Source organism: Aythya fuligula, chromosome 4 (assembly GCF_009819795.1).
Source record: "Aythya fuligula isolate bAytFul2 chromosome 4, bAytFul2.pri, whole genome shotgun sequence".
NCBI classification, from domain to species: domain Eukaryota; kingdom Metazoa; phylum Chordata; class Aves; order Anseriformes; family Anatidae; genus Aythya; species Aythya fuligula.
In genome coordinates this window covers 57878588-57945716 of record NC_045562.1, presented here as the reverse complement: position 1 = coordinate 57945716, position 67129 = coordinate 57878588, and the positions used below count along the sequence as shown (strand labels likewise).

At 41.5% G+C, this 67129-nt stretch overlaps 1 protein-coding gene across 1 annotated transcript; it reads left to right on the top strand.

Annotated features, from left to right (window-relative positions):
• The first annotated feature begins 38554 nt into the window (after positions 1-38554).
• Positions 38555-50340, top strand: SLC34A2 (solute carrier family 34 member 2). The gene is made up of 12 exons (XM_032187246.1): positions 38555-38660; positions 38782-38916; positions 39540-39668; positions 40598-40741; positions 41341-41452; positions 43270-43465; positions 44019-44114; positions 45407-45527; positions 46236-46403; positions 47776-47892; positions 47991-48115; positions 49765-50340. Exons 1-12 carry the CDS (start codon positions 38555-38557, stop codon positions 50338-50340), a joined length of 2025 nt encoding a protein of 674 aa, XP_032043137.1.
• The last annotated feature ends 16789 nt before the right edge of the window (positions 50341-67129 follow it).

Genomic DNA, 67129 nt, shown 5'->3' with positions numbered 1-67129 from the left:
TTGAAGGAGTTGATCGTTAATGTGAGGGAGACTACATTTGTATTTTCAGTGGAATTCCCATTCAGTCAGAATTGCGGATTAAGTATAATTATTTCCGGGATCTTGTCTTCTCAATCTATGGGAGTGTTTTAAATAAAACTGGAAATATTTGATAGTGCCAGTTCGACTGATCAGGAGGAAAATGTGTGTTGTGTTTTTTTTTCATTCTAGTAGGCTTTCCAAATGTTATTTTTAAAACTTTTTTTTCCAGAGTTGAGAAATTTTCTAAAAATAGTTTTATTTTGTCAAAGCAGAAAATAACTTTGCAAGCATTGAGAAGAATAGATAAGTGAGAACACCCGTGAGACATGAAAGTGAGTACAAAGTCTCTCGTCCTACGCAGACATTATCTACATTATGGTGGAAAAGGGTTTTTGATCCAAATGTTATGATCCTCCCAGTATTTTTCATTTCTCATTGTGATACATGAGCATGGGATTGCTTTTAGACATTTGCTGAAGTAAATATGTGAGGGAGGCACAGTTTCTGTAACTCATTGCTCAAAGTTGCTTCATTGTTTGGGTGGAGTCTACCTAACATTTGCTCGGTAATGTAAACATTTGGGCCAATATTCAGTTTCAAATAACTCAAAATCATTTGGCTAAGAAAAATAAAAGTTTTTTTCCTACTCTATTCTTTCCCAGAAGCCTGGAACAAGGAGTATTACAGATCCCTTGAACGGTATTTCTGAGCTGTACGATCTTCACTCTCACTTTACTAGTGTTACAGAGGCATTCTGGAGAGTGAAATTAGTAAACTAAGTCCTTTTATGTTTGCATGTACACATTTTGGATAACAAACTGTTTAGTTTTGGGGAGAGTGGTAAATGTATGTTCCTCTCCCAATATGTATTCAAATCCATGTTTTCAAAGTTATTCCATAAAATATAAAACATAGGCCATCGCAAAGACAAGATCGTAAAAACAAGCACTTTAGCTATCAGGAAAACCCTATTAGGTTTATATCGAGATAGGGAAAGAGAAAGGGGAAAAATATGCGTATCAAATGCGTGTTCAATTTTTACACTTTCATTGAAAAACTAAACCCAACTTTGTCTCTTGGGGGAAAAAGAGAAGCAAAACTATTTTAGTACTTTAATTTAGCTAACGAAGTATTTATCTGTCTTGTCTGGATGTTAGCAAACATACACTGGAAATAGGGTCAGACGCAAGGTACTGCACATAGCATGTTTTCTATGCATCCTCATAGTCTTGTGACTACGACAGTGACAGGGATCTTTTCAGAACAGGAGTTTTCTGGGAGCTCATGATGAAGGGAAAGTATTTCGTAGATACTGGTTGCGAGGTTGCGTTGATTAGCATGGGTGGGATATCAGAAGGACCAGGGCTGGGAGTGGAAGAAGAATCCAAAAGGGACAGTCATCTGGGTAGAGCATGGAGAGTGGGAGGTGAATGTGGGAGGAAATGAGACAGACATAGGTGGAGACAACATTAGTCAAAGCTGATGACATGAAACCTTGAGTCTTGGAAAGGGAACCAGCAGAGAGTTTGAGAGCAACCCCAGCCTGTCCGATGCAGACAGACATGCTGTCTTAGTGCAATTTGGTTCAGGCATGGAGTGTGCCTGGAGACCTACTTTTTGGGTTTATTTCCTCATGTGAAAGTGATGACCAAAAAAAAAAAAAGTTATTTTCTTTAGCATGCTTCCATCAAGTAGGAGGTCCAAATGCATTGCCGTTCTTATCAAGTCAATTCAATTTTGTCAGCAATTTTGCATTTTATCTAGTGGAATGTGTCAGCGCTTGCTAAGGTGTACCGTTTGCTGTACAGGAGTGGTAGGCATGTTAAAGACTGTAAGGTTGCCCTGCATCTAAAAATAAAAGATTCTGGCAGAAAGCTAATGGAAATCTGCGTCACACATTTTTATTTGAAAGAAATCGGATCTGGACATAAGAAAGGATTTGTCTTAAAACTAGCAGACTAGCACAGTGCTTTTATTTGAAGGAGTAAATCATGTCTGGACATAGTGAAAGGTTTATTTTCAGTGTTGTAGGCAAATATTGGTAATACTACTGCAATGCCAAAGATGTAGTGCTTCTTTTTTCTTTTTTTCTAATCTAGCTGAAGTTCCTTACCTATCCAGAAATACATGAACTAAAATGGAGCGTGCCTTTCTGATGTCTCCCAATAGCTCTCCAGTACTGCTTCTGCATGCTGATAAGGCTGTCTGTTCCTATCTTAGCACCAGGTAACTCTCAAGGTTCACATGCGCTGGTGGGGCTGTGCTTTGAAAAGACCCGTGCTGCATCTCTTAGTTAAAACAAAGAAACGAGTTGTTCTTGTTGTAGCATGTGCAGTGACTTAGGGCTTCTGCCAGACTGTTAAATGTACAAATCCATTTAAAAACTTGGACCAGTATGTATGGATCCACAAACTATTGTGTAGCAATGTTTGGTTTTACAAAAATAAGCTAGTGAAGTGAGGTAGCCACCTTGCAGTGAGAGCAGAGCAAGCCCACTGGCACTGATAAGGGCATGCTTAAAGGACAATTATTGTGGAATGCCTCGTGTGCCATAAATCCACGCCCTACCTCACCTTACAGCAGCTCATTTAGGTAGTGTCATCCTCACATCTTCCTATAAAGTAGAATCGGTTTTGGTAAAACAACAACCTGGGCCCTTTTTAATATTGTTCTGATGAGCACATGGAGAATACATGGATGATGTATATCTGCCTTGGTTCTTGCTGTTCCTGGGCTCACCAGGACCAAGTGGGTGCTTCGTGTGATTGTGAGAGCGGCTGTGCACCAGGCACGTAGCTCTGAACGTCCGGGCTTGGTCAGGAATTCTCTCCTGAGATGGGACCGCAGCAGGTGGGCATACGCTCCTGCTGTTATGAGCACATCTGAAATGCACACGGACCTGATGCATGCTCTCAACAGATTGGTGAAAAGCTTGCTGAAAGGCATGATTTTTATTTTTACTGCCTCAGTATAAAAAATGCTGCCCCCCAGCCTGCTTGCTGTGTGTGTTAAGTAAAGACATGCATCATTTATTCTTTTTTTTTTTTGTGTCCTGCACATGATGAGCTTACCACATGTGCCCAGCTCATGCACTCTGTGTCTAGTAGGTCTGACTGCCAGCAGTCAGTGCACACACATTGTAGGGTTGGTCTGTGAAGTGGCCATTTATCAAGAATTTCTGAATACTTGGTAGCCCAGCTAGCTAGGTAACTGTTAGCAGTTACCCAACACCCAGAAATCACAGAGAAATGGCCAAATGAACTCTCTGGAGTGGAAGGAGAGGATCTGTGTGGGAAGAAACCCCCAGAAGCTTGGCAATGCCATTTCCTTGCTGGTGAATGATTTTCATGGTTTATTACACAAAGCACTACAATTATTTTACAGTTCTGGATGTTTGGCACTTTCATTACTTTCTCTATGCCAAGCTTTAACTTTGTACCAAGGACAGAAACCTTGGAAAACCTTTTGTTATTGTCCTTTTCCCTTTGCATCCTTTCTGTTTCAGCTGAAGTCCATATTTGTGACCTAAGGTTTCTGGTTAAACCTGTATTTTACCATTTCTGACTGTGTTGTGATTCTGGAGGAATATCACCATGCCCTCTTTGCTGGCCCTTACTGATTGCTAATGGCCTGAAAAAAGGGAAATTAGGATGTGAAGTTTGGTTTCTTGGGTTCATTGGGCTAACTGGGGATGAGGGGAATGTGGCTGGAGCAATTATGGACCTTAAGAAGCCAGCTCAACCCATTTTGTTTATTACTTACATATTTTGACTATGCAGATCTTTTTTTGCTTGTTTATCTCTCTGATTGTTTAGCTCACTCTTGTCCAGTCTGCCTGGACATATTTGCTGCTGTTAAGTTCAGAGTGATCTCTTTGTATTAATTGCTTAGAAGTCATCTAGCCCAATTGTTTGCCATAATAACTGAAAGCAAGTACAGAAAATGAGAATGCAGATTAGGTGGATTTGTTTTTAAATTAAATGAGTGGAAAATATTTACAAGATTCATAGTTTTCTAAATGCAAAAGCTGCTATTGAATTCCTGTTTGCCTTCATCTTAAGTAACCAGGTATTTCTGGGAGCCTTCCAGCAATGTTTTTATTATATCAGATGCCAGAGTCCTCTGCAGGATGACCTGCCAGGGCACTTGGACACTTTCTCTACTGACCTAGTGGTTACGTCTGGGAATCTTTTGATACAAAGGTGTGTAGATCAGCCGCTGCCAGAAAGCTTGTCCCAAGCACTGATCATTAGGAGCTCATCCTGGAAGTGCTTTGGGGAATGCATGTCATTTACTGGTAGCCTTATCTGGCCTACTTTAATCTGTCCTCTCTTTGTTTGCACAGTCTGAAGTGCTCTGGCCTCATTATTGGCACTTCAGAAACACAGGCTTAATCTTCCTTTGTGGTTTGTCCTAAAATTCCTCTTTAGTGTAAGAACCTATTCTAAGCAGTTGTTACATTGGTGACTATGATACACCTGTGATGTTTTGAGAAATTAATATATTTTACCTGGCCAACAGATAAAGCTAGGAAACAAACAAACAAACAAACAAAAAAGATTTACTTTAAGGAAGAAAATTGCTTCTTCACTGTCTGTAAATTCATCTGTCACAGCAACTGACTGGTTGGAAAAAAAATATATATATTACTTCTCCCTAAAATCTTGTTTTGCTTTTGAGGAAACTTAATGGCCATCTTCCCAGCTCATGATAATCTACTCTTTCACTTAAATAGTCAGTGAAAGTGAAAATGGGTTTGAGCTCACCAGATCAAGAGGGGAAAATGATTTTACCTCTATGTATTCAGATTAAGTGGGGGAGATCCTGTGATTGCTTCATCAGCATCATGTTCCCTAAACTTGTGTCTGGTTTGGCTGCTTGGTTGCCATTTCAAGATGCTCTTCAGAATGCACTTGGAAGGTCTCGAAGACAAATAGTGTGCTGCGTGCTGGTGCAGATAAAATACAGCTGGTGGGCTGTGGGAGTTGAGAGATGAGAGCAGAGACATGACTTCTCCTTTCTTTTCTTTCACTTGCACAAATTTTTGTTTTCCAAATCATAGCAGGAAGTCTCTTCATTTTTTTCCAGAGTAACTGCATTATTTCTATACACTGTGAGCAGTGCTGCCTAGGAGATGTGTACTGTTCAGATGCAAAGGAGCAGAGACACGGCAGTTTTCCTATTGCAGAAATCCCACTGAACTGCAGCTTTTTCTGTCTCTTCATCTCATCCACCTTGTATTGGTGGTGCAGCTAGAAGAGCAAAGCACCCTCCATCCACATCACCTTTACAGAATACTCACAGAGCATTTGTATTCTGCCTCAAAAAGAAGGTTGGAAAACAGCAGCGGACTCATGCTGCCACCCTTTCCTGCCAGGATCATTGGCTGGTGTGTACTGAAAGATAATTTGGACCAAAGCAAAGAGGAAACTGGTAGCTAGGCACTGCATAGACAGCTGAGCAATCACTTGGTATCAGAATACCACCGAGTTTGGGGCTTGAAGTTTAAACTTATCCAGCACAAATCTCTGATTAAGGTGAAATGGTTAAGGTTCGGACTGGATTAGTGATTCACTCTGTTAGAAATTCCCAAATTAAAAATATGAGCAGCCTTTCAATAATACATGCTAATTGCCAGAACTGTTTCAAGGGGAAGGATTTGATTGTCCATCGCTCTAATAGCCCTAGCTGCTGTAAATAATTTGAAAATCTGTCTTAATTGCTTTGTAAGCACTTTAGATTACTGTATTTATCCATTTAATCATCTTCTCTATAAATATATTTAAAAATAGGATGATTAAATAAGCTTTTCTTCCTTTCCTGATAGAAACAAAAGGGGACCTCAGCCTCCTTGCAAGGCTTGTTTTGAAAACATCTAATAATTATAGGATGAATGAGTGATTTGTATTGCTTATTTATGATGCCTCATCTGGATTTGCCCTTGCCTGTGAAGCTTCATTTGGACCTAAATTAATTAGATGACTCTAATTAAAGGAAGGCCTTTGACTTAGGAGCAGGAAAACGTGTTCGCATGGAGACTACACCCTCGTCTTGATCTGACAGCATCCTTGAATGATAGCACTATGTCATAATTAGGCATGTCAAACAAGTTAAAGAAGATGAATCAACTTAAAAGTGGTCCCAGAGGAAGAGGTGGAGGATGACTGATCTCCAGAGGAGGTGCAGAGAGCAGAACACATAGGGTTTCTTAAGTGAGAGGTATCCTTAGCTCCCAATATTTCTGTAAGTACCCAATGGCTAATATTTAAGTTCTGAAGCTTGGAAACATCCCTTAAGTGCAGAGGTGAAGGAAGCAAACGCCTCTAAAATAAAAGGTAGGAGAGTGAGCAGTAACACTGCTTGTGCACAAAAGTAATGTAGCTGTGTTGGGTAAGTAGAACAAAATAATTCATTTTTAAAGAAGTAAAACCCAGATCTTAAGAACACCAGTCCGCACAGCGCTTGGCTACCTTCTGCCTGTTCTACATAGTTCACTGTGCGTGTTTCAGCAAGTGCATGCACTTAGTCCCTCTGGGAACTCACACAAGTAATCAGTATCCTTTTGAACATGGACCTCCACACACCACAACCTTTATGAATCATTTGGTTCAGGGGTGATTCTCCAAAACTGCTAAGCACTGTTGAGCCAGTGTTGAATTAATGATTGAAATAATGTTTACATCTGATCTTGGGGCTGCTCAGATAGCTACGTGTGGGTGCAAGTGCTGCCTGAGAAGGAGGTATCAGCAAATTATAAAGCAGACTCAAAATACAAAGTTGTGTCCTTGGTTCCTAAAACTGTGTGACAGCATTCAGAAATGGTTAATATTTCTCAGGACATTTTAGCAATGTTCTGGTAATGTCAAATGGACAGCCCAAGCATAAACTTTGTTTCTATTCCTGTGGCTGGGCCAACATCCATGGTTGTCTTATTAGACTTGATTAGAGACCAGCAGCCCTGGTACCAGAGGAAGAGTAAGGGCTTTGAGTGCATGACAAGGACAATGTCAGGATTCTACTTACAAGGCTTTATTTCTGAAGAGAGAACTGCAAACAGGAGCAGGAGGAGCAATTGTGAGTGATTTTTCTGTTTCTTGGCTTTTCTGGAGAGGAAGCCACTGACTCAGAGGTCTCTAAACACCAGGAAGCACTTCTTTACTGTGTGGGTGACAGAGCATTTACCAGAGAGACTGTGGCATCTCCCTCCTCGGAGATCTTCAAAGCTGACTGGACGTGGTCCAGGGCAGCCTGCGCTGGGGAGGCCCTGCGTGAGCAGAGGACTGCACCAGATGACCTCCAGGGGTCCCCTCCAAGCTCAACCATTCTGTGATGCTGTGAAAATTATATTTTTTTAATGGTTTATTATGCAAACTTTCACAATATTGCAAGAATTAAAAAATAAAAAATATATACCCTTCATCGCTGGAAGAAGATAGTTAAACGTGGAAAAAAATCAGGTAATTTTACCAATGTTTTGAGCCTGTAACTGCTGAGAGATGAGAAAATGGTGTAGAATGAACCCGTGACTTTGGGATTTTTGGCATTAAATGAAGGGATCAGACCCATAGGATGTAAGTGAAATCCAGTAATATCTTCTAGTTGAGGTCAGGGTTCAGTCTGCAGATAGAGCTGTGTGATGATAAGGCGCAGGCATTAGTCAACAGTCATAAAGCTGAAGCAGGTTGTCATCTGGCGAGTTTCTTCCTGCTCGCAAAGAAAAAAAAAATAACAGCATGTTTATCTTCTAAGATGTTAACTCTAAACAGAGTAAGGACATGGTGAAAGCTCTTCTGTTACATAGAATTAATAGTCAAGATGCTTTTTCAATATTAAGGCCATTTATTCTGAGAAGAAGATACGAAACGAAAATTACAACTGAAATGCTAGTTGTGAAATGGACAGAGGGAGAAGATGGGAACCAACCTTCAGTCTACTCCAACCTGCCATAGGAAATTTCAGAACTTGGCACCCAGCTGAAGGACATGTCGGTGCAGTAAAACCAGTGCTTCCAGCTCATGGGATACATCTGGGGAACTCTGAAGCAAGGGAGGCAAAAACATCTTGGAAGGTATCCAGCTGAACGTCAGATGGGTTGCGCTCTACATTTGTGATACTTTTGTTTTCAATCTCCTACCATGACCTGAAATCTTCCTCATAAACTTCTGTTTGTTTTGTCATTAAGATCATTTGGCACCATAGGGGACAAGGACTCTCAGGATGACATCAACATGCTTTGGAGTTCACAGATGAGAAATAAAGGATGTATTTGTGTATCCCTGTGAGAGGTCAGTGATCACATGAGCATGGGAAACACAAGAGTTGACATGATTTTAGATCATAACACAAAGGACAACACTGAGGTAAATCAAAAGCTAAGGCCTCTCTTGCAAGGGAAAGAGGAGAGAATGATTCCCACTACTTTGGGGAAATGTTAAAGCACCACCTGAGGGGCTTTGCACAGGGAAAGGCATTCTAAATGTTTTAAGGAGGGAGGCAAGAAAACACATGGAGTAAGAAATACAACTCGCAATTTTACAGATCCTCCTGAAATAATGGATGCCATCTTTGAGGGGAGTGTATGATCCTCATCTGGTTTTGGCTCAAGCATAGCAGTGCAGGTTAGTGAGTAGATATCTTACAGATTGCTGTAGGTTCAGATTTAAGTATTGACCTCCCTGAAAGCAATATGAAAGTGCAGATGTCATACTCTCTTTTGCAAGGAACAACTACGTACATATGTGTAAGCATATGCAAAGCAAAAAGAACTCTGATTCATGTCTGAGAAGATAAGTCACCTCATCAACACTGTTCCAAAGTGCTTGCCAGATATAAGTTATATAGAATAACAAGACTAACAGCTGAAGTCTCCTTAAATTGTCATTGTGTGGTCTTAAAAAAGGCTTTTTTTCCCCCTAAATGCAAGTGAAATTGTTTTGTTCACAAATGAAGCAGCTTTACATAGTATCTGCTCTCTCAGGTGCAATAAGAGTTGCTAGAATAGAGGTCTGCAGCCAGCTGAGGGGTCAGTCTTTGCTGCTGATGTGAACTGGTTCAAGAGCAGGCGGTCAGCAAGGTGCGTAGCCTGGCCCTCCTCCGCCTGCACTGGCTGCCTGTCTGTGCCCCGCAGCTGTTGGTGGCTGCCAGAGGCCAGATCAGAAAGATGACAAATTCATCGAGCTAATGTCTAATCGTCCATTTTCAGGTGCTCTTTCCTGAGCTCGACTTCATCTTTCTTGACGAACAGCAATTTAAAGTGTTTTCCTACTCTGATAACTGCATTCAATTCACTGCTGCAGTGAAATTAACAAACGGGTTTGATCGATCATAATTTTCTGTAATTCTAATAGTTTTCTGAGATTAAACTGATGAGGAAAAAATGTTCCTTGCAGAAGCTAGCTGTCTGGCATTATCTCATAACAAACCAACTCCTGAAATTTACTCAGTGAGTTATGCAGCTCCTTAACCAGGCCAGATTAATCTTTAGATAATGTTTGATTGCTCTTGATTACATTTTTTTTTTGTTCTCCTTTTGCTGTAATCAGTATTAGCATAATAAACAGCTATATAGTTATGTTAAAAACCAACGCTTAAGCTCAAAGATCAGAAAGTGATATACAAATAACCTCAAGTTTCTTGTAACAGATCTGTATCTGTCTTTGTGCGAGGTGGTGGTTAATAACATGACCTGAGCTCCTGATTCCTGCAGGCACTCCCAGTCAAAGCAGCAGCATGCTGCTGTTTAAAATAGAAAGTGGCACTGTAGCTGGGACACAGGGAGAGGCTGAAGAGGCTCCTGAGCACTGGATTGCATCCCAGGTGTGTTCCTGGTGGCGCAGACGCTGTTGTTCCCTCATCTCCTCTCTTTCCCCAGGCTGGTCACTTCTCTCCCCTCCTCTCTGGTCTGAGCCTGACCTAGTTCTGCACACCCTGATGGCTTTTTCATCTCTTCTGCTCACTTTAGGTACCATGTACCAGCCTCCTCCTCCCTCCAGTCCCTCATGTCCCTCTGAACTTTGTGCACATCACTGCCCAAGCCTGCAACCCCTTCTCCCTCCCCAGCCACCACTCCTTTCTGGAGTGCCCTAAATCCATCAGTGTCCCACAGCTTTTCCCCATTTTGCCTGCTTGGCTGGTTCCTACTGCACCCAACTGCTCTTCCTCTAATCCTTCCCTCCTTCTCAGGCAGAATTCCTTTCCAGTCTCCTTCTCCACTCAGAGCTTCCTTCCCTGGCTGTCTCCCACTCCTTACTGGAGTTACCAGTACTCCCCCTCACATCTGGCTCCCTTCTTACTCATCCCAGAACACTCATTGATTTCGAGACCCTAATCTCACTGTCTATCTGTGACCAGCTATGACTGCATCTCCTCTCTATTAGATAATCAGTTCTTGCCAGACTCTCATCTGTTTCCTCTTCCAATCTGTTTTTTTTTTTTTGTTCCACACACCTTTATTTTGGTTAAATGGTTCTCCCTGCTGTGCTGGTGGGCAGTGCCACCAAGGCCACCAGGGGCACAGGAGACCAAACTTCCCTGGTCCTAGCTCCAGAACAGGTTTCACCTGGCGTTGCGCTGGATGTTTGGGGCTGATGTGTGCTTTGCAGGGCTGGAGTCCAGAGCTGTGCTGAGATGGAGCCAACTCAGGCAACTTTATGTACGAAACCCATTGCTGCTATTACTGTTGGTATCTTTAAGTGCTTCCATGTTGTTCTGCTCTCCTTGGGAGTGCTTGTGGTAACTTTTTGTCTTCAAAAATAGACTAAATTGGTTTTAAACAAAGGAGATTGGAGGCTAGCTGGTGTTGTCAGTACAGATTTTGATACCTGTTTCAGTAGGGCTAGGATTTGTGTCATGATGGTCACTGGTTCTTATTTCCATGCTCACAGCATTCAAAGCCTAACACCCTGCATCATCTCTGTAGGGTACCCGTGTGTGTGTGTCTTGAGGAATTAGCTGAAAACATAAAAACTCTGTAACTAAGTAGTAAGAAGTCAAAATATAGCCATGTAAGCCTGCACTCTAAATTGTGCTGCTTCCTGTTTATGTGTGCGAGTCTCTATTATATAATGTGCACTTTCTCGAGGAATATGCTAACAAGTCAGGTTTTGCCCCAAATTGAAGTGCATCTTGTAAGAATAAACACAAATTAATTCCACTCTGTAGTAGCCCTGGATTTTTATTTTATTCTTTATCCTGTATATAAAATCTTAGGGAAGTTGTATATAAAACCAGTCACTCCAAACATTTGAGAAGCTCTCTAACACAAATTGCTATTTTTATTTTGCTAACGGATCTATTTTTTTTTAATAATTCATAAGACCTTCTCTACCTTTAACACTTCAGTGGCACAGAAACAGTAGCTGTAACTTGTGTTTGCACATGGGATTCCAGGAGGAATTTTTGAAGGTGGAGAGAAAGAAACCAAGGTCAAAGACCTACAGGGTGCTAATAGATAGAAAGTGGAAGAGATTGGAGATGGACTTGGAAAGACAAAACTCCTCTGAGGGAAGTAAAAGAGAAGCAGAAGGCTGACAGTGGAGGAGAGAGAAGGCAACGCTAAGCAGAAGAGTGTGAGCGCCTGTGTCAAAGGAAGGAAGGTGAGGATGCAGCACTAAGGCTGAGATCATTGCAAACTTTGGCAAGACAGGTTTAATGAAATTACAGATTGCGTTATATCTGAATGTCACCTGGTACGAAAAAGGGTGCGGCCCAGTATCCTTTTGTGTAGTAAGTAGGGATGTCACAGCAGCAAGTCTGAGGAACTTGTCATGCATCTAGAGCAGGCAGCCTTCCAAAACGCTTCCAAAACTCCCAAAACTGGCTGTTGCCAAGTTTAACTTTGTTCTTACTTCCATAAGTATATCAAGAAAATTTATATAAATAACAAAGGTAATGACAAAAGATGCCTGATTGTTATCTGTGGAGTTACACAGTCCTACTGGGCAGAGGGGCTGCCCTATCTCCATGGCCACACTGTTGACCCACTTTCTCCCATAGGCACTGTTTTTCTGGGCAAGGAATCCCATAGGTTTTCAGAGCACCTCTGGTGACGTTATACTTGAGGGATGCTGGACAGGACTGAATGTGGATAAAGGTTGTGTGATTTGGCTGCTTGTTCATTTGGAAATGAGTCCACTGACCAGTTGGCAGCATAGCTGGTGTCAACTGGTCCCAAATGAGGCAGCTTCAATGTAGATACATGGTGGGGATGAATTAAAATTTTGCCAGCTATGGAAAAAGTGTGTTAATACACTTACTAGTTTTCATCCATTGCTGTCATAGTCTTTAATGGAAATGCATGACCAATATTAATTACAATTTTACTTTACATGGAAAATGTCTGGCAGTAGGAGTGTACAAAGTAAATATAACACAGGAGAAAACAGAATACACCAAATAGAGTTAGAAATTATTTATTTTTTCCATTGCTTTTTCTTCCATATTACAGTCTAACTTATATTTCTTATCTGTGAATATTTATTTGCAATTTTAAATCCATTCAATTTTATCTTTTAACTATAAATATGCTAGGATGAATTCAGGAAATGAAGAATGACTTGTGCTTGGATTTGCCTTTAGCATTCAGTTCTAAAGATAAAAAAAAAAAAAAAAAAAAAAAAAAAAAATTGGAAAAAGTACTTCCTCTGTACTTAAAAATATATGCTTTTTAAATTTCTGTGCAGATTACTCAGTTTGGCAGATTGGCAGTATGCTCAAGCTAGGATCTGAATAGTACCAAGTATTTAATTTCATTACCTTAAGAAAAATATTTAAGATATTAAGGGTGGACAGGGAGAGACTTGGAATACAATCCACAATTTTATTTTTCTGAGTATTGTTTACATTGGAAACAGTCAATTCAGGGGGGTACTGACTTTCCCTTCATCAGTTCTCTTCAAACCAAGCCTGAGTGTTTTCTGTAAGCCAGATTTTCTGTAGGCTTCAGCCCACTAAAACTGTGGGTTTGATGCACAGTCAGTTGGTAAACTCTGAAACTGCAGGTGCATAACTCAGAGGAGATAATAAATAACAACGCCCCCCTCGCTGTGTGTGGGAAGCTTTCCTGAGTTGTTGCTTTTAATGTCCTGCAAGGCTGTGGTGCATGTTCTCAGGTACAGAAACAATGAAAATGAAGCATCACAATTAAGGAACAAAATACGGCAGCTGCAATCTCTGGCTTGCAGAGTAAAGCAGAGTGGAGAGCAGTTTCCAGCCTATGAGCAAACTTATGCCTCTGCCATTGTTTCTTTAGCCAGGGACAAATTGCCTAAAAGTGCTTTGCATGTTCTGACCGAGTTACTGGGAGAAGCTTTCCTCTTGTCTTTCTGAAACAATCCCAGATGTGTAACTGGAAAACAGGCTGGTTAGAATCCAATATTTGTATTGAGAAAACTTTTCTGTGGGCTGGCTCATTTAAATGGGACTGCTGAAGTGAGAAAGGTGCTACCTACTGTGAGCGTGGACACAAAAATCCAGCCTTTTGCCTGCCCCTCTCACCTGCAATGTGTGCTGTACCAACCAGTACTGACCTGTTTGTGTCCACTCAGGTTTCAGAGGCAGTGTCTCCAAAACAAGGCTTTCTTTAAAGCCTCTGAGCTTGCAGTGATAAATGGGTCAGCCTCGTGGATACCTGCAATTCTGAGTGTTACGCAGCCTCAAAACTTGGCCTTTCATTTGTTATTGTTCCAGAAGAAGTCTCGTGAAAAGGCTGTTTTGTCCAGAGCCACCTCTTTGAATATTGTTTTCTTGCTGGTTGCAAATGGAGAAGGTTCAGCTCTTTCCTGAGAAGTCAGTGGGTGGTGAGCCTGCCTCGCTGGTTGGGAAACACACCTTTTGATCGGTGGCCCTGGAATCAAGATAGCTGGGTCCTATTATATTCCAGCTTGTGCCTGCACATGTCTGGTCAAAGCATGGCACTTGCAAGCTTCATGGGGGGTATTATTTATTTACTTGAATTTACTTTTTTCATAGTGCATAGTCTTCCTCTGGCTAGGTTGGGGTGCCCTATTGTCGAGCTGACTTTCCTTCAGTTCCAGGAATGTGACTCTGCTTGTTTTGTTAATGCTTAGAGAAGCTGGTGCTAAAGATAGTAACAAAGAATCACGACTATAAAGGTAAAGAAAGCTAAGAGAAAATCTGGGAACTCTTGAGTATGAAAGTCTTCAGGTTTGGTGCTTAGCTTTTGTATTTGGATTTTTTTATTTGTGATCAAATGAAACTTTGACAGATAGGTTCACAGCTAAGCTGACTTTCGATCTGAAAGGCTAAAGAGCTTTTCAAACAAACCACTTCACTTCTTTTTTATTGGATCATAAAGCTGTCTTCCCTGATGCTTCATGGGAATGAAGCAATGTTCAAGAGAGGCTTTGCCTGCAGAATTTGACATTTTCAGAGACTAGAAAAATTGAGACTTCTCAGCTTCTTTGTCTGTCTTCATCTACAGTTCATTGCCACCCCAGCTGGAGAGGTGTTTAGTCATTCTAATACTGCAAAATACAAGAGAAGTAAAACTGTTTGTTTGTTTGTTTAAAAAAAAAAGCATTCTGGCAGACCACTTTTCTAATTACTTATTTGCATCATTATTTCAGCTTAGCCTTCTTTGTTGACTCCTAGGCTTTCATCACAGAGGATAAATACAAGGAAGAGCAAAATAACTAGCTTTTAGTAAAACCCTCAGAACACAAGTGATAGAAAATCTGTTATCTACATATGGTGAAAAGCTTAATGAGTGTGTAGCAGGGCTACAGGGCTGTCAAAGAGGAGAGGGATGGTTTTACAGGGGCTTTACACTGGAGCATAAGCAAATGCATTGCTTTGAACTAAGATGAAAAATATTTGCAGAACATTTCTTCACAGCTCTGGTTGGTGCAAAATACACGATCCTGTGAGAACAGATGATTTCCTGCAGGATGACTAGAGTGATGAGCAAGAGGATTGTAGAACCAGCACTATGAAGCTTAGGTTTTAGTAGTTAACATCACCAATCTCCCAAAGGCTAAGCCTCTTATCAGGAAAAAACATCTAGCTATGAGCATCCTGCGTGTTCCTCTGGAAACTGCATGGCTGCAAGGTGAGACTGGAGTGCTGCTGCCTGTGCAGGACAGGCTGTGGTGTGGGGAGCTGCACCTCACAGCTTGCAACCCCTTGCAAGCCTCTACTTATAAAGCTAGCTTTTGGTTTGTTAGTTTGAAATCTAACTATTTTTATTATGAATTATACATTATTGTTGTTATACAATTCTATTTCATTATTTTATTATGCTCAGAGAAATGAAGATTGTTGTTGATCAACCATATGAACAGGTATGAGAATGAGTGATGCTGAAGAGGTACCCTGAAGTGTGGGATGTTGTGATCCCTCATGCATACCTGTGACTTGACAGTTGTGGTCACAGTAAAATGAAGCCCTTGGGAATGTAGAAAATAGACTCATTAGATAACAGTGGAATTTGGGCTCTTTCAGAGAGGACAGGTCAGCACCAGCCACAGGAAGAATGTGCAAGAAGGACTCAAAGTAATGCCAACCCAGCCTTGTCTGTTCAAAAGCAGTGCCTCTACACCAGACTGCACGCTTGGATCCAAAATCAAAGTGGTTGCATTAGAGAAATGCTGCACCCTGTCATGTAAGAACTTGTAGTTTGGACACTGCTTAGCACTGATGAGGCTGCACCACTTACTCCTTTTGAATTATGTTCCCTCAGGGGTGCCCCCACTCTGTTTCAGCACTTTGTGGGGGCAAGTAAGGAGCATGAGATGCACTGCTCTTCAACGTGATGTGCTCCTTGACACTTTCACTGTAATCTCAAGAAGCAATTTTTCTTACAGTCCTGCTTGCTTTAGATATAAGACTGATTGTTTCTGTGGAAATCAGGGTTCCTGAAAAATATAAGCAGGATGAAGCTTTTAATAGAATGAATTTGGATGGAGAAAAAAAGTATCTGGCGTCAATTAGTTTTGACAGAGAATACCACGAATACATAACACCTGCCTACTTCCTTCCCACTTCTGTGGATGTAGAAGAGTCTTATCTTTGTGTTTGATTCTCAAACATTGGCCAACACTTGCTCATCCAGAGGGAACGCCCCTTCTATACAACTCTTTTCATTGACATAGAAGGGCTTGTTTCTGATTTTGGCAGTTGGGTGTAGCACAATGTCAACGTAGTTATGAATGTTACACAAATCTAAATAGAAATAAATAATCTCAGATTTTTTAATGTGAATAAATAGACTAAAGATATGTATTTAGGATTGTGTATTGCATTGCATCACTATGCAGCTTTATAGGCTTTCAGGTAGAGCAACAAGTTGTCATATCCGGGTCTGCATATATCACTCTCTCTTAATCAGCACTGTGGTGTGCAAAGTTGGTAAAAGCATTTATTTAAGATCTTAATATTACTTCTAGAACAACCAAAATTGTTTTAGAGTGCCTGCTGAATTCTAACAGCAGTGAAGTACAAAAGACATCTGCAGCTTACACACAGATCCAGAGCTGTAGGCACATCCCCTGAGAGCACAATGCTGATGCAGCCTCTCTTGGCTTCTTTTGTGAATTCCAGAAATATGCTATAGAAAATCCAAGCTACAGGCTTGAGCTGGTAAAAAGGGTGAAGCTGCACTATTCCTTATAATGAACAGGAGGTTCTATGTCATGAGTCTGGTATATACATTTTTTAAAATGTATTATTTAACCTTAAAGGTCCCAGTGCTGAGGAAAGATGAAAACAGTGGAGTTATACAACACACAAGTATTTTAGGGTATCTTTACTTTAAACCTAGTCTTCCTCTTACTTGTTTAGAGTCATGCAATGTTGCTTAGGTTTGGCTTGGTTTTGGATTTTAGCTGTACAGGAAAGAAATTCAGTTACTTACAAGGGAGAGAACAACTTCTATAATACTTCTGCACCACACGTTTTGTGTTTTATGGACTTACACTTGTTTCTCAGCACGGCATTCCTTTGTCAATAGGGAACATCTAATTCAGCCTTTTTGTTGTTGTTGTTGTTGGTTTGCAACTACAGAGCACTGGCTTGTAATCTCCTCATACCTTACAAGCTGTTTGTCACCAGAGGCAAAGCTGAGGTTTCTCTAGCATGTACAATCAACAGTTGAGCAACGGGGAACATCTCCCTTGTCGTGCCTTGCATGCCATTAGGTTTGGGGCACTGTTATTTGTTTCCCTCTTGTGAGATAGACATAAATTAGAGTTCCCAAGTATTTACTATGTTTAAGTATCCCATGGCATTTCTTTTCTGAACTGTGTAATTCAGAAGTCAACACCCAATCTTTCTTCATGCCTGCGACAACTGCTGATGTTTGCAAAGCATTGTGCATTGTCATAGCTCTGAACTCTCAGAGCGAGGTGACTGTGGTAGACTGTGGTACAGTGCAGTAACACGGCTGTAGCACAAGGGCCTCCGAAGATGATTGCTGCTTTAGGTGGGCATTATCTCTGCACTGGTTAAAACGTCCTCTCTGCAGCTCTGCTTGGGTCGTGAAGGCACGCCGTTTCAGATCTGGAGTTGGTTTGGCAGTAGGTCAACAAACCCAATACTGATACCATATTTACAGGTAAATCTCAGACCTCTGTAGAGATCACTGATAGACAGCAGGCTCAGACTGTGGTCCAGCCTATCTCATAACTTGAGATATGGTGTTGTTTTTTTCCATTTCTCTTCTCCTTCTTGAAGGACAGTCCCTTAATATTCATAGGGCTTTGCTTCTCCTGTCTTCTGGCCTTACCCTGCTGCTCAGAGCATGGGTTTGGTTCTGGTTCCAACTCTTCTCTCAGAAAGACCCATCCTAGGGAGGAGCCTCACAACTGATGTGTCTAAAGTCCTCCAGTCCTCAATCTAGTCCAAGGGACAGGAAAGTTACTTATCACTGCCTTCTGGGAAGTCAAAATGCCAAGGTTATTTCTCTGACATCAATCATCTGGGATCACAGTATACTGAATTAGTTCAGAAAATGAGTTTAGGGAAAAAATTCAATTGAGCAAATATTTGTGGACTGCATTTTCCATTAGCAGAAAAAAATAAAAAAGTTTTTCTGAAGTGGTACTGTGGTAAGTACCACTGAACACCTGCTGAAAGAGCAGGTCTGTCTTCATTGAGTGTGGTTGACTGGAAGCTCCCAAGAGTAAGCCTGTGAGGATAAATCTCACTATTTCAGTACCTCTCTCGATTATCAGTCATGAACGAATGGTGGTTATGAATTCCTCTGGTGCGCCGCTTCTAGCACTTTTGTGTAATTCTCAGGGCTTTTATAGCTTCCTTATCCATATGTTAAAAACAAGAGTCATTGTGTGGAGGTAAGTGAAATATAAATGCTAAGTATTTGTTAGAATTTTGCAAGGCATTGGCAGATGTGGCAATAGAACATAATCTGGTGACTCTTTTCTCATAGAAAGTCATGCATAATGTTAAAAATCTCCCCATTCCTTTTTCAGCCTTTTATATTTTCATTCAACAAGATGGTGACTATTATGGTAGTTTTAATTTCACTGAGTTTATACTCTGAAGAGACTAGATTTCCAGGGTGTCTACCGTTAAAAGAAGGCAGATGAATCTATTTTAGATTAAGTGTTTTATGTAGGGGAATGAAATGACTTTTGGAGGTATCCACATTTTTCCAATGACTAGAAATGAATCTCTTGCTGTTGCTGTGGTGGCCAGAGGGTGTTTACACTTGGGAGAATAAGGGAAAGGATGAGAACAAGTAACCAGCTGAAGAGAAATAGGACAACATAACTTATCACATCTCTCACTAAGTCATATAGAAAAATGGAATGTGAACTGAAATTGTGGAAATTAATTACAAGTCAGTAGCTATATCTTACAATTAAAATCCTGGTTTTAAAGTGGATGGTCAACACGTGCTTCCACATAAATGGTCTCCCCAGAGAGTGACCTTCCAGTACCTAAAGGGGGCCTACAGAAAAGCAGGAGAGAGACTCTTTGTCAGTGAGTATAGTAATAGGACAAGGAGTAATGGCTTTAAATTTAAAAAGGGTAGATTTGGATTAGATATTCAGAATAAATTCACTCGTAGGGTGGTGAGCCCCTGGCATAGGCTGCCCAGAGAAGCTGTGGGTGTCCCATCCCTGGAGGTGCTCAAGGCCAGGCTGGATGGGGCTTTGGGCAACCTGGTCTGGTGGGAGGTGTCCCTGCCCATGGCATGGAACTGGGTGATCTTTAAGGTCCCTTCTACCCAAACCATTCCATGATTCTATAAAGCTAGGAGGAGTATTGAAAGAATCTGCTGAAAACTTGCTCTCTTTCTCTCTTCAGCTCTACATTTATCAAATTTACAGGAATTGATCTTACTTTGTTTCATTGCGAAGTATTGGGTTGAATACAGGATACAGAAGGATCTTTTTCTTCTTCTTCAGTGGGAATTAGGGATTTACACAGAAGCTGTATTTTTCCAAATGGAGACAGTTAACCTCAGCACCATCAAGATCGTGTACTTTCTTGTCTGTCTGTATCACCAGAAATGCCAGCTTGCAATAACGTCATTAAACACACAGATCTTTCTTTGAGTTCTTTGATGATATTCATCATGTCCATAAGTGCTTTTTACCTCTTCTTGGCAATTCCTCGGTGTTCTTGTAAACAGTCACTGTTAGATTTAATCAGATTTCAACATCTGCATTAAATGAATGTAAAAGCAGTAGTGTTGAGAAGAAGGACTTTTAACATGAATTAATGATCAAAGAAAGGTGGAATTATTTCAGAGTTTGCTAAGGTACCTGGAACATGTATGTGTTGTCCTCAAATTGCTCCTATGAGTCAGTAGAAAAGACATGTTTAAAGAAATTATCAAAATTGGAAGCAGTTTTGTACTTTCCTTATAAAGCACGTTATATTAAGATTCTGGCAGAGCTTTTTATTTAACTACATTCCTCATGTGGTGCTTCGTTTATTGTCTACACCCATTATCTTTTTTTTTCTTCCTCCTTCCCTTTTTTGAACTTTTAACTTTTAAACTTTTGTATTTGATGACATTTGTGTTTTGTTTGCTTGTAAAAGCTTTCTTTGATTCCCTGAGCTTCACTGTGGCTTGGTGTTATTAGGATAAAAATTACTTTCACGCATGGGCCCTCCATTCTTTTTTACATCTGAGAATAATACCTGTCTGACAGGGACAACAATACAAAGGCAATTGTTCTCTCTCTTTTGTGACCATTAGGAGAAAGATACACATTTCTAATCTTACGTTTCATTTGGTGATAAACACGGAAAACTTGATATGCTGATTGCTATTGACATTTTTGATTGTTTCTCTTTGTATGAAGGAAAACTCCGTGGGCTAAATGAGGCATGTCTTCAAGCCCTTGCCAGGTGGCTGTCCCTGCTCCGAAGCTAGCTCTGCTGACTAAGTCACTCAGGTTATCTACTCCTGATCTTTTTACATGAAAATGAGCTCAAGTAGCTCTTGTCCCCAGCAATTGCTATTCAAATGACGCTGCCCCCAGACATTTGCATGGAATAGCTGTGGTTAGAAGAGGATGTACAGTCAAGCCTTACTGGGAATTACTCATGAACGAAACCTCTGGGCTCACATCCCACAAACCTTTCCTCCTGTTTGAACAGCAGTCCAATTTCCAGTCCAAGAAATCTTTCCTTCAGAAGTTTTATCATTAAAAAATGCATGAATCACAAAGAGTTTTGACAAATCAGCATTCCCTAAGAGTTGAAATGTCTCGAACACCTCCACCTCTAACCTCCTTTCCCATCTCCTTCGGGTTTTAGGCAATGTTTCAGAAAGGCAGTTGGGTGATCCACTACAGTTTCTCTTGAAATTCACAAAAGACTGAATATACAGCCAATGAGACACTAGAGTATTACATTGTTCCACCGAGCTTCATGGAGAACATCGTTTTTTCCAATTTCACTTCCAAATTTCTGATTATTCTTATGCATAGTAAGAATACACATGTATTATTCGTTGAACACATGTCAGTGTTTACTGTGCTGGCTTTCTACAAAATATAAATAAATTGTAGAAAGTGTTTTGAATCAAATGTAAGAGAAACAAAATTAATTGAAAGGGCTTAAAGGTGGAGGCTGGTAGAGTGGCCACCTCCTTCTTCAGGGTCCCTGAGATCCGTCACGCTGGTTCTCCTGTGCAATGGTTTCTGTGTTGGGCAAGGCTCAAATTGCACCAGTGAACATGACTGAGTTCCCAGGAAAGGAGGGAGAAATTTCCTGTGAATTTTTCTGGTTTCTGTTTTTGTACTCAAAGGCTGTGGAGTGGTTCCCTGCTTCTCAGAGGCTTTCTCTGTCCTCGTCCTACCACTTCAAGTTTAGCTCCCATCCCGAGCTGGCCCTGTTTGCCCGTGCCTTTGGCTGTGTGCAGCAGTATCGGAGACTGAGCAGGTACTTCTCAGAGGCACGAGCTATGTGACTTGGCACCAGATGAAGGCTGTGCCAGCTGCAGTGCGTGACACACTAAATAAAATTTCTCTGCTGTCAGGCAGGAAAGTATTATTTACTGTAATGACCGAAAGCGTCCCCCATTTTGTTTCTCATGCATTTTTGGCACAGTGCTTCGTATGCAACTACATTTGGAAAATAAGAGTTTCCAGCAAGTTCACATATTCCTCCTGTAATCCTAGACACAGTGTGATCTTATGTGTTATTATTTGGCTTAAGAGCAGCTGAGGTGATGCAATGCTCTGTAAGGCAGTTCTTACTTCCAAGATCTACCTAATGAAAGAGAATACAAGAAAGGAATTTTAAAAAATGAATTTATTTTCAAAAGCCTAGACCTTGAAAAGCTTCCTTCACAAGTGTAAAACAGAAGGAATACTCTGTACAACACTTTCCTGTCTGTGGGAATGACAGGTGTGTGTTTTATCTTTAAATAGCAGTTAATCTAGTCTTTGCTTACACACCTAAGCACAGGGAGGATTATTCCATAGGTAAGTTGCTCAGATGGTTTCTTATTTTCTTTGTCACTGAAAGAAACTTGGCTACGTGGGTATCTGTCTCCTGTTGTTCGCAAGGCTAGCTGCATATCTGAGGAGGAAAACAGGAAAGAAAGAGTACGTGTACTCTTCAGAAAGGAAAATGCAGAGTAGCTACTGGGGTTGGAGACGTGGGAATATGTTGACCATATCCAAAATGGAAGCAAGAGCTGAGATGCACTGGGAAGCCTGGCTACTTTTGAACAGTCTGAAAAAATGGGCATGGGGAACTGGGTCAAATAACTCAGTCCAAGAGGGCGGTAACATGACTGGGAATAGCAAAAGTAGCACGTTTTCCTTGTAAGAAGGAACAAAATAGCGATCATAGCTGATACAGGTATCTCGTAGTACAAGGCCTCAGAATAATTTACAGGGTAAGAATTATTAACGTATAGAATGTGATAGAAAAGGAAGTCAAATGGAGGTAGGTTGTGCTGAACCACAACTTTTTTTGGACACAAAAAACAAAAGCCGTTTATCTTCTAGGCCTGCTGAATTCCTTATCTGGCTTCTCGTGAAATTTTGAGTATATTCCCAAAAGGAAAGAAAAATCTTTCAATCTGGAGGAAAAGTGGGACACAGATGAAGAGCTATCTGATTGACGTATGTCAGTCAGTACTGACAGGGTTCAGTGTGTCATACCAAAAAAATGAGGGCTATATGTAGTGGACTATAGCACTATGAATCAGTCTAACCATGAAAATGTAAAGTGCAGAAAGGGTGGGTAGCAAGAATATCAGCAGTAAACTATTTGCATTAGCTGGAGAAGTAAGTCTAGGTGGAGTATCTTATCAGGACAATAATTGCAATGTGCCGTCTTTGTGTAGCACCGGCAGAAGCATCTTCCAACCGCTAGCAACTCCCCTGTAGCTCTAACGCCACAGGTTAAATTAAAATTTAACTATGAATACCTAGCCAAGGCTAACATTCCTTCACTGAGGCTTGTTCCCATATGACAGAGCTAATGCTGTGGCAAAAGTGGCCTTAGCATCCAGATTGTCCTAAAACAAGAGAAAAAAAAAATAAAGAAAAAATGGAGCTGTATCTTGCAAACATTTCTAGCAATCCCTGTGATGCAAAGCCCACAAAAAAAAAAATAAAAAAAAAAAAAAAAAGTGTTTTCTTATCTGTGAGTGGCTCTACTATATTACCAGGATCTATGGAACAGACAAAGCAGCAGCACGTCTGCACCTCAGCATCTCCAGATCTGAGAACTGTCTTTCCTTCTGGCAAGCTGTAAACTCTTTGGGGAGGATGAGCTCTGCACGTCTCTCCCTGACTGCTAGAGCTGCTGACCATCAGCTCTGTGTGTGTGGCAACAAATTGCAGCACAGCTGGACCTGCTGCTGGCCGTGGGTGAGGAGCAGCTTACACATTAACAGCTGCAACCTTCCTGGGAACACCCGAGCCATCGTCCTCCTTCCCTCCCTTGGTGCAGGCACGACCTTGCGAATAACTACTCAACTGTCAGATGCACATTTATGGGGCTTAATGGCCTTATTGTGCCGTTCCCCAGCCCTGCCAGCTCTTCCTCATTGCCAAAATGTGAATCCCCTGGTTGTTCTCAGAGGGTGGTCCCAACTGCGGGTGCTTGCAGGAGGCAGTGTCTGTGGAGGGGACGGGAGGCACTGGTCACAAACCCTGTGCTGGGGCTTGTGTTGGTGATTTTAGGGCATCAGTTGAGGTCTGTCTGCTCCTGGCTGTAATGGGTTCAGCTCTGCCACCAGAAGCAGAGCACTGCAGGTGACTGTGGTCAGGCTGAGCTGGGATGGCGTGTCACAGGGTTGGGAGCAGGTGTTTGGTGAGGAGATGCATTGGTGGTGGTGTTCACAGTCCAGCTCAAAGCGGAGCATCAAAGCGAGGCCTGTGGCTATGGCAGGAAGGTTTCTACCCTTTTCTTAGATCTTGGTTAACCCCAAACTTTGTTTCCAATGGCAGTAGTGCAAGCTGGGGTGCAGCGGGCAGCCTTGACCTACCCCAAAATCAGAGGGAGCTGCTCCATGTTCGATGCTACCCAATGCTGTCACCTGGCCGAGAGGTGGCACATTTTGACCAGCTCAGTAGAAACTTTTTCAGCTTTCTCACATTGGCCACTTGAATGTTCCTGTGCTTACTGGCATGGACAGAGCTGGCACTAAGCCCCTTCTTTCAAGAGAGCACTTTCAAGCACAGGCGGTTCTCAGAAGTGGTTGTTTAAAAGACGTTTCCCTGGGCTCCCCTTCAAAAAATAATTTTAAACTCAGGACCATCCAAAATCTAGGAAGTTTAAGATAAAGATTGCAAAATAGGGAAGTGTTGGTATGTCACTTATAGTGTGACGTCTGCCACAGGTAGCATTAATTTGTCCTTCATCGGGAGTTTCTCTCAGCCAGTTGTATCTCTCTTAATCTCACATCTTCAGCGTGCTGTAGCAGATTAATTCCCTTTAATGTGAAATGCGCTCTACAGACATCAGATATTATTATATTAGTATCAGACACATTTAGCCTTATGTATTTTCTTTACAGAATACATCAGAGATGCTGGAAACTGTTCTGTATGCCTCCTCGACAGATCACGCTGGCTTTGCATTAAATACCATTTATGGGCTGCTTTAATCCTCAGAGTGCCAAATGCTAGCTGAATCTGTCTACATAGTGAATACTACACCTATTAGAAAGGGGTGGGATTAATGCAACAGGAAGCAATGCCTTTACAGAGGAAACATCAGTAAGTCGATAGAAGAAACACAGTAATGTGCTTCATTCCAAATAAATGGTTTGCACGAGCCATATCTTCTGCCCCGTTCTACCCCTTGTTGTTGTCGCTGTTAATCTGCATCATTTTCTACTGTGCAGGAGTGCTTCATTTTGCAGGTAAGTGCATGAGATGCATCATAGACGTGAAAGACCATCTGCAGCTGGTAACAACATTTACATGAGCTACTTCTGTGAGTAAAAGCGGAGAAAAGGGGACTGGGTCTAGTCTTGTACATTTGGCACATGCAGTCACATTATAAACTCCACTGGAAACCTCGACAGTTCTCTCTGTTCCCATTTTCCTGCATTTGTCTGAATGCTTGTACTTCCTACTTATTTTTTTTTTTTAAGAGAAATACCCCTGTGTTTCCCAAGATACCACATTCCCTACAGCCTTCATCTAGAAAGGGCAGCTGAATTTTTCCTGGTTCTCTGCGTAGCTGTCAGGGTGTGCACCAAACACCTCTACAGGACCAGGGACTTTCCCCTTCTCTGCAGCACCTCTGGGGCTGCCTCCTGGCACAGCAAGCTCAGAGGCAGCTCCTTCCTACCACAGCAGCAGCACTGCTGGTCCCCGAGCACCTTGGACAGGCTCTGGTCGTGGTGCCCCACTGCCCTTACTGCAGCTAGGAGTCCCGGTCATGAGTCCTGACACTGTGCTTCAGGGAAAGGAATAACTGCAAACATACTGATTACATCCGGTAGGAGCTTCAGTATGTGGAAACATCATCCATTAATCACTCCAAAACGTCTGTTTTGAAATATCTCCAAATATTATAACACCTATATTTCATCCTCTTTTATTCAAGAACGTTTTTCAAATAAAGAAGCTCTACGGATGTTTTTAAACTCGTACAATGATGAAATGAAAGGCTGATGTCGTATGTGGCATGTGTGGTGACTAACTTCAAGGTTAGAAGGAGAGAAGACATAAATCATATTTCTCATAACCATTAACAGTTTATGAGGCATTTGGAGACCAAGCTGATAAATAAATAGCAGGCCAATCCGATCAGAGCGTGGGGATCAAGGACAGCACATAACATATTTGTAAATGGGCTTTACATAATTTATGGAAATTAGCATAAAGTTACAGTTTTACAACTCTGTAAGTGTTGGGTTACCCATCATCTGTAACAGAGAAGCCTGTTTAAATCTTAATATATGCAAAATGACATTTGTTACCTTCAGGTTAAAAAAAAGAAGTCCTTCCAGAACAATTAGGAAGCAATTCTTGTCTTCTCACCGCAGTAATTTATGCTTGTTTCTCAAACACAGAAACACTTATTTTTCAAGTTAGGGAAGTCTCATTTTTGAGTTATTGTCACGTTATTGATACTGCAATGATTTTAAAGGAGGTGCGTTAGCTGAGTAATGGATTATTAAGGTTATGCTCATACTGAGTGATAGAGATGCTTAGCAAGACTCAAATCATCAGTTCAGTTACATCATGTTATACCAAGAAATTTATGCTCATCAATAACCAGAAGACTAGGGCTTAAGTTTGGCTTCTGAAGAGACTACAGAGAGCAGCCAAACTCTATACCCAGAGGTTTACCAATTGGTCTGTTTTAGAGATATAAAATTGTGTTTTCCTATGCAGAGGAATTGCTCAATTTAATAGTTAACAACATCCGCCCTTTGCAGCGAGAAGGTTGCCTCTGGTTTTATACTACTTCTTTTGGCTTGAGTGACAAGCCAAAGTTTGCATTAGGAAAAAATGTTAATGATGGAGTCAGATATCCTTGACGTATCTCCGTGTATTTACCAGAAATGCTCAGATTCCTGTTTCATAAATTCAGCTTAACAACAGATCAGGGAATATTTTGTTTTGATTTCGTTTTTAACTTCCTTGGTTACTTCTTCCTGCCTCACTGCTCAAAGTCTCTCTCTGCCAGCATCGAGCCCAAAGTTCAGAGATTTATTCGATACCTTGAAGTTCTCCTTTGTGTGTCCCTGTGTTAATGGAAGCCTTCCTTTGGAAAAGCAAACATTGCTCTCATTACTCCTATAATACCCCTTCAAAAAGCCAAAAATATTTTGTGTGAAAGGGTGAACTAGTCTATAAGGTGTCTTACAAATATATAGGCAAATGTATGTAAGTTCCTCTAAGTCAGTAAGAACTGCAATAAGTACCGTGTTTGTGGTAGATCTTTATTTGCAAAGGTTTACAAGAAGCTATACCACTAACAGACATAGATGGGCATCTTATCCCAGTGAGGTCACTCATTGCATGCATCTTAAAGATGGGCACCTGAAGTCTATGGAAAGTCTGTGGGGGAAGGGAAGGGAAGGGAAGGGAAGGGAAGGGAAGGGAAGGGAAGGGAAGGGAAGGGAAGGGAAGGGAAGGGAAGGGAAGGGAAGGGAAGGGAAGGGAAGGGAAGGGAAGGGAAGGGAAGGGAAGGGAAGGGAAGGGAAGGGAAGGGAAGGGAAGGGAAGGGAAGGGAAGGGAAGGGAAGGGAAGGGAAGGGAAGGGAAGGGAAGGGAAGGGAAGGGAAGGGAAGGGAAGGGAAGGGAAGGGAAGGGAAGGGAAGGGCTGCCATTACATATCTCTGTATATAATTTGTTGTGAAGGTTGAGGACCGACATCCAATTTAAACAACAAGGAGACAGGTTTGGTTCCTGTGTCATGCAGAGTATTGTCTTTACTAGACTAAAATCCTCCAAAACTACCTGCAGTTTTTATAGGCGATGGCAGGATTGGATTAAAATAGTGTATGGGGAATAGGTGCAATTGGGAGAAGTTGCTATGAGAGAAGGAAAACATTTTTCTGATGTGTGGCACAGAAAAGTCTTCTAATTACAAGATCCTACAACTATGCAGCAAAACTAGTTTGTTGAATGCAGTAAGAAAATTACTGTAGCGCTTACTCCTGAGAAATCCATCCTTGCACTGAGTTCTTTGAAAAACTTGACCTGAGGTCCATTAGTGATTATTACAACAGAAATATTAGCTGATAGTCACAAACTATTCATGTTCAGGAACTATATTTTAAGGAACGTTACTCAGATAGAGTATTTATTGGATACCAGAGAGTTTAATTTTACTGTTAATTATACAGGTTTCACTTAAAAATACATACAAAATTAGATACATTGGATAGTTAAGTTGTATGAAAAGTAAGTTTAAAGAAAAGAGATTCTCTTGCCTTACGGCAACAGGTCACCTTCAGTAACTCAACCAGAGCTGAGTTGTCTAAAAACCATCTCAGGGACAAACATTTTGAAAGGAGATACTTCCAAGGACGTTGCAATAAGTAAAAAAATATTGTCACTGATAAAAAATAATAAAAAAATAAATAAATCCATTTCTAAACTGGAATTTAAGGTGCTTAATACTGTATTTGAAATGTGCAATTCCAATACAGAATTAGTACCTTTTGAAAGAGTAGCATCTTTGTGGAAGAATATTTACTTTAACAAAAATTCTCATGCTAAGGTGCTCTCAAATCAACCTTTTAGGCAGAGGTCATTTAGGTAGAAGACAAATAAGCATGGCCATGGTAAGTGGCAAGCTGCCTGTGAGTGGCACGTGGAGGCCAGCCGGCCGGCCAGCAGAAGTGGACAGGCTGGGAATGTGAGATGAGTCTCCTCGGCAGTGTAAACACGCTGGGCTGGCTGCCTGGTAATTATGCTGGCTCATCCTGCTACCCGCAACACCACGTCCAGTGTCAGCCAAGGGTTAACAAATTGCGTAGGAAGAAAACAATGGATTTCAAAAAAAAGAAAAAAGAAAAGAGTCTTTGAACTGTCTTTGAATAATAAAGGAGCTAACAATACCTACTTTCCCGAAGCACTTTGAGATCTGTAAATTAAGGTTTACATAAGAGTGTAAATATTATTATTTATTTAAGAGCTCTCACATTTCCCTTCACTTCTTCTCTTCTTCCTCCTCCCCATTACTTGTTGGCTGGGAAAATGCTATTTGCATTCATTAATATGTGTCCAAAATGGGAGGCAACAGGAGGATGTGGGATACAAGATTGGCTGAGAGAGTGAGCAGGAGGGGGAAAGAGAGGGGGACGTGGGGTGGGGGTGAGAGTATAAAAAGGGTAAGGAAAGGTTAGCAGGAGGGGAATAATATTGGGTTTCTTTTGTGATTAAAAATTTCTTACCCTAAAGAACTCAGCAGATCTTTGTTCTGGAGTTTTTCTGTTTATTTTTTTTAATGTGCATTTCTCAATTTTTTAATTAAATTTTCAAGACAAACGGTAACAGTTCAGAACTGCTATGATATTTTTTAATGTATCTGGGTTTTAGTTTTCAAAGTGGTTGATACAATTAATATTTTAACATTCTGACTGAAATCAAATTCAAGCTTGTGCTGGTGCTGTTTTGCACAAGCCATATTTCTGTCTGTATCATTTTGTCTGTTGTTGTGCTTCTCTGGAGAGGGTAGGATGTATTTAGGGTCTCCAACAAGAATAAAAACAATTGTTATTTCTGCCCTTGGTGGAAAAACAGCTATCATGGAGGATGTGAACAACAAACCCACTATCCTGTCTCCCAAGGATGCGTTTGTACCGACTAAAATATTTGAAGCATGTTGTAATGAGAAGAAACTGGTTCTATAGTGAAGGGTCTGCTCAATTATTACAAAACCAGGTCCCTCTTTCCTTTCAGACTCATCACTTTGTCTAAAATTGTTGGCCATATTAGTCCTTCATAAAAACTGTCCTGTATTGAAACACTTCTTTTCCTTTTTTTGTATGAAGCCTCTTCTGTAGTTTTTCTCTTTGTGACTCCTTCACTTTGCATTTTATTTCTCCCTCCCATTCCTGGCACTGACTCTGTTGACTGCTACCTCTTTATGACTTTACTCATTACTCAGCTCCTGAAGTATGTTAACTACAATAACTCCATTAGTGCTTTTGCATATCATTAATGTGAGAGACAATGAACTGCACGGTATTGTAATGAAGAACCTTGTGATAGGATTCAGCTTCTTTATACATTCAATCAGGTGGTTTCTTATTGCTGTCAAAGCAGCCTTGTAAGTTCTTTACTATTTCTTACTACGGTAGAAACTTTGAGCAAAAATGAATGTCCTCAGGTTGCATTGCACCTATGGCCACCAGATGATTTCCTGGTAGGCATTGAAGTTTTAAAGACAAATTTACACTTCCTAATGGAATATGAATGAGGTAATCAACTAAAAAAAAAAAAAAAAAAGTTTGCATTCTTTTCGTAAATCAAGACATCCTTTGTAATGCCAGAAACAGAGCCTGTTACAAATATTGATTACTAGAAAATACCCAGCTGTACTTCAATGTGGAATTTAATAATCACAGTGAATATCTGACTGGGCTTTTTCATTAATAAACTGCATTGTTAAAATGTTTACATGTTGAACTTTTCAGACAATAAAGAAAGCCAGAGCTTAAGCTCTTGCAAGTAGCTGCGCAATGCAAGAAGGTGCTCTTCAGCTGAGTAGGGGCAAGTCCTTACCCAAACAGATGTTCTGGCTGTACTTCACATCGAAATCAGCACTGATCTCTGTCTTCATTGGTCAGTGCTTTGTGGTTTTACGTATCTGCAAGAGGAAAGGCTAATTCAAACTAGCGCAGCTTTGTTCCTTGTTTCTGAACAGATTAAAATGGACAATGTTGTTTCCTAATGCCTGTTCTCTTCAGCAGAGCCACATAGTGGTTTTCTAGTTTCCCAGCATCCTGAATACCCAGTGAATGTTTAGCAATGCATTCTTTGGATCTGTAGAATACTGAAAATCAAATTCAACTGTAAGAGAAATGCTTTTTGTCCTGATCTCAGCTGAGAGCCTTGCCCATTCCTGCTGCCCTTTGGAAGAGCCAACTGAAAGAGACAGCCCAGTTGGGTGCATGTTACTGGTAGTGGAAACACCCCAGCTGCTCTGACACCTTTGCAGGACAGATGGCCATTTCTGCTACCTACCTTAACTTACGTGGATTTGAGTTGTGACTTAGGTGCACTTGGTTTGCTGTACCAGGGCTTGGTTCTTGAATCTGAACGGGGTTGACACCTTCCAGCAAGCCTCCCGTTTGTGTGAGCAGGCCACGAGGGAACCTGTAGCACAGATGCCTGTTATGCAGACGTGTTTCTCTCCTGTGTTATAGCTTCTTGCAACATATAACAGGGCCTGGACAGAGTTCAGCTCTCACGGGATTTGCACATGCCAGGAATTTTTTCTCTTTCTGTGTTTGAGACATTTTCTGTGCAACCCAGAACTGTCTCATGTGGGCTTTAGGCTGATACATAGACTGATCCCAGGTACTGCGGAGTAATCCAGCACCTTTGTGACAGGAAATTCGCTTGCTTGTTTTATTTTATTATGTGTTCCCTATTCAGGAATATTTTCTGACATTATGTCAGTTGTTTCAAAGCAAACCCTAAAGGGGGGAGAAAGGAGCGTTGGGTTAGTCTTCCTCAGTAGCATCTTCTCTTGAATCTGTTCCTGAAGCACGTAAAGTTAGTGCACTGGGCTATAGCCTGGTGTCTTGGGAAGTTTCAGCCTCTTCTCTGATCCTGAACAAGGGAAAGGCTTCTGGGATAACTAAGACCCACCTTCATCCCTTGCAGCTGCTTATGGAGGCTGTTCCACAATGACTATAGAAAATCTGCCCCGGACTGCCAAACACAGCCTCTAGATTGCCTGCCTCTCCGTAAGTGGCTGTGTTCTTCTTTCCAAAAGTATTTTTGGGGGAACACAATGGGTCTGATCCCTGCCTAAAGCATGAGCGTGGTCAGTGCATTGGACTGTGCTTAGCAAATAGACTGAAGAGCGTCGGAATAAAAATGCTGTCGGAGACGTCACCATGCACCGGCCGAGCCCCAGCTGGGCACCTCGTCACTGCTCACCGTCAGAGCCGGGTTTCACAAACAGTGACTCAGGATTTAATAAACCACAACTCACAGAAACACAAAGTTTTCCCAGTTAAAAGCTTCGTCTGACTTCCGACATGCAGGGCATCACTTAGAACCGGATATTTTTGAAGGTGATGTTAAAGTACATTTCCATTAAGGAAAATGAGCCTGAGCAAATGGACCTTGGGGCTGTTTCCTATCCCTTCTTTCCTCTTTAGGCTGTTTTCAGGTCTCCTTGTCTCCATCATCACCCCTAGTCAGGGCCATGGTGGCGGTTGGCTTTACACCAGCAGGTCCATGTCAGGAGCTCGGTGGTTCTGCAGATGGAGCTGTGGAGGCTCCACAACCAGCACTCATTAAACATCTCTGACACTGATGCAGGTGGAGACCTAGTTCTGGCTCCCAGCACCACAGGCTGCATGTCTCTACCAGGTTGAAAGGTACAAGAAGCAAGAGTTTTATTTTTCTCACTGAGCTATAAGTCACTAGGTCGCAGGGAGATATGGCTGTGAACACGCAGATGAAGCAGATCTGCTGATCAAATTGCTGTTTTACAGCTTATTTTCCTGGTCGCCTGTTGAGACAGTAAAAATTCAAAAGGTGTCAAATGCAGCCCTTCAAGCTCCCCGTTAAAATTACCAGTAAAACAGGTAGTGATGCCAGTGACTTCTGTGCCTAATCTGTAATAGCTTACCGTATTTATTGGATAACATACCCCTTTATCATAGTCTTCTTCCTTGATAGCATTCTGAATGCAATTATCAAAGGTGTCCTTACATCTTTAAATCTCATTTAGAAGGAGAACCACAGCCAAAATGCTAATGAGTTCTCCTTAATTGTAAACACGGAGCACTGATAAGAAGGAAACTCCATCCTCTCTTCTCAAAGAAGTTCTTACGTGTTTCCTACTTACACCGCGTTTTATCTGATTCTCCCTCGCTGCTGTCCTTAGGCAGATTAATAGGCGCCCGGACAGACAAATAACAGTACTACTGCTTCTTCGCACCCTCTTGACGGGCTTTCGAGATCGCAAAATATTGTTTGAAAATTATTATTGGGAAAAAAAGATTGCTGAATGATCAGGCAGGCTGCGATTTCTCAGGCTGGAATAAACCGTCCCGTAGCACTCACATGAACACATTAGCAACTCCTACTTAAATGCTGATGGGACGTTTTTTAGAACGTGATAAGTGTGAAATAGCCTGTGGTTTTATCACTCTCGGGTGCTGCCCACTCCTGCTAAAAAAAGGTTGATTGTGATCATTAAGTTGCAGGTAGGCAGTGCCTCCGGACTGTAAAATAGGAATGTTAGTGCGTAGTGATGAAAGCAAACTTTGCTCAACACCTGTCTATATATATTGCAGGTTGCAGTGGCTGCCCAGTTGATCCGTTCGCTCTGTTGCCTGGGAAGAAAGAAGTGGTAAGTAAAAACAGCTAAGACTAAGGGTGTTTTTTTTTTTTTCTTCTTGTTCTTCTCTTAAAAAAAAAAAAAAAAAAAAAAAAAAAAAAAAAAAAAAACTTAATTAGCTCGTAAATCAAAAGCTCTGCTCTCACAGCTCAAGAAAAGGCAACAGAGAGGTAGTGCAGGAAACTGGAGTGGCATGTGAAATGTCAGCCAGTTGTTAGCATTTTCAGCTTGTGTGCTTTCAGCTGAGTTTGTGTTTTGAGGAAAGGATTAAAAAATCATAGTTCTAAAAATGAACTCTGCTAGTTTTTGTTTGAAAGTAACTAGTTTCTTGTTAATGGAATATGGGAAAGGTAAAAAACAAAACACTGTATCAGCAGCTGTCAAAAGTACAAAACCAGAAATAAATAACTGCCTATAACATAAGGTGTTATTGTTTTAACACTTATTTGGATTGAAAAGCAGTGAGATTTTAAGTCACGGTGGTACTGGATACTGGAAAATGTCCGGGATACGATTAATGAAACATTGGAAGGAAATACTGTCAGTCGTGTTAGCATAGATAGCCCGTAAGGTCTGGGTGCTGCACAAGGCAGTGCCAGGCTGTTCTCGATGGAAACATTTTCTTATGCTAATTCAGTTTGATACACCGAGGTAGAAGGAATACATTAGTCTAATGTAGTTAGCTCAACTAATGTGACAGTAGGCAGAAATCAGCTGGTTTCCCAGTAACTTTTATTAGCAGCTCTTCCATTAGATCAGTAAGTCTTTTTTATGTCATTATTCTCTCTTCTCTCCATTCTTTACTGTGTGTTTTGTGTTCGGGATGGGGTAACTTGTTGCTGGAAACATGTTTTGCTTTTTATTCTTAAGAGAAAAAAAAAAAAAAAAAGGGAATTATTATTTTTAAGTGCCTGCCATGCATTTCAAGCAGTTCATTGAGGTTTCTTGGTTCTGACTCTTAAGTGGCTGTGTCTGGTGCTTTGCTTGATTGTGAATGCAGAAGTTAATGTTTGGGATTTGTTTTCTCTCTGCACTAGCTTAGACATCAGTTTTCTTTGTTAGTTTTATCTACTTTTCAGCTTTGCCATGTGTTAGATTCAGAATTGCGATAAATAAGCCTCAGGGATTCATAGGAATAAATAGTGAGTACAATATTGTTGTTTTTCTAGCTTTCACACACCTATTTTTTAATTTGCCGCTACTTTAGTTGAAAGCTTACATCCTAGTTGAGCCTGCTAATGTATTCGGAGAAAAAGCCCCAGGGAAGTGCCAGAGCAAACACAAGACTTGCCCCGAGAAAGGCTGGACCCTTGCTGGCATTTATTTAACTTGTTGCCTCTTCTGTTGGGGTTTTGTGGCTGCAGCGGACCAGGATCTTGGGCAAAAATGTCACTGATGTAAAGCAACTAGATTAATTTGTGCTGGCTAAGAGTCTTTCCCTTCCTGTCCTGACAGAATTTGCCTCTCTGTCTGAAATTTTGAGGAAAAGTTCTCTTGTTTCGTCCAGCTGTGCATAAGAAGGATTGCAATGTAGCTATGTATTTACTGCTATGAAGCACGTGTGGCAAATATTTGCTTTACTAATTCATACAGCTGGATCTTGGATCTGCTGGTAAATCTCCTTTCAGCATATGTAGCATGGTGGTTCGTGACAAGAAAGTGGCATGCATTTGCGGAAAATCTGGGAGAGGAGAGAGGGGAGAGGGGAAAGTCTGGCAGAAACCCAAACTTGACTTGGAGCTGCTTAAGCAACCTGGGGAAACCTTTTTGCCCAGAAATTTTACTTCGCCGTGGTTTTGCTGGGTCTGTTCCCATCAAGGTTAGATGTATTTAAGGCTTACAGCCTTGTAGTTCTTGCTGCAGGCACAAGCTGCCCTCTCGGTGAATGGTCACGGCTGGAGGGGTAGAAACAATACCATCCGGGCACGTGCAAATGGAACTTTATATTCTCCAGGTTAAGACCAGCAAAATAAACAGATTTACTACCTCTGTTGATTTAAGAGCAAAAAGCACTGACAGCCAGCCCCACAGCAGCGGAAGCGTTGTTACAGCTGGGTGAGTCACTGGGGAAGGCAATACGGGGTGGCTGTGTGACACCTAGCGTCGCTCCTGTCCTTCCCCAGGGACTTCAGCTCTGAGATGCGGCAGTGAGAGGGGAAATATGGGTCCAGCTTCATACCCCTCATATCTTATGCTGGCATTTGGGTTCCATTCATTCACGCTGGTCTCCCCCTGAGGAGCGGGAGGTTTCTGTTTCGCCAGGAGTCAGAAGGGACGTCACAGGCAGTTAGCATTTTCCGAAGGAAAGACTATACTGGCTGCGCCACAGCGCGGGAGGGTTTGCCGCAGGGCTCGCTGGAGCAGGCTGGATTACAGCTTGCACGGGCGTTAGTTTTCAGGCCTCTGCAATATGCATAGCGTACTGTGACCTGCCACCTTCGGGGGGGAACAGGCTCCCGTTTCAGCACAGGATGCTCAGGGTGCAGGCATCTGGCCAGGCTTCCCACCAGCTAGCGCAGCAGCAGGACATGTTGCAGAGGCACCAGGGCTGGCAGAGGGACCGGCAGCACCTCTCGCTTTGGGCACCTCATCCAGAAGCTGTGGCTGCTTCAACCTGGACTGGCGGGTCCAGGGGGACGTGGCTCCTTCTGGCAGGCTGTGCAGCCGCTGGCCCGTCCTCTGCCTGCTCCCTGACATGTTTCCTTGCAGCTGTCGTCAGTGCTCAGGAGGAAACCACTATTAGTGCTTTCGTAGTCGTGTATATCTTGCGTAAAATGGTGCAGGTCTTTCACGCTGTGACTGACGTCAGCCTCTCCAAGGGCGCAGCTAACCCGAGGGGCTGGGGAGGGATGCGGGCAGCTCTGTCACCCTGCTCCCCCACAGCATCTGGGTTTCTTCTGCATGTTTCACTCAACATATCAATGTCTGTATTCAGGGCAAGAAAGAGCTCTCTGAAGGGAAAACTATATCCTCGTAGCAGCGATTAATTAACAGTAAGTAGCTGTGGCCAGGACGCCGACAAGTGGAGTATCAGGTGGCTGTAAATTATCTTCTCAGCTGCTTCGTCTAACAAGATCTGGGATCTGGAGAAAGCTGACAGTTTTGGTAGCACTTCAAGGACCTACGTGGTTCTGATTTCACCTGTCCCTGATAGCAATCGCACAGAATTGGCTGTTCAAGGAATACCACTGCAAACCCAACTACACGGGGCAAATACTGTTAGGACGTTTGGTATTCAAGTCTACCTTGCCAAATGAGAGGTTGGCTAGGACTCATATGAATAATTTTATAAACATACTTATAAAAAAACTTCCTCCACAGAGGTGCTCAATTCTCATTCTAGGCTATTTAATCACATAAAGCAAAAACAATAATGACGTACCTGTGGGATCCCAAGCACCTCAGGAACATGAGTGTTGCTTATTAAGATGCCTTGCTGAATTCTTGAACGGGGAGTTTATTTAGGAGAACTAGAGGCTGGTTTTCTGCTGAAGTTTTCAAGCTCCAGTTCCTGTAGTGACTGCAGCAGTTCAGCTTCCATACTGTGACCATGCAGGCTGAATCCTTCATTTCCACTCTGAGCTGAGCAGAAGAGCTGTAAAAGAACCGATGGCATCTCTCGGGCTGGTGCTGTTCACTATATTCCGTGCTTCTCTGTGTCAGGAATATGTCATCAATGCAACTTTGCACCTGAATTTCCAGTGCATTTTCACGACTTCTGTTTCACTTCAGGAGCATTTGTGCTGAGCAGATATATTTTTTTCAGAGCTCTTTAAATGCTGAACATGAATAAATGAAACTTGTTTAACAAGACTGAGGTGTTCTGGCATGGGTGGGGCTTGGAGGTTGTTCTGGCATGGATGAAAATATGAGAATTTGCTTCAAGCAGATGGAAAGCCTTGTTGAAACAAGCAAGAGTGATTTTCATCCATCTCTTCTGAGATCTTTCTTTGTGTGTCTTAGGACCTGCACTGGATCTCATGCCACTGATAACAACTGTGTGAAAGCATATTTTTTGCCTTTGAGATTGTAGAATGACTTTTCTTGCTTAGGTGGAAGGGGAGGAATCCCTAATCTGGGAAGTACCAGAAAACAATGCCCTGCTGTGTTGCAGTAAGACATCAGTGATTATCTCTGTGCCATTTCCTTCCCATCCAAAGCTGAACTTGGGAGCAGGATGTGTGGCTGTTGACATGGGCAGGGACAAAACTTCAGCTACATAAATGATTATCATTAAACAAACGATTAATTATACTCCCTGAGAGTGGCTGCTAAACGTGGTTGAGCCTTGTTTACGGGTGCACGATACCCACTCTGACTCTGACCCTCGGAGGCTGGGTGCAGGTGCCTTGTTTATGAGGAGTGTTGCAGGCAGATTTGTTCATCCTTGTTCCAGCCATGTGGGTATGAGATGTGGCGGCCACTGGGCAGGCCACAGCCTTGCCTGTGGCATGGTCTGACATGTGTGGTAGACAGGGTTGAAGAGACAGACCCCGAGGTGAGGCTTTTCTGGGGAGTGTTCACCTCTCCCATCCCTTCCACTGAGTTTTGGGTCACAGAGGCTAAGCTAATGAACCACCTTACAAGCCTGGGAGGGAAGAATTATAATCATGTATTGTTAGAGCCCCCAGTCACCTTGCCCCTCTTTTATCTCTCTCCCCCTGGCTCCCAATACTGGCGAAGTGAGTAGCTTGTGTCTTCCAGGTTTTGGTTCAAGAAGTATCTGCCTTCTCTACTGGGGCCTGGGTTTGGTCTTCCACATGTACTTATTCCAGCAGGAATTGGCCATGTAATTTCCTATTTTTTTGACTTATTATCGGATAATATTAAAATACGTGCTAAATGCCTGACCTCAAAAGGGGTCAGGAAGGAAAAAGTTCATGCAGAGTTTGTGTGAGATGGGAGAGCCTGCAGCTGCTGCTACCAGCTCCACTTCACTTCCAGTGTCAGCAGCAGGAGTTCCAAATACAGACCTGCAAATGGCCTCTGTCATTTAATAACGCTCTTGTCTGGTCCTTCAGCAAGGGCCATTCTGGACCTTCTGAAGCTTGTGTCTTCCTTTGACTTGTCCAGAGTCACAGTCCTCCATCCTTCCATGGGAATGAACCAGCAGAGGCAACAAGAAGGTTGTTTTTAGCATACGTGTCCCAGACTAGGCTATGCCTTGAGGAAGAATGAATTTTCAGTTTGATAAAGGTAGTCAGTTAAAGCTAGAAGGTGGAAAAAAGGAAAGCAGTTATCTGACTTTTTGCTGAAAGGAGATAAAATGAATTAAAGAAATGCTTTAGGTTAGGAAAGCTGAGAAAAAGTGAACAAAAATATAAACATGATTGACTTTTTAATTAATTTTTTAAATTGCACAAATAAATCAACTGTGTGATTTCAAAGGTAAATGAGATATCTATTTCACAAATAAAATAATAGTTCAGAAAAATTAGTAGAAAGCTGTGGTCAAGGACAAATTACTTCTATTCCATTTCTTCTCTTAAAATTAATCATATTCTCAAATGCCTTGTTGTAAATTGAGTATGTTGAGTTCACATACTTTTTAACCAGCATTACTTTATCAGTCACAGATCATGGCTCCTTGGCCTGAGGTGGACAAGCCTGAAACCAATAACTATATTGGGGATTCTTCCAAACAAAACCAGAACATGCCTGGAAAAGAAGGAGAAAATCACAAAGGTAACATGCGCTCTCACCTCTGAGTTAGAGATATATAAGTTTGACACTCCTTGGAGAAGAAGGAAAGTAATTAATTTTTTTATTTTATTTTATTATTTTTTTTAATGTTCTATTTCATCAGGCAACGTGACTTCACTTGGAAATAAAGGGGAAATCCAACCTGCATTTTCCACGATAGCCTTGATAGATGAGACAACGCCAGAAGAAAACCCATGGGCTCTGCCAGAGCTGCAGGACACGGGGGTCAAGTGGTCAGGTAGACGTTTCTCAGTAAATAAGCTACCTGCATTTATTTATTTTTTCCATTACTTTTGCTGTCTTTGTATCAGTTATGTTTTCTGAAATGGTATTTGCTGCAGAACAGAATTTAGGATTTGAACTGTTTTCAGATGTAGGCTTTACATTTTGTCACAGCTTCCATAGTGGTGAAATTGGGATAGTGTATTTAGGCAGCTTAGAAGGAATTGGAGAGCATGCTGCTTACTCTCCTTAAAACACAAGGGAATATATGGAAAACGACCCAAAAGCATCAGGATCTTATTTTCAGGGTCCTATTGATTCTTCTTTACTCAGTAGGATGAATATGTTAAACCAAGGATCAGTCCTGGTCTTCATAAGGCATTTATCTTATACCGAAGGCTTTTTTATTTTTTTTCCCTGGTAAAACTAACTAAATGAACTATCCATTTCTGCCGTTAAAATTTGGATTAAGAACACTCTTTTGGGTTTAATTATACACTGGGGTCATAACACCATATTTAACTCTGTAGTCTCTGCTTGCACATTAAACTGTTCTGGAGAAAACACCAGATAACATAAATAAGTTTTTTTTTTTTTTTTTTTTTTTTTTTTTTTATGTATAATGTATTTATTTTGCAGAACTGGATAGAAAAGGAAAAATCATTCGTGTACTATATGGAATAGGAAAGTTTATCATCTTGCTTGGATTACTCTACTTATTCGTGTGCTCTCTGGATGTACTGAGCTCTGCTTTTCAACTGGTAGGAGGTAGGTATGAAAATGCATCTAAAATATCAGGAATAAGCTACAAATGAGGCATTAAATGTCATCCAAGTGAACAAAATGCAAGTTTTACTCTTCAAGAGCATAATGCACAGATTTATGTGTAGAGATACAGATTCAGAAGTAAGTATTTCTGCTTGAAAACTGATTTTCCTCTGCAATAAAAAGGGCCTTTGTTTCTCAGATTCCAAAGAGCTGTTGATGTAGGGATTATTGGCCCCAGTTTCTTAGGAGGTTCCTGTTACTTTAGTGATAGTTTACACAAATGCACCTGAGCATAAATCTGTCCCATGTGAAAGTCATTTCAACAAGGAGAAATATCAAAACTACCCTCTTGATCAAAGCATTCAGCACTGAAATGTCTCCCAAATCTTTCAAAGATGAAAACTATTGGAATATATTTTTATGTTCACCTCCCTACGAGGGTTGAAACCTGCTGATGGATTCAGAAGTTATCAAAGAAATACGTGATTTTCTGCAGAATTATCTGGATTTTTGGCAATACAGAAAGCTACAGGAGCAGAATTACTCAAAATTATTAAATTAACTTTCCTTGAGGCAGTAACCAAAAGCCATTAGGGCAGAAATAGCATTTAAATCTATGTATATGTGTTGATTTTTTCTTTACAGTCTTTCTTCTGATGGTGGTTTTATATAGTTCTCTGTGGAGTTCACTGTAGCTTGTTTAGTCACTGAAATGAGAAAATATAACATATTGCCTGATAACTGATAAACTGGGAGTTCAGAACTTGAATTTGGATCCCTGGGCTACATCACCTTGTACATTTTTTGGCTGGCAAGCATGGCTACCTATGTATCATATTAAATGGTTGAATGATCTTTAATTAAATGCTCTGCTAATTCCTATTGACTTCACCTTGTACTTCCCTCACTCTGAGAATGTGTTCTTGCAGGTAAAGCAGCAGGGGACATTTTTAAAGATGATTCAGTGCTGTCTAATCCTGTTGCGGGACTGGTGATAGGAGTTCTGGTGACCGTTATGGTCCAGAGCTCCAGTACTTCTTCATCCATTGTGGTCAGCATGGTGTCCTCCACACGTAAGTCTGCTTACAGTATCTTCCTAAAGATCACCCACAAATCTCAGTGTGGGGTTGAACAAATGTTCCCACCTGTGCTGAAGTTGTAGAAGCATTGGGTGGAATAGCAGGAAAAGACTTTCACAACTGTTGCCCTGATATCAAATTATGAAAAAAAAAAAAAAAAGGGGGGGGGGGTGGGGAGAGAAAAAGTTAATACACTGCAGAAAATACTGTCCATAATAGCAAAGAAAATCACTGGAAGCCTTGGTATTGAATGCATTAGCTTTTAAAGTATCTGCATAGTTTTCTTTTGTTAGCCTGTTACTGAATTTGATTTGTTTCTAGCACCATTTCACAATTCTGCAGACAATACCTGAGACTCTTACTCTGGCCCTCTATCATGCAGTGAAAGGAGATAACCATGGGCTGCAGTGGGGGGTCACTAGACTGTCAGAGTACCACATTCCCAAGGGGCTTGATTAAAGCAAACGTCTGGATTAGAGTGTCTAATCCCAGTGACATCAAGGGAAGTCAGGTGTTAACATAGATTAATTTTCATTGGACCAAATAGCTCGCTGATGATTTTTTCATTCAATGCTTCATTTTCTACTTTCTAGTGCTGACTGTGCAATCAGCTATTCCTATCATTATGGGGGCAAACATTGGCACCTCAGTTACAAACACAATTGTGGCACTCATGCAAGCCGGGGACAGGAATGAATTTAGAAGGTATTGTACTTAAACAGTAGAACTGAAAAGCTGCTTTTCTTCCTTCTCACTAGGTTTTCTCCTATACTGCCTATCAGCACTACAGCCATTCAACCCTTCTATTGACCAGAATTTGAATGTCTAGTTAGGAAAATCGCAAGAAACTTCTAAAGCAAGGTTAATGACCTATAAATGCAATAGATTTTAATCATAAAGGATTTTACCATTTATTTCAATGGAGGTTAAAAAAAAAAAAGTTAATTTTTTGCTTTGTCCTATGAAATTATGATGTGAATTATGTAATTTTCAGCTTCCTAAACTGTCAGCTTTGACATGATAGCAAGTTTTAAGCTGTTGTCACTCCTCGCACAACTGCCATGGCCAAAGTACAGTCCTGTTTAGATATATGGCTTCATATACATGCAGAAAAGCATATTGGGTTCCTTTAAATTTTTGTGGTTTTGTGAGACTCCACCATTTTAAATAGGATCTTACGCAATGATAAATTTTCAGACTACTCCAATGATGCCACCCACTTTTGGTTACTTCTTAATTTTAGGAGTTAATAAATTGACATTATGCTATTTCAATCTACTCTCATTAAGAGGGACTCCAGTGCTCCAGGCTTTTGAAGTCTACAACAAGCAACAGCTGGTAGCCATAGAAAAATGAAGTGTTTTGGCTGTAAAATAAATAGAGCAGCAACTTTTTTTTTACCGTCACTTGGCATTATCACTAAGAGCTCACTTTATCACATAGAGCTCTCATTAAATGGAGATGGGCAGTAAACTTGGGAGGAATATAAGACTTTAGTATCTTTTATTTATGGCATACCAAACATACAAAGTACACCTAACTGAAGCATATTTCTCAAAGATTTGCTGTTCGGAATCTTTGGCTGAGCTAGTTTCTGTCACTTAACTTGCAATGACAAAGTACCCTACTAGTTTCTGGTCAGGAAAATTTAAATAAATAATAACGGGAAAGAAGTTGATTTTTAATGTAGTCATTAACAACCACTTTAGTCTCTAAATACCGTCTGCATATGCTTGTTCTGTAGGGCACTCACAGGTGTACTTTTCACAAAATGGAAAGAAAAACTCTGGTGACAACCACCGATTAAGATATTCTCTCTGTGGTAGCACTCTCCATTTTGTTGGTCTACTTTGAATGCTCCACCTAATTTCCCCTCAAGCAGTTTGGAACCTAAATTAGCGGATTAGCATTTCAAGGAATATTTCTTCCATATTTTTCTTCCTCTACAATGCTTAATTTAAGGAGCCATATTTTAAAACAAATACAGGCAGATTGCATAGAATTAAGAGGAGAACAAGCACCTGCCAGGAACTTTGGAAAGAGTGCCCTTGAGGAAATAGCTGTGGCTCTTCAGGTTGTGGAGGAGAAGCTGGAAGGGAGCTGTACACCCATGGTTTGCAAGAACATGTGAGAGGGCTGCAAAGAGACGTCTTCTGCATGAGTCAGGGAGAACAGATCCTAGAAGCAAATCCTGGTTGAGAATTAAAAGTGTACCAAAACAGGGTGAGATACAAAAACAATGTAAGCTGTTAAGTACTCTTGGCAGCTTTGTGTTGAGGGTTACTTTTGTATTGTCTAGTTTTTCTTGTTCTGGTCACCTTGCCTGACTCTTTCACTTGGACAATGGTGTGGAAAAAACTTAGAGCTCTGTAATAAAGCAATCATCTTCTGGGACCTTAGAAATGAAATAATTCCTGTCTGTAAATGGGCTTCATCCCCACCCTTATGATTTCATATTTAATTGAAGTTGTGCACATATTGTTTAATTAAAAGCAGCTCTATTTTTGAATTTCTTCTTGCAGGGCCTTTGCTGGGGCAACAATCCATGATTTCTTCAACTGGCTTGCTGTTTTTGCATTGTTGCCCATTGAAGTAATTTCTGGCTATCTTTACCATCTCACTAATGTTATAGTGGAGTCCTTTCATCTTGAAAGTGGTGAGGATGCCCCTGAGCTACTAAAAGTTATCACAGACCCTTTTACAAAGCTCATCATTGAGGTAAGCTCTTTTTCTCATTAACGAAGCTACTTACTTGGTACCACCACAGTTAAATGGAATGCTCTGAATATGGGAAAGGGACTCAATCACTTCTCTGTGTCTTTGGGATAAAGCTCATTAGCAGGTGGATTCACAAAGACCCAGCTCCATAATTCCCACTTCTGTTTCCCCTACATTTCATCTTCATGAGGATAGGCCTAGCTAGAGGGCTGGGAACGCAGGTGACATATGGGGTGGATGGGATGGCAGCCCGTTGCTTCAGTGTGGCAGCCTTGTTGTGTCAGTGTAGCTGTTTAAGCAGAATGGCTGAGATGATGGGGTGAGTGATTTGGGGAGAATACTCCAGTGTGAGTATTTGTGCATACGAAGTTGTACCTTTTCGGGGAGTAAAACCCATCCTCCCTGCTGGGCAGCAGCTCCAGTATTAGAGATGGTCATGTAGGTTTCATGTGGCTGAGCTTCCAAAAGGGAAGTTATTATCTGGGTAGAGCTGAACAGAAGTGTGTGGTGGAAGTTGGAGTAACTCTGTTGTTTTCCTTTGTTTATTTTTAAGCTTGATAAATCTGTAATAAATGCAATTGCTACAAATGACGAATCAGCAAAAAACAAAAGCCTTGTAAAGATTTGGTGCGTAACTGAAACCAATGTGGTAAGTATTATGTTAAATTAGTTGTCAGGCTCCTCAGGAAATATTTATTGATCCATAGCTGGCACTGCTTATCATAGGATTGTGAAATTAGATTTTTAAATGAGTATTTATTGCTGCAGAAAAGGAATGCAGGCAATTTAATGTAGCTTTTGTACTGCTGAAACCAAGCATGTCATACCAGCAGCAGTCTTGACTTGGTTGCTTTTGCAGGCCCTTGCTTATCAGAACTGGTGGTTTGGAGCCAAACCTACTCCTTTCACATACAAATGCCTTTAAACTTGGCACTCCTTCAGACTCATTGAAAGTGGAAAAAATCTGCAATGTATGCCCAAGAAAATCTCTTTTTGCCCACCTATCTGATCTAAGCAGCTTTATGTGCTAGGGTGGTCTGCTGGCAGTTGGTTACTTCAGTTTTCTCAGAAAACTACCTTCAGACAAAGCCTCTCTGGGTCTAAAATTATCTTTTCTTCTCCTGAGACCACTGCAGCTTGAGGAACTTGTTGCCCAGATTGGCACCAAGGAGTACTTTGGTGGACTGTGGAGCTGTGTTTGGTTTGTGTTGTTCAGCTAAACTAACAACTAGAGCATTGAACAGCACCTGGACCTCTAACGAGAGTTATTCTACTTGTTAGTGGGTGTGTAAAACTGATTTCTGAAGTCCTGAGGCAGCAGATGCTAAAGCACACACAGAGTGGAGATTAAAATTAAGTTTTGAGAGGAGCCCCACTCCTACTGAATGATGTTCTGGATGGCCAGTGAAATGCTAGCCATGGCAGACAGGGCCAGGAGCAGGCTGTGGTAGCATGAAACTCCCCTCAGGTTACCTGCAGCAGTGCCGGCTGCTCCACCTGAGGTGTGGGAGGAGGCTGAGGTGGGCCTGCTGCTCCCAGTGCCCTCTCAGGTCTGAGTGTCAGCATCCTGCAATCCTTCCAGGCCCAGAAGGTGAGCAATGGCACAAAAAGTGCAGGCAGAATTGTGAATCTATTTCAGTGAGTCCTGAGATCAGTAATTATGGTTCTCAGCTACTGACGATCTGGTTGCTCTGACATAGAAGGTTTCATCTTTAAAAGTCATATTGACTGACCTGAGTAACAGCACAGCTGTTTATTTTAACAAAACAAAAAATTTTGCTATGTCATTTCTCTGGTGTCACTAATTATACTCCAGCTTACAAACCTGCCTGTAGCTGTAGTTGATGAATTCTTGGTTGCAGCAAAAACCTAGAACTGTGTATGGGCTCTTAAAGAAGGCTGTAGGTGACTGAACCATCTGCTTTCTCTGGCAATCTTTAGACACTGCAGAATGTCACACTTTCACCTTCAGAAAACTGCACGTCTCCTGACCTTTGCTGGACTGAAGGAAACGTGACATGGACTATGAAAAATGTATCTGAAACAGACTATATCAGCAAATGTGAGTAGTGGAACTATTTCTCCTTCTGCAATATTTTTACAGAGGTGCCTATCTTCCTAATGGTTCCTACAGACCACTTCAGACTTACACCACGAGGCACTTGCCTGTATGCATACACAAGGTACTACTACAGGTGCAGTCAAAACAGCCTCAGCTCTATTGTACAGCTACATCATCATCACTGCATCTGGCTGTGGGTGGATACCTTTCCATGCTCCCTGATATCAGTAATTGGGGTCCTCAGTATCATGTCACCCTTGCTATTCAGGTGACTCGGTGCTACAGTTACTCTGCTGTGGTGGCTGCTTGGATGTCTCCATCCCTATGTGTGCTGCTCAGGACGTTCAGCAGCCATTCCCAGCACACAGCCGTCCCTGGGAAGAGCTGACTCACAGCCCAGCTGGGAGCACACCACAATTTCCTCACTCTGTTGTTGTTCTCCTTCCATGCATATAGTCACCCTGCTTCTGCCTGCCCTGCAGATTTGCTCACTGTGTATTTATGAAAGTGTACATACACGAGTTCCTCTCAGGCATGGCTTTTGTGCAGCCAGGGAGGCAGCATTTTCTTTCTTTTCATCACCGCCTCAAGCTGTGTGTGCTTTGGTCCCACGTTCTTAGGGCTATGCATGAAAACCAGAGCTGGCCTTGGGATCAGAAGCAAAAATGTGACTAGGCCAATTTGTTTTCCTTTTCTTTTTTTTTTCAGGCCGGCATCTCTTTGCAGAATCAGACCTGCCTGATCTTGCCATCGGTCTCATCCTTCTGGCTTTGTCCCTGCTTGTTCTGTGCTCCTGTTTGGTGATGATCGTTAAGCTATTAAACTCTGTACTTAAAGGACAAGTGGCAAGTGTTATCAAGAAGACAATCAACACTGGTAATTAACCTGCTTTTCCTGAAGATTGCTCTTAGAAATAGCAAGGACATTAGGCACATTTATCAAAATCTCCTGTTCTGTTATGCAGTTATTACAGAATAGGTTCAAGAAAGCAGTATTAAACCAGAGTTGTCACCCCCCAATATTTCTTCAGCTCAGCATGCTATTTTCTTCCTTTTAAAAGCTATTAGTTAACAGCTTGCTTGTGGACTGCAGGTTAACAACAGAGACCAAAGTTCAGGCTCTGTATCTTGATGTATAATCATTAGCTGTTAGAAATGTAATCTTCATATCCTCAAAAGATAGTGCTGAGATTGTGACTGCTGGCTTGGGCACAGGGCCTCCATGTTTCTTTCAAAGTAAGCTGAATAAATGTACGTAGAGATTAATGATCTAATTTCTTTTACTTGCCCTGCTCCATTCCTTAACCGTCTCCTCAGGGTGATAAGCAGCCCTGCATATTGGTACTTTCTGTCTTTCCCCGTGTTATTCAGGTGATTTTTCAGCCTGTTTTCATTGTGTGCAAACAGCTATTTTGTCTTGTTTTGTTCTGTTTGTTTTCCACTTGGCTGCTTTTTCTTCATTTTCCATTGAATCCAGGTCAGAACCTGTACTAGGGAAAAGCAGTCCTGGCATACACCTGATTGTGTTAGAAGAGAATGCTCACAGATATGGGGAAGACAATAAAGTGGTCCCCTTTCTGTCTTCTTCTGGGCAAAGAACATTGCCCAAATCAAAATAAACGAGTAGAAAGTGATCGGCTGCCAGTTACTGTTCATTTGTGATCTGCTTGGAATCCCTCTGTCTTCCTGACTGATGGAGTCCTGGCCCCTTCTCACTTACAAATCTGCAGACCATTGTGCTTAGTTTCTCTAATCAGCGTGATTAGCTTTTCTTTGCAAGAGTAACAAGTGAATTATTAGGAGATGATCAGCTTAAAACTAGTTAAAACAAACCTCCTTATTTTCTCAGGATACTCTTCAGAACTTTCTGAAGACCTGATTCATGTAGCAGGTGCCTGCTCGCCAAAACCGACACTTTAAACACCTAGAAAGTTTTGTGTTGAGCTCAGTGGAAAAATTTCTGGTACCTACTCATATTACAACATACATGTTACTCTGGGTCAGGACAAAGGTCTACCTAGCCTAGTATCCACAGTGTGTCCAGTGGTGGAAGGCTGGAGAGAGAGTACAAAGAACAGGGTAAATTCAAGTAATAGAACTCACACTGACCCCAAATCTTCTTGTTTTAGACAATATGCAAGCAGTATATTTACATTTGAAATGCTTAGTGTTGTTTTCTATATATCTGGAACATTTTGTTATTCTAAATATTTGTTATTCTAAAGACAATGTTTTGTTTTGTTTTTTAGATTTCCCTTTTCCTTTTACTTGGCTAGCTGGATACCTGGCTATGCTTGCAGGGGCTGGCATGACCTTTGTTGTCCAAAGTAGTTCTGTTTTCACATCTGCAATTACACCTCTTGTTGGTAAGTTGTCAATATTGTAATTTCTATCTCCACTTTTTATCTTTTTTTTTTTTTTTTCAACATTCTGCAATCATTCAATGCTGTTTCCTTTCTCCTAGGCATTGGTGTTATAAGCATCGAGCGTTCTTATCCCCTCACCTTAGGAGCTAACATTGGCACAACCACAACAGCTATACTTGCAGCTTTAGCAAGCCCAGGGAGTACATTAAAATATTCATTACAGGTCAGTATAAACCAATGCTTCCTTGGAATTCATTTAGAATTGCAAATTTTCTGAATAAGAATCTGACAAAATTAGTTCTGATGCAAATATATCATGGAAATTGGACTTGATTCTTTGAGTGCTACTAGTGACTGCTCATTAATTTCAACTATCAGAGCAAAAGGCTTCTATTAAGCATTCCTAGAATGTCTATATATAGTCAGATCTTGCTTTCATAAATTTAGCTTGGTCTGATTAATTCATTCAGAAAGCAGACAAGATTGGCCACCTGACTGCAGAGTATGGGATCTTAGCATCTTGGAATTCAGTGCTCACTTTGACAACTCTCTTGTCTATCCCCTATGAGGGTTACTAATTTCTGTTGAGTTCCCTGCTCAGGACCCAAACTCTGTTTATGCAGTGTACAGGGATTTCTGTCATCTAAGTAGAGGCTTTAAAACTCATAAGATGTCAAGTTGTCAACCTGTGTGACATTGCAGTGAGCATCATGACAACTACATTCTCATTGCAAATCTAATATGGGCGGCTTTTATTGAATTTCTTTTTGCCTCAGACTACTTGAGATGTAGGCAGCCTGGCTTTGGGCTCCCACTTACCGCCCAGTAAAGAACATTCCAGTCAGAAGATAACATTTCAATGAACCCTCTACATCAAAGAGTGAAAAGATAATGAAGTTTCCTTTGTGAATAGGATGAATGCTTTTTACTAGCCACAATAAATTAAGAAAATTACAGAAGTTATTTTATTGTCCTCAGGCATGACAGAACAGATATAATCATGTGAAGATACTATCTCAACCAACCTCAGCTCTCGTGTTAACCTGCTATTTTTATAATGTACTCTAAAAATCAGAATCCAGTACTTTCATGTTTGCTTTAGTCTGATAACAGTTATGGAAGAAAAATAAGATAGTGGGAGCAGGGAATGTACTGTTTTGTTCCACGTATGCTTACTCTGTCCAAGTGACTTCTGAAAGATTTAGCAAGTATATGTCTCTTCATGCTTTTTTTTTTTTTTTTTTTTTTTTAAAGGATTTTGAAATATGTAAACCAAATGATCATAAAAGATTTAGAAAAAGTCACATTTCAGTGCCGTGTAAACTTTTTGCTAATTGTTTGGAAAATCCAGGCTCATCCAATTAGCAATTTCTCAATAACCTGTATGCAATATTTAATCTACTTTTCCCATCTCTTAGTTGAAAACTTAGGGATGCAGAACTCAGTAATGAATAGTTCTCACATGGTTCTCCTGCCTTACTAACAACAAAACTGTTTCCTGATTGTTGCTTGGTTTGCCAGCTTTATTTCTGGTAGACTCAACTTCTTGCAGTGGAAAGCTGTGTTTTAAAACTTCTCCATCTGCAGGGAGATAAGGAGGAGTCCCCTCTATGCTTGCCTTGTTTCCAAATGCCATGGCCTGTTTGTAGGGTTTGACCTTTACAATGCATGAGGTATTACCCAGTCCTTGCTTCATGCAGGAAAGGCCTGGCAGTGAAATAGCGTGAAAGACAAGACAAAAAACAAAGTGAGGAGCAGGAAAAGGGACACTATGCAGTCAGCACCACTGGAAGTTATTATTATGTAGGCAGGAGCATTTAGAGGCATTTATAGGAGCAAACTTCTCAAACTTTTTTTTTTTTTTTCTTTCAGATTGCCTTGTGCCACTTTTTCTTCAATGTCTCTGGGATAATTCTGTTTTACCCGCTGCCTTTCACCCGGCTCCCAATACGGATGTGCAAGAGTTTGGGGAACATAACAGCCAAGTACAGATGGTTTGCTATATTTTATCTTCTCGTCTGCTTCTTTCTTTTGCCTTTGTTTGTATTTGGTCTGTCACTGGCAGGCTGGCCAGTCCTTTTGGGTGTTTGCCTTCCCTTGTTTGCTCTGTGTATTGCTGTGATTGTAATTAACGTTATGCAGACAAAACGACCACATTCACTGCCTGAGAAGCTCCAAAACTGGGATTTCCTACCCATCTGGATGCACTCTCTAGAGCCCTGGGACAATATGATTATGTCTACACTTGCCTTCTGTGGGAAACACTGCTGCGGTTTCTGCAAGTGCTGCAAAGTCAATGCAGAACAGGAGGGTGCCAAAGACAATCAGCTAAAAACTATGGAGGTTTATGAAAACACCATTGCAATGGCTGATGAAGAAAGAGGTGTAAGAAGGGCACCAGCTGCAGCTTGTGTTGAAAAAACAGGCACAAACAACACAGCCTTATAGTAGTGGATCAACAGAGATACAGCATAGGATGGTTAGGCTCTTGAAAACCATCTTGGACAATGCACTGAGGACAGAGTGAACATTTTGTTAGGTTCCTGCAGCCAGTGATATATCACTCGTCAAGGAATGGAGTCAAACAAGCTTGACAGAGTCCCTAGAAAATCTATGATCATTTGAAAAGCTAAAGACAGATTTGCTTACAGAGGATCTACTGTGTTGTACATTCATCCAACACTATCAGTAGCAAACAAAATAAATCCTGATGTAGACCCATGAACAGAGGGATGAAAGGAATACGATCAATTCAAACTTAATTAAAAAACAACCAACCAACCAAGGCACCTGTAGAACAGCCTTTCTGGCCCACTGGCTTATTCAGCAGAAGTTACTTTGATACCCCAAATGCTATGGAAATAAAAAAAAAATAAAAATAAAAAAATAAAAAAAAAAAAAAAGAACCAACCAAAAAAAAGTATCCAAGCATTTTCATTGGCCTGATTGCAGTGGCTGCAGTGGTCAAAATGGAAAACAGTATTCCCAATATAGACTAAATCTATTGTCCATGTGTGGAGGAAAGTAAAATGCTGGGACATCCCTCAGAAGCTCTGGGAGTCCTGGTCTGGCATAAGGGTATGCATAGGCCCATTGTGAGCCCTCTGTCTCCTTTAACACTGGGGATGGGAGCTGTTGTCTTTTGTCATCTCAAGCTAAAGGCCAAAAAGTAATTGCTGATCCCTTTGCCTGCTGAAGGTTAAGCACTGGGTTTGGAGACACGGTGGCTATGAAAGAGCTTGATGGACTCAGGATGTGGTTGCGTGGCCATTCCTCTGTCTAGATAGTCCTCCCCAGTCCTGTTCACCATGTAACCCCACAAGCTCTTGTCCTGACAATTAGAGGAATGGTTCAGGAGGGAGGACAAGTGGCTGGTGTAAGGGTGGAGAGAGCCACTCAAGTCTGGGCTGATGCCAAGAGACCTGTGTGCAACTATGGCTCTGTCTGGCTGAGCCACAAAATGACCTTTAAGGGTAGCGGTGGAGCGACAAGAGTAGCTTTAGGGCTACAAAAGAGGGAACCCAGAGAGAAGATTATGGCTAGTGCGGGACATCTAGTAGCACTTAATGGTGAGAAAGGAGTGTTCACTCTGCACCATCCCTGTGTGCTCCCTGGAAACAATGTGAATTTTACTGGCAATTGAATGCAGCATATCCCAAACACAATCCATAGGTAGTGTAGTCATTGCCACGTGTAGTCAACCCATAGGTAGTGTAGCACTTGGTGTGAAGCTGCTTGTGCACAGATCTTACCATTACTGATGTTCTACTAAATGCTTATGAGACTGCTCTGAATCATGGACTGACAAAAGGCATCATTTCAGTGTCAGAAAAAGAACATTTCAAAGACACATTGAGTACTTCTGCTGGCCTTCAATAGCTTAGATATGAGTGAGCACAGGATAATATCTGAGGTCCAACCACCAAAAGAAAAAAAATCATGTGGTTGGGTGTAGGCCAAGCAGTATAATTTAAAGCTACTTTATATGGCTGAGTTGAGATTACATTTGTAATGGAAATGCTGACAAGACCTTTAGTTTAGCGTAGCCATTCCGTGCTGCTAGAACACACTTACCTCTGAACAGTTTGTTTTATGCAAAGCTCTAAGATTAGTAGGCTGCATTCAGCTATCAGGTAAACACACATTTTAGAAGGGGATTTTTTTTAATTTCCTTTTTAAGCTGACATTTGAAATGGCAAATTAAGTTGCCTAAAACATGTTTGAAAATTACATTCATACTGAGATTCCAACTGTTGCTACAATTGTGAGTCAGTGACAAAATGCTTAGAATCAGAGTGAATTTCCAAAAGCATTTAATTTTGGTGTATTTCTGCTCTTTGTAGGCTTAGTAACAGAGAGCAGAGTTATACCTAACTATTTTTTGGAAAAGTATTTACCTTCTCCCTCATATAGTTCAAACAGATTTTTTTCAGCATCTCATTTTCAAAGTGGAATTGTGGTATCTTCGATAATTGTTTTCATTTTCTTCTCAGTTCATGATGCTTTCATGATCTGCGTTTCTTTAGATTCTAGTGTGCATTTCCCATGCTCTGTTTCTACAGAAAAAATATGAGAAAATTATCCATAATTCTTTCAAAGTTATCTTAAACATCCATTGAACACCCATTGAAACAGGGAACATTTTCATCTACTCTTACTCATTTCTTAACGTGCACCTTATTTTGCATCTTGAAGTAAAGCCATCAAGCACAGTGATAACTTTCAGCAAAGCATTAGAGGAAAAGCAGTTCTTGTAAAAGAATCAGTGTAAAAATTATGGTTGGACATATCAGTACTTTATGTTCCTCATTGTAACGTTTCCCATATGATATACCTAGTTCTCACTCTCTCCTTGCTGGTGAATTTCAGGCCATATTGTGCCTTTGTTTTAGGCAGATTCCAAACAAGGACTTTTGATTAACACTTGGCAGCACAACATGTCCTGGTATATTTGCCCCCCGCTCTTAACAAAAGATATTTACACTTTATTTATAATTATTTGAGTGTACAGAACTTTTCATAAGTTATACAGAAAGAGGCTCATGTGATTGTGTTATATATTACGTATTTGATAACTATGCAATGTTTATCTATAAAAATGTAAAAAGGAACTACTGTATATTTTGTAATATAACTTTTAAAATTGTTTGTAACTGTGTATACTGCGTATTATGGAGGCTGTTGGCTCCTTCAATAGGTTACGTAAAGATGGTTTGTAATGCAGAGACAGATTTCTTAAAATAAGGATGGAAGACACCTACATACTTTCATCATATGGCTTAATGCACAAGGATATTGAACTCCACTTTTCTAAAAGATTTGAATTTTCTGTAATGAGGAATTTTGGAAATACATTGTTTCTAAAATACTTTTCTAAACTCTCAAACTTTATCACTTTTATTGTTTTTAGGACAGTATATGGATTTATACTTTGTCCTGAATACTCATCTTGTCTGTCCTCGTGCATCAAATGTAAAAATAAAGAGAAGTTTTAAAAAATGAAGATTTTTTTCATACTATCTGTTTACATATGTATTGCAGAACAACATAGTACAACATAAAGGAACTGAGGTTAGCCCCAGGCATTAAAGAAACCCATCAGAGGGCTGTGTTTCCAATAAAGGTTTTCATATGAAGAAAAAAAAATAATTGCTCAGTGCAATTGTGCAGGCCAAAATATCTTACAGCAGGGTTCTGCAGTCTGTCCTCAGTGAAGGTAAGCACAGGAGGCCAGAGCCTTGGCTTTTGTAACAACCAGATGCAAACAGCCTGTCTCACTGTGATAGGCTCAGACTCTCTCTTCCTTCTACAAGAAAGATGGCACACAGAGTGTTTCCAAAGTGCTTCCCATGCCATGAGTGATGTCTGGCTTATGACTAGGCAAAAATAGCCATCTTGCTCTTTTTTTTTTTTTTTTTTTTTTTTGATTGCATATGATCTTAAAATGAAAGGGATGGAGAGAAAGAAAAAGTAGCCCTTAAATGCCTGAAAGACTATTTTAAGAGGTCATTAGGTTTCCTAACTCTAAGCTCAGCAGAAGTGGAGGAAGCAGCCCCCAAAACAACTGCCATGTCAAACTGTACCATATTTTAGTGAAATGAAGATAACAGAAGTATTTCTTATAACATAAATATTTATGCAGTACAGTATAAACAGTCTTCTTCTAAAATGTAAGCAGTAATCACCCTAGGCCCGTGATTTAAAACTTAAGTCTTCTGACACTCATGCAGAAATACTGCAATTCCGTGTGCCATCAGCCTCCGTGACTCACTGTCCATCAGGAATCAAAGCACGTCCAGGAAACATGCACAGGTTGTGCCATCCATCTCCCAGTTTCCAAACAGACTGCAGAGCTACCTAGGGCAAAGTTCAGCGACGCCTATCCTTATTTAACAACAGATTTGTGCTGAAGTACTGCACTGGCCAGAAGACTTTAAAACATTCAAAATAATGCTTCAGCTAATTGCCAGGTTGCTCCTGATCCTGTGACTGGGATCAGTCGTCTTCCTCTCTGCTTATGACTTAGGCATGATGGTCACGGCTCCTTCTGGTGCTTCTGGTTTTGCTAACCCTCTGCCAAAGCTTCTCGTCCAGTTCCCCCAGATTCAAACTCTCTTGATACCACTGCACTTAACTACCACTATGATGGATTCCCATTAATCAGAAATGCAGGTTGAATTCGTCATTTCTTTCTTCAGCTTACCTTGAAGTGGTGGGCATCCCATCAGATCCCCAAAACAGCCCTGGCCATGCTGTTGGGAAAGGTTACTCACTAATTTACAGCAGACTGTGCATGCAACCTGGTGTGATACCACTGACAGTAGCTTGACAATAGCAAAGGATCTGATCCTGTCAGCCAAAGATTAAAAATGAATACTACCAAGCAAAAAGCCACTATTCACAAGCTATTTCATGGAGGATATACTTGATACACATACATGGAAATGCCAGGCCATACTGCAACTGCACAATTTCCACAGGCTGTGCTTCCATGCCATGATTTATTTGCAGTCAGATTTTTCTTCCTCTAGCTAATGGCCATTCCTGGTGTTGGTACATGTCAAAGCATGACACTCTAAGTGTAAACCTGCTTGTGATATTTTTATAGTGAATATTCTGTAGATCTTAGTCCATTACAATTTTACTACAAAGGAAACCCATAGTTGGTATGAAAGAACAGTATTGGCATACCGAACATATACTGATTTTCACCGAACTGCCCCCAAACAGATCTCCCCCAACAACTGACATCTCCGTATTTCAACAAGAGAGGAACAGAGTGAAGGCTAGCATTAAAATGTCACAAACATTCCATCTTACTCAGCACCTGTTGAAATTTCCTAATTGCCATTTACACTTTTGGGGTGTATCAATCTTTTTACACTGTTCAACGTCTAAGGACACATTACCGTGACATAAACAATCAGGGTAATTACAGGAGAAGATGTTTTGCAACCAACAGCTCAGCTGATTGTTGTATTATTATTTTTTTTTTCACAGTACAAAAAGTATAAATTACAGGGCATGCAAACAACTTACAGACCAAGTGCTGCCCTTGGTTATGCAACGTGCAACCGTAATTGACATTAGGAAAGTTTGTGCACGTGTAAACTAGGGTAGCATTAAGCCCTATTTTAACTGACTAATGCAATGGCCTCAGGCACTGGATCTCAAATGATTACCAGCAGGGAGCCAGCTCTGCTGTTGCTGTATAATATAAACATACAATATCTGCTCTTGCTTGTTGCTCCCAGCTGTTACATCGCCTGAGAAGATGTTTTCAGATGTGCCTATCAATAAATGTCTGCTGATGGTCACAGTGCTCTTCACTGAGTGTGAACCTAGCAGGGCCAGCTCTCGCCAGATGTTCTCCTGCTGTGGTCTTTCTGAAGTGATTTCAGTGTCTCCGTCTCCAGCTGAGCCATCTGAGGTGCAGGACAGAGCTACGCAGCTCAGTCCATGGCACGGCAGTGTGGTGGTTGTCCTGCTCTCAGACATTTCCAAACTGCGTGGCCTGGCAAGGCAGCCTGGCCCCAGCTCAGGCTCAGGTCAGAGGTTCTCATGGAGGAAGATGAAAGAAAGTTATGAGGTCTGCGTTTGTCCTGCTTAGCCTGGTTGCCTTCTTGGGCCAGGCTGTGCGAATCCTTACCTCCCTCATTGGTGACATCTCTCTAAGAAATGGAAAAGGGGAAGGAAACAGGAAAAAAATAAGCATCTCACTGTGGCTCAGGTGGGATCCCATCTCTGCCTGCAGTCCTCTGTGCTCTTCTCCCCTCCCTTCAGGCATGACAATGGCGCTGAAACAAGGAAATCCCTAGGTGATGTTCACCCAGCTTGGGAAATATAGGGACAGGGAGTGGTATTTCAATTTTTTTCTACCTTTTCTACCTTTCTCCCCCATTGCAAGCCTGGGATGCTGGGGGCTGAGGAACCACAGAGCAGCAGTGGGGCTTGGGGTAACACAGCTCTGAAACACAGCTGACTTCTGGGGGCAGATGAGGTGAAATTAACGCTGGGGCTGGGTGACAGGTTGGACCAGGTGGTTGAATGACTGCGTGTGCATCACAGCAGGCAGAGATCACTTTGGATTCATCGTCAGCAATTTCAACATTAGTTTGAGGTGCAGGGAAAGGAACCCATTCTGCTTCTCTGGATTAAAACAAAACACGTAGTGAGCGCTTAGTGAGGCATCCTACGCCCAGGTTCATGGAGCTGGCAGTCCCCAGACACCTCATGGTCATGGATGTGATGGAGCCCATACCTCCTAATCAGGTAGGAGACTGACACCCATGCATTCACAATCTCAACAAAGCCCTCAATAAAGTGGGCCCATTGCATTCACTGAGGCCCACGAGGAGGGAAAACAACTGTAAGCGTTCAGGGGTACCTCATCAACAGGGCTTCACCTTGAAGAAGATGAAGGAGACCTTTCTCCTTGTGTAGGGTGATAGCCTAGCCATTTCTCCTAGGGTACATACACACACACAGAGGGGTGTGGGTGTGCTGGCTGCCAGCACTGCATGTTGGTATAGCTGCACCCATTTTGTTGGGGTTGGCCTGGGAAGTAAAACTCAGTGCTGTGGGATTGAGTGGTGGCTAGGTAGCTACCCCGGGTGCCTGCAGGGTTTGTTTTCTGGATGGCAAACCTGATCGACAGCTTAGGGTCATGATGTGCTTCCCCACAGGAAGAAAGGGTACTGGTTATAGAAGTAGAAGAAAATATAAAGAGGGGGGAGTGGGTATCAGTAGCAATTGTTAAGCCTCAGGCTTCAGGTGGCTATTAGGCCAGACAGAGCACTTTGGGAAATAAATAACTGCTGAAATATGGTGAGAGGTGTGAGAGGAAGGCTGGCTATTGTACAACACCCAGGTCAGGTATAGTGAGGAACAAGGAGATGCAGTAGGAGCAAGCAGCCAGGGTTCACCTTGTACGGTGCGGGTGTCGGGCACTGAGTATACCCTGGTTCCTGGGCCTGGCCTGGCTGGATTCTCCTCTCTCTTGACATTTTTCTAAAAGCTGGTGTTATACCCAAATGCTTCATCAGTCATCATAAAAAGTAATTACTGGCAAAAGTGCTGCCTGCAAGACAGATTCCCACTTACCTCAGTTATACTGGAACAGATCCTGCTCCCATCTGTAGCAGTGCCATGGAGAAGAGTTAAGTGCACACAGACTGAGGAAGGGATCTCTGTCAGTGACATGAAAATCACGCGGTACACAAGGAAGCTACTGTATTTTACAGTGGTGGTATTTGCTTTGCAGGAAAGAATTTCCTCTCCAGAGTCATCAATCAGCACAAGAGGAGAAGGTCAAAGCAGATTAAAGCTGAGGGTAGATTAATTTCAGTTCGGTTTGATTTGGTCCCAAAGAAATGTTAGACCAGTTTTGTGGAATGCCTTTTTCCTCACTAGAGAGTGAACACTTAGTGCTTTCACATCAAATTTAGCATTATTGCAAAACTTTAAGAAGATTACAAGTGAGACTGGGCAGTAAAATCCCTTTGGTGTATGTACAACAAGGCAGCCTACAGTTAATGGAAAGTGTCCCAGTGCTGCTGATGGGCCTCTCTTCTGAGCAGAAGGAAGGGATGTTTCAACACCATCTGTTAGTGTCCTGGCAATCCTCCCAGATGCAAATGCCAGAAGAATTTAAAATTGCTTCACCTTGACTGGGGGCATTGCCTCAGGAATGAGCACTGACGATGGTCTCTATGGGACAGAGTTTTCTAAGTGCACATATGCCTGAATGTATGTTCTCCAGGACAGGCATTTCTTGGGTCCGTGAATGACTGGTAGGATAACTGGTGCTGTGTAGGATATCATAAGTGCAATTGTTTTCTAAATATCCACTTATATTTCCAGACATGCAAAATAAACAAATGAAATTGGGGCTCTACAAGAAAGTTGGAGAGGGACTTTTTACAAGCACATGTGGTGATAGATAAGGGGCTTTTACCTTTAAGCTAAAAGAAGGTAGGTTTAGATGAGATATAAGGAAGAAATTCTTCACTGTTAAGGTGGTGAGACACTGGCACAGGTTGCCCAGAGAATCTGTGGATGTTAGGATGTTACACCCCTGGAGGTGCTCAAGGCCAAGCTGAATGGCTTTGGACAATCTGGTCTGGTTGGAGGTGTCCCTGCCCACGGCAGGGGTAGGAACTGGATGGTCTGTAAGATCCCTTCCCAACCAAACCATTCAATGTGGAAATGAAAAATAATAAATGAATGCTTAAAATGTTGTCTAACGCATAAAGTGTTACAAATAAACATCACTCAAGATGGGCTGTTGTTTTTTTTTTCTCCTTTTTTTTTTTCTCCTTTTCCTTTTTTTTTTTTTTTTTTTCCCCTTAAAAGCTTCAAGTAGCCTTTCAGCTTTATATCTTTAAACTCTATAGAGACGGATTATCTGAGCTAGCTCTATCAGCTCCTGGTGCACACCTGGCAATACTTTAAAGCAAAAGGGTGTGATTGAAAACAGCTGAAAAGTGACTGAATAAGAAGAAAAATCTCTGAATTAGAAGTCAGCTTCTGGCTTAAGGGTATGAATCAGAAACTGCTATCTATTTAAGCTTCAGAAGGCTGGCTTGTGGTAGGTAAATTGGCTTTGGAGATATATAATCTGAGTCTGTGGCTGCTTAGTAATTTAATGAAGAAGTAAGAGTTTAGGGGTGGGGGTGGAGGTTTAAGCAACAGTCAATTTGTCTGAATCTATTTTACTAGCTCAGGAGTGAGCTGTGTCCTTGAACTAGAGGAGATTGTGTAGAAGGTGAGAATAATTCTGCTTGGGTGCATCAGTGGTGTTCTGAAAAAATTAACTGGTGAAGGTCTTTTTCTCAATATTTATTGCATGAACACTAAGTATTTATTTCCCTTCCATGTTTGTGAGTTAATTCCTGTGAAGGTGTCCTGTACAATCCAAGTCTGAAATCCTTGATAGTTGAGTACTGGATGTGAGGATAAATTTTAGTTAAGACTTTGTTCTCTCCTGGAGTGGGGTAGTGAGGAAGTAAAGCAGTAGATATCTGCATGTACTTGTTGCTCATTGCTACTATAATGACGTAGGAGCTGTGGGTTGGATTTCTGTACTTTAAATGAAGAGGAAAAAGATTGTGAAGGAAGCTCATATGTTTTGTTGTGCATATAAAGAGATGTTAATTGTGGCTAAACATTGCTAGCTATCACTACACAATGTGGACAACTTGTCTAAAAGAATGTTGCAGTAAATGAGGTGCTGGGAGTTTTGTCTGGAGACGGACAAGAAAACCCCTTTAGAAATCTGGCATGTGAAAGCACAGAGATGTGAACTGTGTGCAATGGCTGGGTGATGAGCAAGATGGGATGCAGTGGTCAGGAGAGGCAGTGGTAAGGGCATGGTGCTTAGGGGCATAGTTTAGTGGGTGATATTGGTGGTAGGGGGTGGTTGGACCAGATGATCTTGGAGGGCTTTTCCAACCTGAACAGTTCTATGATTCTAAGTGTCTGGGAGTAAAGATCTTGTCTCCAGATTATGCCACCTCTGTGTGGAGGTGACCTGTGGAGATATCATTGGGTAGGAGACAGGTTTAGTGCTGAGTTAGAGCTGTGGCTCAGAGAGTGTAACTGAGCTTCTGTTTGCTGTGTAGATCTTTGATTTTATTTTTTTCCAAGATCAGGTGGAGGACAGTGGAAAGGAGCAAGCTACTAGAAGAACAGCCCCTTGTAGCACCAGTCATAACAGAGCTGGAAGCCCTATAGCCCATATACTGCTGTGTGCATGGATTGTCTCCTCCAGGATGGTGTGAGATGGTTGTGCTGCTTCAGGGGCTTGCTCCTAGGCTGGGCTAGTATGGGGCTGGCTCAAAACCTCTAAGAAGAAAAACAAAAAATTGAATCTAGACTGCTGACACAGGAGCTATTGGTGTAATGGGTGGGTGGTGGATGCTTTTTTCCTATCCTTCTGGAAGGAGCATTAGGTGCCTACATCCCAGGTTGGGCACCACCAGTAAAAGGGATGGGGAGGCATCCTGTTGGGGCCATGCAGGAGTTGAGTGCTCTCAGTACAGTAGGTGATGTTGTCAGGACTGTCACCTGTCTGGCATCTCATAATTTGTAGAGGCAGGGCATATCTCTGTGAAGTGACAGATGTAGGCATGAACCTCCTTGGAATAAGAGGCTGTGGAATGATACTTCATCTGTAGTGTGTTCTCCACTCAAAAAGCTGTTTTTATAATAAAAAATGCTGTATACATTTTTCTATTTCTTTTTACAAAGACAGTAGCATAACCACACAGCTGTATCATTATATTAAGTATCCCCCTCCCTTTTTTATTTTTTTAAATAAAATAAGTGGTGTCAGTAGAATAGCAAGTTCACATGCATCCTAGGCACTGGAGCAGCTACACAAAATGTTGAGTTTTTACAGTACACAGAAGCTGTAATCAAAGTTAGTCAAAAAGATGTACCACAAATATCTTTGAGTTCCTCTGTTTCTTAGATGAGTCTTAAAGAATGCTGCAGAAAATTGGGGAGGAAAAAAAAGGTATTTCAAATATGTTCATGGGCTTATAATTGCAGACCAACAAAAATTAGGTGTCTAAATTCCAACTTATAAGGCAGGAAAAGGCTTAGACTGAGGATTTAATTATTCTTAACTGTTGAAACTGACTACCTATTATCTTCATTGAACTGTTAAAAATATATATGTTTTCTTTAAATAAAGTTGGGCATCCAAATTGCATATTTGGGATCTAACTCCTGACTACTCACACTTGCCAAGGACTCTGGGCTTTTCTCCCATAATGCCTGGATAGCAAAAAGATTCCCCTAAGGACTCGTGTTTAGTCAAATCTAATGGATTATGTTTTCTGTTTCAAAACACATGTACAGTTATGTGATGTTTCTTTCTGTGGTGAGGGGAACTGCTTTGGACCATTCTACTTTATTTACAAAGTGACATAAAGTCCAGTCCTACAGCAGTAACCCTTTTGCTGGCTGAAACTGTCCTGCTGACTGTGCAAGATGTTAGACCTGGAAGTCAAAAGTCCAAAGGAACAATTTAATTTATTAGAATTAGGCACAAAACCCAAATCCTGAGGACATGTTCTTTAAAGTCTTACAGGATGCTGCAAGGATGATGCAATGTCCTTATTCTGATGGAGATAAAAATAAAGCTATATTGCAAGACAGATAATGTACCTCATTAATTTCATTTACCTGTACCAGCAAATGCTTATAAGCATGAACTAGCCCAAGTGATTGAGATATAGGCTGGTGCTGGTGACACAAGAGCTGTGGCAAGGCCACTTGTATGGAACATTCCCAGGGTAAGAGCTCCAGATCACAGTCCAGTCGCACCCTGGTCTGACTACAGACAAATGTGTGCTCAAACCCTGCGCTGCTCCCTGCAGCATTACCAGCCAACATCAGAGACCTGGCACGGCTTATTAGGTCCAGCAGGTCTAAGTACTACTGCCGGCTGAACCTTTGTCCAGAGCAGTGGGCTGAGAAGAGACAGTAAACCTCTACTTGATCTTTGCTGCTGAGATAACTTGCTGATAGTGCCTGGGATAGCCCATGCAAGCAACTACCCTGATGAATCATCTCTAAACTGCTTTGTCTTGACTGGTGCTACATGTGGACTTCTGCCATTGCAATGAAGTCACAGCATTTATCAGTGAACAGCAGTAAAAACCCAGAGAACTACTCTTCTCTTTCTGGATGGAGCAGTAATGGAGACTGTGGAAGACATTGAGGACTCTCAGGACTTCCCCCCTCCCTGCTTCAGTGAGCCTCAACTCAAATTACCAAATTCTGGCGGGATGGCTTTGTGTGTGGAGGGGATCAAGACTGAGATAAATGCTGAAGCTTTAGATTAATCATCAGTGAAGAAGCATTGATACTGTATATCATCTTCAAAAGACGTCTTACTCCTAGGACAGAGAAGTTCAGTTTGTAGTATCGTTAACAGTCACACAATCTTTTAAATGCTTCAAGAAAAGCCTTTTACTGGTTTCAGTGGAAGAACTGATTTTTGTCTTTACATATATGCAGTAGGGACCTTTGTTAAATTTGGCATCCCATCTTCAGCCCTCCAAACACTTCTGGAGTTATGTACAGCAGCCACACAAAGCAGCACGAGGCCTCCAAAGCTCTGCTTCCAGCCGTGTGTGTGTGTGTTGGGGTGGTGGTGGTGTAATCGAGTGCCTGGCAAATTTGTGACTTTTATTTTTATTATTTATAGGCAGAGTTATGAATATAAAAACTACTTTCCTTCAATGAGGGATTTTATTTTATGAATATACCATTGTTAAGCACTTAATGCATTGCAAGAGAATCTAGGTGATCATGGGGTAATGATACTGGGGTACAAGGTACAAATAGGCATGATGTAGGGGAGAGTTGTGATAATCATAAACTGAGCTTGAGATATATATATGTATGTGTGTATATATATATATATTATTTCTTCCCCTAGCTAACTGGATTAGCACACAGGATAATAAAACTTACCTAGAAAGCTGTGTAGATAGCTTATTACTCAAAATGCTGTACAAGTTGTTTTCTGTCTCTGATATCAGCATCAATATCAGAGAGCCGCCGAGTCTGTCACAATGCTCTTCCTCAGTATCTGAGCACCAGGGGCCTCCTGCATACTTCTGGATATGTCAGGTATGAAAATGATGTTTTTATTTCCTTTGCTGATGGAAAAGCACAGAGGTTGTATTTGCTGTGCCTGGCAAAAGAGCTTGCCTTAGGAGAGCTGAGAAATGGGCTGCACAGCAGTGCTGCTGCCAGACCACCTCTGGGCCCTCTGAGGTGGTGTCTGCACTTGCCATGGGTATCTGCCTGGCTGCCACTTCTGCTGTGGGTTTCAGTCTCTCGAAGGACATGTACGTGCTTGTAATGTGTATCAGTGAGCAGTCCTGAATCCGTTAGTCTGAGATGGGTATCTGAAGAACTTGGCCAGAGTTCATTTAGGCCATGGAATATTTGGATTCATGTCTCTGTATTATTGAAGCTTTTCAGGTCCGTACATAAACTTCTAAATACTGACCTACTGGTGCTTATGGAGGTTGGTTGTGGTTTTAACATTCAATTTATTATTGTTTGGGACCAGACACAGTAAATATTAAAATAAATAAATAAATCTAGGGGAAAGACTTCTGATTAAATAAATATGACAAATTGTGGAGTATGTAGAAGCTTTAGGTTATTTTCACTAGAGCAGATGTCTCTGGGTATCCCATACTGGTATTGTTACCAACAAGGTTGATATGGTTAACTCTCTCTTCTAAGAGTAGTGTGCTGTGGTTGACTTGAAAATGAAACGGGAAGAGCTGCTCATGTTCAGCTGGAGCTGGCTTGGAGGAGCAATGCAAGTTAAGGAGCAGATGTGAGCCCCCAAACCTTGGCATGGACAGCATGTGGAGTTGGTGTGGGACAGGGATGGCAGGGACGGTATTCTTGCTACCAACCAACTCTGCAGAGCAGAAGGGGAAAACAGGGCTGTGAACTTCCTGGAACGAGGCAGAGTGTGAGTGGAAGCTCTGACTTATCATTATCAGCAAGCCAGCTGCAGTGCATTTTGGAAAGGCTGACTTGTTGTCTACAAACACCTCTCACATGAAAACAAGTCTTCAAGACAGCTCTGAACATGCTGGGACTGCTGGGAGGCACGAATTGATAAATGGGTTTGTGAATCACAGAAATCAGTTCTAACCTTACAGTAATAGGTACTTGGAGGGTGGGGGAGGAACAGGGCCTGGCAGCACGCAGCAGAGGCCAGCAGGCAACCAGCAGTTCATCTGCCCAGTTAATCTGAGCAAGGCCTAAGGATGTGTGTGGTGAGGACTCTCACAGACATCTGTGCTGTCCAGCTCTGTGCTCCCCGGCTTAGCCTGTTCGAGTCTTGACAGTGTCGGGACACAGCTCGGGGGTTCCACGTACCAGGGCTGCCCCCAACACGCAGCTCATGAGGCACCCATATTCTGAGAAGGAGTTTGACTATGGCCATGCTTTACCGCTTCCTCTCATGGACAGGCAGTGAGTGGAGCCTGGCCTTCACTAGCTTGGCAGTAGGAATTTAGCTGGAGATTGTGCAAGTTTAGAAGCAAATTAGAGACACTTGCTGTGTAAATCCGTGGCTCAAGGCCATGCCATAATGAACAGAAGGAAAAAGCCACATAGGTTTCTCAGTTTCTGCTCTGTCAAACTGCCTATAAAACAGTGCTAGGCCCTGCTAACCGGGTTGTGCTTTTTGCCATTCACCAGGCAGAACTGATAGGAACAAACAGCAATGTTAGGAGCTATCTGGAAGGTTGGTGAGTGATCAAAGAGACGTCAACAGGGACAAACACAGGAGAAAACCAAGAATCAGGTGATGCGAACAGGGGACAGAGTCAAGGTCAGTGGGTATGTTAGAGGAGAGGAATGATCACTGACAACCAAGTTACAAAACAACCTGCCGCAACCAGCTTTCTTCTGAAGGGTTATTAAGACCTGAAAGGTAGGTGAGTATCTGATGGCATTTACCAAGCAACCCAAGTCCTGTAAGCCAAGGGGCACATAAGCACTGTGGCAATTTGTTTGGAATCTCACTGCTTGAGAATATCTAATCTGTAGCAAGCTCTTTGCAAACAGATGTTGTCTAATGCTTGGTTATGTATGCATAAACTGCATGGACTGCAGTTATGTAACTTATCTGTTCCTTCCCATTTGGGTTACTCATTACTCTTTTTTCTTTTTTTTTTTTTTTTTTTTTTTATTATTCTGATTCTCACCTGCACGAACCCATATGCAACTGTTTATAAGAGAGATGTATTTAGGCATGGACTTGGACATTTTTTACTGTAAATAACAATTTGGCCTTCTGGCACAGGATTTAGTTCCTAGATAGCTTAGGAAAATTATTAGGAAAATTAGTTTCCTAAAAAATGGAAGCTGTGATGTGTTTCTAGCATGTCTATATGCCAGTGTCCGCTTTTTCTTTGTTTACTGTGTTATTTCAGTTATTCAGACATTGCTTCTATCACCTATGTCTTAGGAGAGATCAAGGGAAATTGCTCTGTGCCTGGAGTTGCCTCATCATTCCTTAGCTTCCTTGCACTTGGGTTTGTTCTTCAAAAATACCATCTTGTCTCTTTCACTTCTATTCTCTATGGCCCAGTCTTTTAATTCAGTTCATATGTTTATGGCAGGGAGAAAAGGATGTGGGGAGGAAATTCCTCAGCCAAAGCTTATTGAACCTGTTTCATATCTCTGTACTGCACTTCATCCAAGATAAGGGCCAACAGTCACCCGGTGCTAAAAGCCATAGTCCATTAGTCAAAAGGGACACATTATACAGAAAAGAATTGGGTATGAAAACAAATCTCATAACGGGTATTTCCCAAAGCTTTGAGCCTTCCTCATAGCTCAGATGGAAAAGCTATAGTTCCAGCAGGAGATGTACTTGCAATGCACGCTCCAAGTACCAGGACTAATATATACGTGTGTGTGTGTGTGTATGCAGCTGTAAGCACATGCTTATTATGCCTGTATATTAGGGTGTAATGTTCATCACTGTACAGACTGGGAAACAGCATCATGCAATGGTCACAGAATCACCCACGTAAGGATGCCTGCAGTCACTTCTGTCCTGCTACTACCTTGGTATGTAATTCAAACTTCAGTTTCTGCAAGTTTTGCATAACCAATTTGAAACACCTACTACATGATCCTTAGGCTGTTCCCCACTTAGAACTACTCAATGCTGACTTTATTTTTGAAGTTTACCTTCACGTACTCATGTTCCCTGTCTGTAACTGGTATTTAATTCTCAGTGGTATTTTTTTATTGTAGCATTTTGATACATTGTGCATAGGAACTTCTGGCCTTTGTCACTTGCAGTAACACATAAGTTTACTTAGTTGGTACAAACTGTACATTAACTTTATATAATTCAGCACTTACTCTGTAAATAAGGACTCTAGAATTATTTGATGTCTGTAACTTACTTGTTAAAGATAATTCTAAGCTTGAACCAAGACAAAAAAGGGAAAACATACATCACTTACACTACCTTAAGCACCACCTGTTTTGCAAACCGTTTATTTCTAGGCTGTGCTGTTGAGCTGGCTGGGCTTCTATAAAACATGTGAGCATGCAGAATTCCAGTTCTAGAGTCCTATCCTTCTGACTTTTTCTTTAAATATTTCTCTCTCCCATCCTGACCAACTCAGTACGTGCTCAAGAACTATAAACTGCAGTGGTCTTGTTCTATCAAAATTTTGGTTTAAGTTGAAACAACTTCTTTTTGTGTTTTCTTGCAGATGTCATAGAATTATGTCACTGCTTTAACTAACCATCCTTTCCTTCTCCCTGGGAATTATATAATTCTCTAGGTTGTCAAAAAATAGCCTTCTGTGAAGGGTAATTTATTATTACTTAAGGCTTAAGTGGTACCACTTTATCGTAACGTATTTTCGTGTTAAATGTTCTTTGATAGGAATTGGCTGTAATGGTTACAATAAACAAAGACATGATTAATAACTGCTGGCGTCAAGAAATATAGGGTAGTTTTATCAATTGCCTTCTGAAATATAGATGTGAAATAACGCTTCTGGCAAGCCTCCTCAAGTCAGTTCACTAATAAAGCTGAAAGCATGAACAGACTTTGGAAAGGACAATGCGGTCAGGCCAATTGCTAATGCTTATTTATATATCGACACAACCTGGAATACAGGAACTCAATGACCTCTGTGATTTCAGCGGAGGGGTT

What these genes read in the sequence shown, in the direction of transcription:
- SLC34A2 (XM_032187246.1), top strand. Translation starts at nt 38,555, where the DNA reads ATGGCTCCTTGGCCTGAGGTGGACAAGCCTGAAACCAATAACTATATT. An exon ending in CAGCATGGTGTCCTCCACAC is followed by an intron (nt 40,742 to 41,340) that starts GTAAGTCTGCTT and finishes TCTACTTTCTAG; the next exon opens with TGCTGACTGTGCAATCAGCT. An exon ending in TTACAAAGCTCATCATTGAG is followed by an intron (nt 43,466 to 44,018) that starts GTAAGCTCTTTT and finishes TTTATTTTTAAG; the next exon opens with CTTGATAAATCTGTAATAAA.